Genomic DNA, 72,089 nt, shown 5'->3' with positions numbered 1-72,089 from the left:
CCTTAGAGTGAGGATGCAACCATCAAATTCACGATCGATGTTTAGTAAAGATAATTATGTCATTAGTAATAAAGGGATGTATTAATTAAACTCTAAGTTTGATCTCATGATTTGAGTTAGATTTTAATACTAATATTAACCAAATGCTAAAAGTATTTATTATTAAAGTTTATTTAGTAATTTAAAAAGGTTATGTCGCCTTGTATTTCCCACGAGGGAAATACGGCAAGTGACGCTCCGACTAAATTAGGGTTTCCGCTGCTAATTAAAGATAATTAACCTAATTAATGGTGTTTAGAAGTCGGGGTGTTACAGTTTGGTATTCAGAGCCAAGGTTCTGCGACCATAAGTGCTAAACCTTACGGGTTTTGCACGAAATAAAATTCATTAGGCTTTAAGCAAGAATTTTAAGAAATAAGTTAAAAAGAATACGTTAAAATCATGCTAAGTTAAAATAAAATGAGTGTGAGTGATAGGAACGGGGAACGCAACGGGAATGTTTTCTTATTATGATTTGCAGAATTTCTTAGTCTAAATTCAAGAAGAAAAGATTATCTGAAGCGTTGTATCCTTGCGATCAGATCGGCGATGACTTCAAGCGGAAATATTCCTATTGAAGGCACTAGAAACGATAACGATGTTAACGATGGCAATGGTAATCACAAATCTGCATTAGCGCTGGAAGGAATGCAAGAAAGAATTGAAGAATTGCGCAAGGATCCCATTTTCGGGGACACTCCAGGAGAAACAAGCGATAATCGAATGGACTTAATGAGATTGATAATGTCGGAACTTCTGCAAGGAAATCGTCAGAAGCCAAGGTGAGAGCAAGAAGAATGCTCCAACATGTTCAAGAAGTTCGCTTCTCATAAACCCCCTACTTATGATGGCAAGCCAGACCCTACTGAATTTGAGGAATGGATTAGCGATATGGAGAAGTTATTTGATGCAACTCAATGCCCCGAGAAATGGAAGGTCAACTATGTTGTCTTTTACTTGAAAGGACAAGCCAACCTGTGGTGGAAAAGTGTTAAAGGAGTCCAAAATGAGCCTGGTTTTGGTTGGGAAAAACTGACGGAAGCTATGCGGGAACAATTTTACCCCTATTCTCTACAAATGCAAATGGAATCGGAATTTATCAAATTGAGTCAAGGAAAGAAAAATGTTCTAGAATATGCAGTGAAATTCAATGAGCTTGCTCGATTTGCCCCTGACCTGGTGACTACCGATAGGCAAAGGATGAATCGATTTGAAGGAGGATTAAGCATTGAGATCCGTGATCGTCTTTCGAGTTCTAGAATTTCCACTTTCCAAGAGTTGTACGATCGAGCAATTAACGTCGAAAGAATTATCAAGCTTCGAGAAGAAACATATGGAAAACGAAAAGGGAGCTTCGAAGAAAATCAACCGAACAATAAGAAACAAAATGTCAATGTCAGCTATCAAGGAGGGAATAACGGAAACCAAAGCTTCAACAAGAATCGTGGATGCGCCAAGTGTGGAAGATGGAACCATACTGAGAAAGAATGTCGAATTGGTACGCGAGATTGCTTCAAATGTGGTAGCAAAGATCACCAAATCAGAGATTGTCCTCAAATACATCGAGAGCAAGGTGATAGGAGAAACGATGAAAACAAAGGAAATGGTGGCACTACAAATTTCAACCGTAATCCCCCACGTGGAACAACTTCGAATGGAAGAGTGTTTTTAATGCAAGGAAAAGACGATGACGCAAATGACAATGACGACTTCGCTAGTATGGAGTAAAGAATGAATGATCTTTTGAAAACGCGTGATCGAACATCTAGAAAAAAAATAGTCTAAACTAAATGATGGAAATTTTGAAAGTAATATGCGCTAATCAAGTATCAAACTAAGATGTATTACCATCATTAGTTATATGAATGTTATGTTTATGTTAAATGTGAAATTTTTTTTTCTTCAAATAAAGAATTATGTGTTTATGGTATGCTTTATGGATTATGTTTATGCTGACATGATTGTATTGGTAATAACTAATCGTTATACATGGAAGCCGTCTTCGATGGAAGTCCTCCTGAGCTCAGAGTACGAGATTATTATAACAAATGACTTTTACAAATTATTTGACTATTATAATTGTTAGGTAAATATTTATTTTCACTATATCTATCTTCAGAATTATAACTTTGTATTAAAAACATTACTACTTTTGGTAGAAAATATTTTCAAACGGGATCTCACAAAGAAAAATGGGAGCCTAGTCTATGCTAACAAGGTTGCCACTTTTTGTGTTCTTTGCTCCTCGATCCTATTTTATGAAGTAAAGTAGAGATACAAAAGACGATGGCGGAATATAATTGACCCTAATGACGATTAAGCTCAACATATAATTTTGCCCCTTCTGTATTCTTTACTCTTCGATTCTAGGCCTCGAGTTGAAGCGGAGTCATTAAAGAAAATGGCGGAATGAAGGCTAGACAATGTCGGAATTGGAATAAAATTGTGAGATCTTGGTTTTAAAATAAAATATCGTACTTTTATTCAAATGTTTTCGACTTTCAACAATCATTTTATATAACTAAATTTTCAAGTTTCGAGGACGAAACTTTTTCTAAGGGGGTAAGAATGTAATACCCCGAAACTTTTAAACTCGTTTATTAAAAATTAATAATATTTTATTAACGTAATTTAATTTAAAAATTTCGTTATTTTAAACGTTTTTACGATTTATTTTAAATGATAAATTTATAAACGAAAATTTATTTATTTTTCGTTAACGATATATTTTACGAGACTTTGTTTTAATTAAACATTTATATATTTAGTAATTTCCTAAAATAGCAATTAAAATTCAGAAATTTGGCCTAACTACTTGAAATTACTAAAATGCCCCTAAAGGACAAAATTTTCAATTAGCTTCTTCCTCCTTGCCTTCCACGTACATGGAAGAAGGAAGCCATTCTTTCCTTCCTCTCTTCCCTTATTTCAGTCTGTATTCATTGCCTTGGAGACCAAGAACTTTTGTTCTTCTAGAAATCTACCTAATTATAAATTCAACCCAATTTCAGAATTATTTCAATACAAAAACCAAATTAACAAAATCTGAAAATTCCTCCCTTGTTCCTCCTTATTCGAACCACCACAACCGGCAGCCATCTGCCACCACCTTAACCACCACTGCCGACCACCAACTACCCAGACCCGACCTCGCCGGCCGACCACCTACTCCTACCATACCTCCCTTCGCTCTCCCTCCTCCTTCGAAATACTCCCTGCCTCCCTTCCCTCTCCTCTTCGTGGCACCACCAAAGCAACACCACCACTCCGTCGGTCACCAATCACCAAACCCACGAACCACCATCCACCACGTCGAGCACCCAGAACCACCCTTGCTTCTTCCCTGCTTCACCACTCTCCACCCCTGTTCGCGCCCCTCTTCCCCTTCCCTCGCCTGTTTCTGCCGCCTCAAACCACCATCACCGTCGCCTCTCGGCGCGGTTCCGCCGCCCAGGCTGAGCCGCCCAGCCTCCCTCCTCTTCGTGCCCTGCGTCCCCGTGCCCCCCTCCCCTGCTGCTCGTGTTCTACAATTTCAGAAACAAAGTTTCTGAAATTGAAACTTTGTTTTATTCCTCCTTATTCAAGTTGGGCCAAATCAATTGGGCTTTGGGTAAGACAAACCTGAATTTCAGATTATCAATTCCTTAATATTCATGTTTTAATAAATTTTATGATATAATTATTTACTAATGAATTGTTATTATTTTCAGGAAATAAATAAATATGATTATCGAGTTTAAGAAAAATAAATTACCGTACTAAATTTATCAAGGACATAAATTAAATAAATCTTGTGTAATTGATTTAGAATATATGTATATATACTTCGATTGAAATTTCCATAAATTATATTTATCACTAAAATTGGTATTTAATTATATTTTCATTAAAACTATGAAATTATATATTTCTAACATTATTATTAGAAAATTCGTTATTTTTAGTAATTCGAAATTTCTAAGTTAAATTATTACCATATTAATAACTAATTCAATTATTCAATATTTTGAAAGAAATTGGACTCGGAGTTCAGGAAGAACGATCCATCGAACAGGGAATATAAACTACGGTTGAGGTAACATCTATTGCTAACACCCACAATCCCCTTGTGAAATATGTTTTATGAGATTATGAAATATGTTTATAACGATATGTTTTTATTGGATTGTGGGATATGAAATGTATTTATAAAGTGTGTTTGATGAATGATGATATTAAATGTGTTTATGAATGATTTTTATAAGAATGATGTTTACGAGTTATTGATAAGATACGAAACATGATAAATACAAGTGTAACCGGTTCTGGCAGTTAGTGGGGTTACTATTTCTAGGTCGTGCACGTACCGCCGTACCGCGGGATACCCAACAAGGGAGAGTGCTCCTTGAGGGTTACCGCAAGCTTAAAAAAAAAGAAACTATCTAGGTACGGGCGTATGTCCAACAAGGGAGAGTGCTCCTTGAGGACTATCGCAAGGTGGGAGACGTCCCGCAAGGCTAACTTGTCAGTTACCAAGTAAAATGAAGGTTTTTATGAAAGATAATGGGAACTATTAAGGTTTCAAGTTGTAAATGATGTTTTATTATAATGCATTTATGAAAGTGTTTTACTATATTCTATTCTCCCTGATTGCAAAGTAAATAAAATGAATTGAAATGAGTTTACGTTGATAGGGTAGTATGTTACTGGGCCTCGGCTCACGATGTTGCTTTTGTTTTAGGTACGAAGAAGATCATGGAATGCCTTAGAGTGAGGATGCAACCATCAAATTCACGATCGATGTTTAGTAAAGATAATTATGTCATTAGTAATAAAGGGATGTATTAATTAAACTCTAAGTTTGATCTCATGATTTGAGTTAGATTTTAATACTAATATTAACCAAATGCTAAAAGTATTTATTATTAAAGTTTATTTAGTAATTTAAAAAGGTTATGTCGCCTTGTATTTCCCACGAGGGAAATACGGCAAGTGACGCTCCGACTAAATTAGGGTTTCCGCTGCTAATTAAAGATAATTAACCTAATTAATGGTGTTTAGAAGTCGGGGTGTTACACAAACCTACAGATTTAACCACTTTATCAAGACCAATCACTTAACTAGTTAAGTAAGAAAAAACTAACGGGCTTTTGAAAAGCATGGCTTAACTTTTATTAGTTATGTGTCTATTGTAGGAAACTAGGAATGTCTAAATGTAGAAAGTATAAAGGAAACGAGGTAAAAAAAAATGGTAAGAGATATTACCTATCATCTTCCATTTTAGTTTGGCTCACAAAGATTGTTATATTCCTATTTCATTTTGGTAATAGTTCTGCATCATTTAACCGCTTGTATAGTTGCATACTTGCATACCCTCTAAACACGTAAAAAGTCAAAAAGACCACTATATATTGACAACTTTGTTTTAATTTTAAATTTTTACTCCATAATAAAAAGTGAAATTTGAAAATGAGGCGACTATCTAGAGACAAAGGTAGTAGTTCTAAGAGGGCGGAGAGGTCAATATCTGATATGTATTTCAAGATACATATCGCTCCACTAAATGATAAAATAGGGATAAGACAAACATTAAAACAAGTGCCATTTTTCAAAAACAGATGTCATTTTGGAAATATGGATGCCATTTTTCAAAAACGAATGTCATTTTCATAAAAAAAAATTAATTTTATCCTTTATCGTTTGTCTTTACCCTATGTTATCATTTAGTGAGGTGATATATATCTTGAAATACATATCAAATATTGATTTATACTTCGTAGTCTCCTCATTTGTATTTTTTTTCACCCCCAAAAATGTTGTTTAACGATTATTGAGATGGATCATGGATAACAAACTTCGTGGGCTTTTAAATACTAATAGGGGCTAGACGCTAGTGGGCTCGTTTGGTTTGAGCCCATCTTGGTTAATAGTCAAATACTACCTACGAACAAGTCAAGCCCACCAGCCACTTCTAATATATATCTTTTTGGTATTTGTAAACATGGGAGGGGTTTCGAACATGTGACGTATTTTTTTTTTTTTAATAGGTAAGTAGAAGGGACCCTACTGAACCATCACCTCGCACAGGTTAAACCAGTTCAGATACGTAGGTTTTCGCTAGCTTGAGTCACTCCCAAGCATTTTTGCAGCTGATGGGCTCGACCCTGTGACCTCCAAGTCAAAATGTGAGTTTCCCACCAACTCCACCAACTTATGTTGATTGTGTATTCCGTATATGTACTCAGTGTTAAGTGTTAACTGTTAGGCCAAAGTATTACAAAAGGTCTTGCGCGCTCAAGGTGTACAATAAATTTATTGTACACCAAGATAACTTTTATACAGTTTTTTGTAACTTTAACCTATTTTTCTGTAACTTTTATATTATAAAAATAAAAAGTAGATAGATAAACATTTTAAAGGGTTAAATGATTAATTTATACATTATTAGTGATTTTGAAGAAATAATTTTGATTCAAATGAAAAAAATTTATCATTAAAAAATAGATAACTTTTACATATATAAATGTAACTTTTAAGCATTTTGAGTCAACTTTTACTCCGGTGTACAATATTTATTGTACAACCATTGTAAATAAAAATTTGTGGAAGCATTATTGGTAAACATTTTGTTAAGTGTTTGTTAAAGTTACAAATATATTTTGGGTTTTTGTATTCACTTCTTAAGTAGTTAACCTAGCATCCTATCCTGGTGTTGTAAATTAGTAATCTATTTTTTTTTATCAAATTTAGTAGAAAAACTAAACCTGTAGTTGTAGCTAACATGTTATTACTTTATTAGTGAAAAATATACATTTGCGTATTTTTTCACCGTTAATCTTTCTTGCATCTGTTATAATAAAGATTAAGGATTAGAAAATAATTTTATTATTCGACTACTGAAGCCACGTGGTAGCATACTAGCATGGTGAACATATCCATCAAGTAGACCTAATCAAAGGTCGCCCGCTCCGTTGACCTAACCCGACCTGGTAATGGTGGCTTTCGAGTAGAAATTTGAGTATTTTTTTGACGGCTTTAGGTGTTAGGTTATGATACATATGACAATTCATAAATCATGCGGAAAAAACCATAAAGCCAGGAAAGCATATTATTTACACATAATCATTTAGCATAGTTTAGATGCATACTCTTTGTTGCGTGCCTTCCCTAGCTGCGCCCGAACCGAACAAGAACAAGTCTTTAGGACTCCAAGTGTCGTCCCTCCGTAGATAGTCCACAGCACGTCCGGATCCGCCTTAAGATTGACCAACTAGAATCGCCCTTAAGGTACTACTTATTTTCGGCTAAATGGGCAAGAGTTATGGCTGATTTTTCTGCTTAAAAATCCTAGCTTTGAATACTTGAAAACTTGTATATAAATAATGACCCTAGGCCCTTATTTATAGAGGTATGGAAAAGGAATTGTAATCCTACTAGGATGTGGATTTGTTAATTAGAACTTTATTAGGACTCTAAATAACAAAGCAATTCTAATAAGATTAGGATTTTAATCTTCGCACGAATCCTAATAGAATTAGGATTTCCCGCACACGCATCGTACAAGCCGTGCACCCGCGCAGGCCTTGCGGCCCACGACAAGCGCACAGCCCATGTGCAATGCTGCGTGCGCGCGCGCCCTTGGCTGGGCCTGGTCGAGGCGTGCGTTGCTGCGTGCGGCTCGCTGGGCGATGGCCTGGCTTCGTGCTGGGCCTTCGTCTAGCGGGCCTCGTCCGATGCTAATTCGTATGATACGCTTCCGATTAAATTCCCGATTCCGGAATTCATTTCCGATACGAACAACATTTAATATTTCCGATTCCGGAATTAATTTCCGTTTCGAACAAATATTTAATATTTCCGTTTCCGGAATAATTTTCCGATTCCGATAATATTTCCTATTCTGACAACATTTCCGTTTCCGGCAATATTTCCGATTCCGGCAATATTTCCATTTCCGATAATATTTTCCGATACGTACCATGTTTCCGTTTCCGGCAACATCTACGACTTGGATAATATTTATATTTCCGATACGATCCATATTTCCGTTTCCGACAATATCATCGTTTCCGGAGTATTCATTTCTTGCCTGTGATGATCTCAGCTCCCACTGAAACCAAGATCCGTCGATTCCGAATATCCATAGATGGAGTATTTAATGCCATTAAATACTTGATCCGTTTACGTACTATTTGTGTGACCCTACGGGTTCAGTCAAGAGTAAGCTGTGGATTAATATCATTAATTCCACTTGAACTGAAGCGGCCTCTAGCTAGGCATTCAGCTCACTTGATCTCACTGAATTATTAACTTGTTAATTAATACTGAACCGCATTTATTAGACTTAACATAGAATGCATACTTGGACCAAGGGCATTATTTCCTTCATTAGGCGACTCTAACTGAATTGTTAGTTAGAAAATGGACACGTCGCAAAATGTGGCCTAAAAGTCCGTTATTAGCCCTCCGTACATGTTGGGATGACGATTTTTATGCGGCCCAACCCGTCATCTGATCAGTTCAACCATTGACCCAAAATTAATTTGTTGGTCGATTTGGGCGACTCCAACTGAATTGTTAGTTATAAACTTGACACGTCCCAAAAGTGGCCCAAAAGCCCTCTATTTTTGGCTTGAAATGGCTTTGTGCACAAATATTGACCCACTGTTTAGCTCGACCCAGTCCGACATATTAAGATGATCGATGATTCTTGGTACGACTCAGCCCGCCATTTAATCAGGTCTACCATTAACCCAAAAGCTTCTTACTGCATTATAAAACCCAAGTTATTATGATGAAGGGAAAAGGTGATAATTTTTGGAGGGCATCATAAAAATAGGTGGTGTCACAATTCACAAACCAAACCCACAAAAAAAAAAGTTAATAAACCATTTAGTGCATTTCCCTTTCAAATTGACGTAAATATCATTGATTGCGAGTACAACGACTATTCGCTATTCAGTTGAGAGACATTCTGTCTCTTTAGCTCCGACTTGTCACTTGACATATCCCATTCTTTTTCTTTTTGACAATGTCGGGCTACGATGACGTCACGACTATAAAGCTCGAAGCATTTCTTCTCAAATTGAAACCCTCGTCAACAGTGGCGGTTCTTGACTAAATATCTTCCGCGGGCCAAGAAAATTTAAGCATATGATTACCACTGAAAATCACATTGATCTTAATTAATAATTAAAATAATATAACTATTGAAAATAGGGTATTATTTATGAAAATGATTGCTGTAAAAACAAAATAAGTGAACTCTTGATAAATTGAGTGTACACATAAAATATCTAAAATGACCTCACATATTATATACTCGTTTTGTTCAAAATTTTGGCGTTGTAAATTTATTATAAAAGTGATGATCACATTAATCATTTAACGTATTAACAATAATCATATAATTTATTTTAAATTTTAATTATAAAAAATCAGATCAAATCAAATGAATATTTTCAAATCATTTCACATCAGAATAATAAGATGAAATAAAAAAACGCCTTACATTCACTATTTAGAATCACAAGGAGGTAACTAAAAATATACTCCGTTACAATACTAGTCGATCTCCTCCTCTCTTTGTCTTCCTATGGTTTACCAATCTCATGAGTTTTTTAGGCTGGAAAGCCAAAATTTATTTCCGAACCTTTTATTTCAATTTATTAATGTTTTTGTCTTTAAATTCAATAAAACTACATCGCTTGAATGTAGTAAGTTTCTCTGTTGTGAGATATATTAGTTCAATATGTTGGGTTTAGTATTATTTCACACTTTCACGGGAGTATCGTCGTAAATTTGGTTAGTTGATAAAATAACTTATACGAGATCACAAAATTACCATTTTTTCAAAAATGAGTTAGATGAATAAGATAGAAATTGTACTCACTCTACAACAAATCATTACAATATCTCTCCAAAAAGGTTGTATATTCTACTAAAGTGCGCGAAAAATATCCCTTACTACAAGATTTTCCCAACAAATATGATTTTAAAGCCGTACTCAGTAACTCCTTTTAATTCAATTGTTAATTATTATTTTTTGGTGTTAGCACCCGGTTCACACTTAGAACAAATCTGGATTGGGGGCGAGTTCTAGGTGGATAGGTTCCAGTCCCCTCCCAATTTTTGTAGCAGAGATCGAACACGAGTCATTCCTACCAAGTTCAGCCTCAATCACCACTGAAGTACTGAACCAACAAACAATTAGTAATTGTTACTCCCTCCGTTTCTTTTTGTTTGTTACGTATTCCTTTTAGGGTGTTTCACAATGTTTGTTACATGAGAGAATATTTCCTTTTATAAACTTATTATACTATCATTTTTTGTACCAACTTTTAATTTTAATTGGTCCAATTTTTTCAACCCATTAAATTTCTTTACAATTTCCCAAGTATGTTAAGTTAACAATATTTGTGCTTTTCCATTATTGGTTCATTTTGATAAATAAAACAATCTTATTGGTTGTTGTAATGATTAGTGGATTGAGGTTTTATTTAGTTTTATTTTTTTAATAAAAAAGCAAAAGAATCTTTATTATACGTTAATAAACGTGCAAAAGTCCAAACGTAACAAACAAAAAGAAACGGAGAGCGTATTTTATTATTCCATATGAGATTCGGTTTTAACTATGAGATATTGTGTGACTTTTTGTTACTCCCTCTGTATTTATTTAAGGGATACACTTGTCTTTTCCGGCCGTATTTATTTAAGAGATACACTTGCCATTTTTAATAATTTATCAACCCCACCATCTAATTAAATAATATATCTACACCTCACCCCCACCCTCCACTCCCTAAAATGACATGGTCCCCACTTGTTTTTCTTATTAAAATATTTACTCAACCCCACTTGTTTTATTACTTTATTTCATTCAATTCTTTTTCTTAATACTCGTGCCTGACCAAGTGTATCTCTTAAATAAATACGGAGGAAGTACTCCGTAAAAAAATTGTTTTTACTATATAAATAAAAATAAAAATAAAAATAAAAATAAAATTTACGAGGTAAAAAACGTCGGGGTCGAGGAGGAAGAGGGACAGGAGACAAGAAGGTAGCTGGAGAGAGTCAACCCCCCGGGAACAAACGCTGGGCTCGAGAATGACAGACCACAACTTGTAACACTCTTTCTTGGGAATCGAACCCTCGCCCCAAATCTTCTTAAAACTAATGTAAATATTTGCATGGTACCATTCTTTTATTATTTTAATTTTTAATTTAATTTAATTAAAATTTTGTCTCAACCCTCACTTGGCGTGCAACTTTTGCCTTTTTTGTACTATACTCTCTCCGTCCCGGAATACTCGACCCGGTTTGACCGGCACAGAATTTAAGAGACTTGAATTGACTTATTTATTTTAATAGGTAGTAGTTGATAGTGGGGTATTATTTTAATGTAGTTAGTGGGAGGTGGGTTAAGAGGTGGGGTTGGGGGAGAGTAGGGTTGAATTTTTAATTATTTTTTGTATGGAGTAGGGGTAGGTGGGTTAATAGGGGTGGAGTGAGAAATAATATAATATTGTTAGAATATTTTCATTTTTAGAAACAGGTCAAGTATTAAGGGACGGCCCGATAAGAAAAACAGGTCAAGTATTCCGGGACGGAGGGAGTAATATTTTGTCTCCATAAAATAATAATAATGATAATAATACTCCCTCTGTCTCTTAATACTCGCACCGCTTTTCTTTTCGTGCCGTCCCTTAATACTTGCACCGCTTCTATAAATGGAAATTTATACCAATATTATATTATTTCTCACACTTACTTACTAACCCCATCTACACACCTATTCCCTACAAAAAATCATTTAAAAATTCACACCCCCACTCACCACTTCCCACATCTTATATATTTCCCACTAACTATATTAAAAAAATACCCCACTATCAACTAACACCCATTAAATTAATAAGTCAATTCAAATGTCTTAAACTCCGCACCAGTCAAACAGGTGCGAGTATTAAGGGACGGAGAGAGTAATAATTATAATTATAATTACTACTCCCTCCGTATTGGAATACTTGCACCGTTTTGACTAGACATGATTGTCAATGTACTACTCTATCCACCAATATTTTAACTACTTATTATAAAAACTTATAAAATATTAATATTTTGAAAATGTATAATATGATGAATCTAACAATATACGAAGTAGGAGGGTGATGATAAAGGTTCCAAGTTGCGACAACATTTAGTTGTCGCAATCTTACGTGTCGGAGTTTAATGCTATATATAGGCGCTACGTAGGCTACGAGTCATCATAATATGCTTACTATCAATGCAAAATTTTAACTATGAAAATATGTAAATAAGGTAATCGATATAAAGAAAAAAAACAAATTAGAATATTAAGATTTTCCTACATTTATTTTAAACATGTATAATAGGATATATAAGCTAAATATTTTAAATTCCAATTTAAATAATAACACGTAAGCATGTCATGTTATCATTGTGACACGGCTTAAAGGTCGCATGTTGCGACCTTTAACATTTTCGTACGAACTATTACTATATACTCCGTACTTCGTACTAACATTTATTTTCATGTATTAAAATAGAGTCAAAGTGAATTATATATGTAAATAGTATAAAAAGTCAAAATGAATTGAATATTCAAGAACGGATGAAGTATCTCGGCTTCCCACTAACTATTTGTAAAATATTTGACTTTGTTAGCTTTTGATTTAAGTAATAATAATAATAATAATAATAAGTAATAATAATAATAATAATAATAATATTTGACTTTGTTAGCATTTGTTAGCATTTGAACGTAGGCTTCTTCGGCTTTCAGGTGTTGATGGTCGGGGACCGGCCTTTGATGATACTCTTGGTCTTTTCAATAGGATCGTGGATACCGACCTTATGAGTAGCCCTAGTGAGATCGCTGCCCCCACACTCATGAAGAAATTGGCAGACATATATTTCACGAAGGTTACGGCTGATGCGGTATCCGCCTACTCCTTATCTTCACGTCATGTTGCCTTATGGAAATCACAGCAGGGGGATCACTCCTCAGCTTGGTTGCGGGCAGTCCCCATCTCAGGTTTGGGCCAGACTATGAACGGTAAGACTTATCGTTCGGTTCTTTGCTATCGGTTGGGTATTCCGTTGTTCTCTGAATCGACGCCGTGTTCTGCTTGCTCTCGGGTTTTTGATGGGGACATTTATGGGGATCATGCCGTGTCTTGTGATGGGATCGTGAGTATCAAACATCGACATAATGTTGTTCGTGATACCCTTTTGGATATTTGCTATCGGTCGGGGATTTCTGCTCGCAAGGAGGTTGATGTTGGGCTGACTAGTGAGGGTGATGGAGCTCTTCGTCCTGCAGATATATTGCTTTATTCATGGGATGGCGGTCTAGATGTGTGTGTTGACTTGACTGGGTCTTCCCCTATGACGCAATCTGGGTTGTCAGGCTTCGTTCCGGGTCGGGTTGTGGTGGTTGCAGCGCAGCGGAAGCTGGATAAGTATGCGGCACGTTGTAGGGCTTTGGGTTACGGTTTCTTTCCTTTTTCCTTCTCTTCTTTTGGGGAATTAGAGAAAGGGGTAGTTTCTTTGCTGAAGCGGGTCCAGGCGTACTCCAGGGCTCAAGACATTGGGGCACGGGCAGCTGCCCACATTTTCAGCAGGATCGGGTTCGCCATAGCTAGAGGAGTGGGGGCCCAGATTGTATCTCGGCTCCCCTCCAACTTCTTGTAGCCCACTTGTTCTTTGTAGCTTGTTAAGCATGTAACGTTTTGGTGTTTTCATAATGATAATAATAGTAATAATAATAATAAAAAAATAAAATAAAAATAATAATAATAATAATAATAATAATAATAATAATAATAATAATGTGTTTTATATATCAATGCTTTTACTCCATTTTCCCACCCATTTTTTCTAAATAAAATTGGGTCCAATCTAGTATTCTACCTTCTCAAAATTCAAACTTATAGCTTGTGGTACCATTAACACTCATAATACTCGTGTTATTGCCTATTTGTCTTGCATTATTAATATTTCGTCCTTTTTCGACCAACTTACAGATTTTATCATACATTCGATATGTACCTATACGTTTATTAATGCTCTGTAATATTTGTAACTTTATATGGAGTACTTTTCGACATTATCCAAACCTTACACCAATTAACACCTCACTCATCTTATCGTAAATCCGTAATTAAATTACACCATATAGAGTATTACTCTTTATGAACTTACAAATTGCATATATATGGAGTATTTAAAAACCATTACTAAATCCCTCAAAAAAAAAAAAACAAACAAAAAAAATACCGGCCATTACTAAAATATTGCTCCGAATTTTTATTTTTTTAGTGTAAGCACCCGGTTCACCCTTAGGGTTAATCCGGATTCGGGACGAGTTATGGGTTAATAGGTTATAGTCCCCTCCCAATTGTTGTTGCGGGGGATCGAACACGGGTTATCCCTACCAAGTTCAGCCCCAATCACCACCGAACCAACAGACAATTGGTTATATTGCTCCAAATATATGAATGATTGTTTATAATTAAACCTTTATCCAGTTTATCAATGAAATTAAAAATGTAAAAACAAGAAAATATGGGGTTATCACCAACAATGGTCCCTGGAAATTAGGGTTTTGAAGGAGGAATAGAGAAAAGAGCTCGAGAACGAGGGTGCACCCTTTTTATTTCCTTTTTTTTTTATATTACAAATTAATTCATTGATAAAAAACCCGTACGGCATCTACAAACATGTTAAAATCTAACAGATACATAAGAATTAAATCAAATTAAAAAAACTAATTTTTAACAAAGTTACGACCATAGTATATTGAAATTTCTACAAAGCTTGTATTGCTGTGATTTTCAACCTTCTTCGACGAGAGGGTCTATATGTAGCCGCAAAAAAAATGATATTCGCCTTATTTCTCTAATTGCACTCCAAGGATTGACCTGCCTTTCGATCTCGCATAAATTTTTACCGAATAAACTTCTTATATTAAACTATACTCACGAAACTTACTACACTCAAATGTATAGAGTTATTCAAATTAACAATAACAAAAGAGAACCAAATTTAAAGAGAAATAGACGAAAATAGCCAAAGATATGAAGAAATTTTACTATTTCTGACCTAGGTAAACCTAATTGTTACTTGACAACTTTTGTGTAAGACCGCCTTACCGAAAAACCCGATTTGATAGCTTAACTAATTGGTTTCATTGCCTAACTAATTGGTTAAGGTGCTTAACTAATTAGTTCATTCCTTAACTAATTGGTTCAATTGCTGAACTTATATAACACCAATGCGGTCTTTTATGAAGATCGTCTTATAAAAAAGTTTGTATTATTGTAAACCCTAGAAAACGAGGAGGAGGAGGGAAAAGTCATTTTCATTTTCATTTGGAGATACAAGTTGCAATGTTGAACAAAAAGAATAAATTAAAAACGCAATAACTTGGAATTAAAAGTGGTGATAATAATTAATAAGGTGGGGGAGTGGGGGATCAAAGTAATTAATCCCAGAGATATGAAGAATGTGAATAATAATAAATCCCACCGTACGTACGGGACTGTTTTAGGCCCATATGCGCCGGGTTCGGGGGCCAACCATCTCAGTTTGTCATTTTCTCTCTTGTCAGAATTTTTTTTTTCTTCTTATTAATAATTTCTTTAATATTTTTATTTTCAAAATTATTATCATTAATTCTTTTTGGAGTGGGAGTAACGATAATATTCTTTTTGGGTAAAACTTAGGTTTAAATAGTAAATCATATAGTATAACTGTATAAATTACTGTAAAAAAAGAGGGTAGAAAAATAGAATTCGTACTTCGTATAACACACGGAGTTTTTCTACAGGATTTGAACCAATAACCTTTCGTTAATCATAGTTTTATTTTTATCCAACCTTTAATATATTGCATTTATAACTACAAAACAAAAATAAATCTAAATAAAGAGTAAAACACATGCACACCCATTAACAAAATTAGCTTTTCACAAATTCTTATTTACAATGGGTGTACAATAAATATTGTACATCGGTAAAATTTAACTCAAAATGCTCAAAAGTTAAGCATATATATGTAAAAGTTATCTATTTTTCAGTGATAAATTTTTTCATTTTAGTAAAACTTATTTCTTCAAAATAACTAATAATGTATAAAATTAATAATTTAACCCTTTAAAATATTTATCATCAATTTTCTTTTTACTAATATAAAAGTTAATCAAAACTAGGCTAAAATTACAAAAAAATGGTTAAAGTTATCTTGGTGTACAATAAATTTATTGTACACCTTGTGCGCACAAAACCTTTTGTTAACTTTTATATATTTATAACAAAACTATTATATATATGCATGCAACAATGTTTCTCTTTCCAAACGCATTCCACAACAGTCTGAAAGGTGTTGTGCCTAATTAATTAAGGTGCCATATTGAGGAAGATTATGTGTAACATGATTAATTTTTCCAACAAAATGCATTTTCATAATTTGGCTAGTTATTATTTAATTAGGTAGACTTTCTAGTTTCTACATGTGATAATCTATTGAAAGTTGTTAGTTGTGATCATACTTGTGGATTATGCTCTGATGCAAATGAGTCAAATTGATCATATATTTTTTGCTTACAAATAGTCAACTGAGATGTGGAATTATATTCTTTAGTGGTTGGACGACAAAATATTAAATAAATCTTATTGTTATAAGGTGATGAACATATATACTTGTAAAACTCATGCAAAAATATAAAGAAAAATTATTTTTTACCATCTAAAAAAATTGAATAATTGTTTTTTTATCACCTAAAAAACTAAATTTTGTATTTTATTACCTAAAAAAAAAATTAAAACTTGTTTTTTACCACCTAAAAAATGGAAAAATAGATAAAAATGTTATGTGGGGGTCACAATAACTGTAATATTTCTAATATGTTCTCTTCAATTCTTCCACGATATCATGTATTTAACTCTCTTCTCTTCCACCGCTTCCTTATTTTTCATGAATTCACATAACTTTTTATTTAGTGAAATTAAAGAGAGAAGGGTGAAAAAGTGAAAGAAAATCATACATGGACAGGCCCGGCCCTGAGGGCTGTTTCGAGGGGCGACCGCCCAGGGCCCCCGCGCGGGAGGGGCCCCGAAATACTGAAATAGTAGTTTAAGATACGGTTAAATTTTATTTGTTGCAAATACCTAAAGAAATAGTTGGCAGCGTAGTGGTCGAAGTGTTCAAGAAAGTGAAAGGTGCTCCGGATTCGATTCCTATTGAGTAACAAATTTGCCTCATTTTTTTGTTTTTTACCGAGTTGTTGTATCTCTTATTGTTTTTTCTTTTTAATTTTCTTTTTTACTCCACAGTCCACACTTTCTAAAACCTTTCAGTTTATTGTTTTTGGCTGAATCAACTCTTTAAATTTTTGATATGGTGAATTTGTTTTTCTTGTAAATTTTTACTTCGGTTTTGTTTGTCCCACTAGGACTCATTTTACCCACTTCTTTAGAAATATTTTATATCGTGGTTTCAATGAAGCCTATAAAAGACATTTTATCTTATATTTTCCATTTTTTCTATATTGGAATGGAATAAAACACAACATTGATAATGAATAGTAGTTTATGTGCTACGTATACATTGTCGTGTTCTTTAGAACATATGAAAAAAAAGGGCCCCAATTTATCATCTCGCACTGGGCCCTTAAAATGTCAGGACCGGGCCTGTACATGGAGTATAGAAAATGGAGGGAAATTGAATTAGATAGCTACACATACAAGTTTCATCTACTTTTTAGTTCTTAAGGGGTAAAAAACAAGTTTTAATAAATTTTTAAGTGGTAAAATACAAATTTTAGTTTTTTAGGTGGTAAAAAACAATTTGTCCAAAAATATAAACTTAAATGAACTTTTTTTCATATGAAAATACTACAATCACATAGTCACATGTCACATGTGATGGTCCTACATACGATTAGGAAAATATAGGTGTAATGGACCATTTTGATTTTCTTTAGATTACTACTCGAATAGTATAACTTGTGAATATGTACTAATGTACTTGTTAGTACTCTTAATTGATCTTATTTTGGCAATTCCACTATATTCCTAAATTTTCTTTTAATAGGATGGTGAGTGCATGGAGTGTAACTATAGAAGAGCTTATACCGTCAACTTTTATTAGTACTTCCTATTGAATTCTCAGTTTTGTAACGTAACATGTTTGATTTTTATGTAATCACGTTACAAGAAATCGCGCTTTTTACGACTATAATTATAGATGAGGTGTTGTCATAGGATTAAGACTGAAAACATGTGAACGGTACACTACAAAAAATTGTACCATTAACGACGGGAAATCTCGTCGTTAAAGGCCAATAATCATTGATTAATGACGGGATTTCCTGTCGTGAACCCGTCATAAAAGAGGGCCGTCGTTAATGGAAAATCTCGTCGTTAACCCGTCGTAAAAGACGTTTGCGACGGTTATTCCCGACTTTGTTTGATTGTTATCCCCGTCGCAAAAGCCTTTTGCTACGGAATTTTTAACCCGCCGTAATTAGATTGTCGTTAAAGTACAAATTCCTATAGCGGTAGTTCTCGATCAGGTTAAAGTTTCCCCACCGGTGCCCCTATTGTAATTTGTATGGCTCATGTCTCTCATCGCACAAGAAAAAAACATAAGTTAATGTAACCACACTAACATTAGCTTATTTAGCTCTTAAATTACTTCTTCTAAGAATTACTATATATATATATATGTACATATGTGACCCTATATAATACCTTGTTTAAAGTTTAGTAGGGAGTAGATTTGTGATCGTAATTTTTAAAATGTTAGGCACAATTTTGCATCATATATAATTATATTGACAATAATTAATAACAACATAGTAATCAATCCGCGTTATTTATATATCATTGATAATTATTAATCACAAATTAGTAACTATAAATTATTTTTATAACAATATAAGTATTGTACGGGGTGTCCTACCGGCACCACCTGGTACCGGCAGAACTCCCCGTATGTAAACTTAACCTGCAGGTAATCTGGTCATCTTAGGTAAATATCCTCTACCGGCATTATTTGCAAGACCCCCCTACCGGCATTATCATGACGACAACCAACCAAGGGTCACTATCAACGGGTCGCTATCTAACCACAAGGGACCTACCAGATCGTACCCTTGGATTGGTCTATATAAGGAGCACCTCATTTATTGCTATGAGGCACAAAAACACTTAAACACACTTCTTTCTTACTCTCTAATCATCTCTTAATCATCTCTTAATCTCTCAGTAATCTTACTTAAGCATCGGAGGGGGGATCCTCGAACCACCCCCGAGGCTAGTTAATCCATTCTGTTGTGCAGATACCAACCGGCACTCTCAACAGGAATCCAGTATCCCACAGTCAGCTGTTCTCATTCCACACCCGGAACAAGTATGATATATTTAACATAACAACGTAAATAATAGTTAAATATATATAATAATGGTACTAAAAATCACAATATTACATATTTTATAAATTGAAACTTATTATGCCTTATTAGAATTTATAAGTCCTTGTTGAAAATTTTAGGACCCTAGTGTTTCCGGTCATAAGATTGCTAAGGAGATGTGGTTAGATTTACAACAACGCTATTCCATCACCAATTACCGAAATCAGCTTAAATCTGAATATCACTTGCTCCGACAAAAAGATTTTGACAGACTTAGTGGCTGACGAAAGGGGAGTACCATGGGGATAAAAAAGAACTCCCCTTAAGCGGTTCAATTCCTCTAAAAAATTGTATATGACTCTCTAATTGAAACTTATAAGACCGTATTGAAACTTATATATATGACCTTATAAATGATTTTTTTTGGAACTGGTCTAAACTTATAGAAACCTGAAACTTTAGTAGTGTATGTAATTACGGAGTATAATAATTAATTGTTTCCTTAACATTAACGACCCCAAGAAATAGTAGATCGAGCAGTTGTAACAAGGCATGTTGAGAGCTAAAGAGCTAGCTATATAGCCACCATATATATATGCTACGAGTCTATGAATAATCCATGATTATGTCGCTAATTATAATCGTTATTATCCTAATATAACATCATTTGTTCTTTCTTGGCCACTTTAGCAAGTCAAGCCATCCTGCAATTTTTTATTTTTATGCAAGCACGGAACGTTAAATTTAAAAAGTTAAGAGATTAAAAGAGAGTTTCGATAACATCCGAAAAAAACTCGGGAGGCTGTTCAAAGTACTCTAAAGTAAAGCTAGCTATTAATTAGATCCATACGACACATTTTCGCCATCCTATCCGCAATCTTGTTAGTACATCTCGGGGCATAGTCTAACTCAATCTCCTGAAGTACCCCGCAATTAATTATTTATAATCCAATATATTCTAATTATATTTCAGCCTCAACTCCTTGGCCAGGGTTCTATCGTTCGGACTTAATTCGGAGTGTCTAATCTCTTCATTCAATTACGGTTGTGGATAAAGGCGGAACTATAAATCTTATTTCGAGGGACCAAGTAAGAAAACTTACCTATTTTTCAAAATTTTATACTTTCTCCGATTTTTAATACTCGCAATGTTTGGACTTTTTACACTATTCACACATTCTATTTTGACATTTTTTGGTTATTTATAAGTAAGATAAAATATAATCAGGTAAGATCTTGTTAGATTCATCTCGATGTGTACTTCCAAAATATCATTTTTTGTAATTTTTACTTAAAGAGAATTAAAGATATTAATGATCAAAGTTGTGCATTGACATGCGTGAAAGTGACAAACGTTGCGAGTATTAAAAATCGGAGGAAGTATATATTTTTAAACTGTTTTTTTCAATAAAAAATCGAAACTTGGGGGTGTCGAGTCTCCCTCGCTCCCCCCGATGTTCCGCCCCTGGTTGTGGCGCTTGATCGAGTTTGCAAGAGTATGAAATTACTATTTTTTTTTGGAAGGTAAGATGAAGTGTCATTTCGGGCTGGAATCACGCACGAGTCAACCAGGTTCGGATTAGCGAGCTAGATGCTTTGAGAGTGAAAAAGTGGTAATGATAAACGCTCTCTTAAACTGTCCTTAGTAAGTATTGACCCCAAACTTTTTGATTGAAAAGTGATACGCTTTCCATTAAACCAAGACATTGCTTAATACAATTTCGAACAATACTCCATGTACATTTGTTTACACTGTGGTACTCGTAAGTCGTAACAATAACACCGCACATTGGTTCATATATACTCCCTATATACTCTCGATTCTTATATTCTTTTGAAGATTTTCTATCTGATTTAGCAAGAAGAAAAGGGCAAAAAGTGATACATTGTTGTTACTATTCTTTACCTCTAAACTTACACAAGAGAACACAAAGTTTAAAACAAAAAGATCGAATCACAGTTCGAGGCTTTCGTGACACATACGCAAAGGTAACACTGTGAGTGACTGTGTGAGTGAATGCATGTGTTTGATACTCTGATAATTACTCCCTCCGTACCTAATTGTTTGCTCAATTATCTGTTCTGTTCACCTTATTTTCACTTATTTCAGGAAAAATAAGTTCAGTTAAGTTCAGATAAGTTCAGATAAGATAAGTTCAGGAAAAATAAGGGTTGGCCAAGTACAATTTATAACTAAAATAAGTTTTGATTAGTTCTAATAAGTTCAGATAAGTTCAGTTAAGTTCAGGAAAAATAAGTGAAAATCAGGTGAATAGAACGCATCCTAAATTTTTTTACGGTCTTTCATAAAACATACTAGTAAATATCTGTAATTTTATACGCGTAAAACTTATAAAAAGTTGATATTCTAAAATTTATATGTCGAGTTATAAAAAGTTGATATTCTACAATTTACGCGTAAAATTTATGAAAATTTGATATTCTAAAATTTATAAAAAAGTTGATATTCTAACATCTCACTTCACCATATTATTTCTTATATGCAACTGCACAAACATTTAGGGACGGAGGGAGTATATAGTATAAAAAATACGCATACTGGAAAACATACAGTAGACATTGGGGCGTTTGACAATTGAGTTGTTCGACAGACGATATGTGTTGCCTTTTTATATTTGTTGTTTGATTAATGACTATTAGTTTGTATGCACACGATGTGAGCTTGACCTTGTAACTTACAAATGCACATATAACAAACTAAATTGATTTTGCCATTTTTTTTTATTGATTTTTGATTTTTCATTGAGATCTTCTAGAAAAGGTATGTTAATATAAAATTTGTTTAATTTAAAGCAAGGTAAAATAGATAATTAATTTTTTGATGCCATCTCAGACATTCCTTTATATAATAGAAATAAACTTTAAAAAAATATGTTTGGTTAAATTGATTGTTAATTGACTTGGTTGATTCATTGCAAATTGGCTAATTTACGACTTTATATTTACTTTGCCTACCTTCGTGATCGCGTAAATAAGAACGGAGAAAGTATATCTTAATTTTCAATTCCACGTCGTAGTCGAACCCCTTCCCTGTCATCACTTTCTCATGTAGGTATACTGTTAAGTTAGTGCTGGGCGGTGAGTGAAATCCAGAATAAAGTGATTATCAATGTAATTTACTAACTTAAATATCATATTATATACTTTGTATCATTATATCATGATTAAGGAGCTGAGCTAGGTCAAATAAAGCCTTAATCAAAGGAGAACGCTACTAGTATAAAGAGGCTAATTACGTACTTAAGGTACCATTAAGTATACTAAGAATATTAATTACTCAAGTAGATTTTTTTAGAAAGTAAGATAAAGTACGTGTCTTGTCGGGTCGAAACCTCACACGGGTCAATCCGGCCCTGGTTAGTGGGATAGACACTTTGAGAGTGAGTACGTGAATGATAAGAGAAACCCTCGCTCAAACTTTTTGGGTGAAATATGTAATATTTTCTACTAAGATATTACTTAATACTTAAGTAAATTAATATGATCCTTTTTTATCTGAACTTACTCGAACTAATACTTTCATTTTAACTTGTATTCACTTGTGAAATATATCATGGCCTCAATTACGTTCGAAATTCTCACTTTATATTCATTATGGGAAAGCTAAGTTCAAGTAATTTTAAATCAATTAATTTCAACAAGAAATTCAAATAAATTGAGATGATAGGTCAACAAAGGTTTTTGTCGGAGCGATGAACTAAAAAGAGTAATATAAAGTACAAATAGGAGGGTCAATAATACATTAGTACCTCATTGAACGTGGCACACCATTAAGTGATGGTGTATTGCATCACACAAGAAACAGATTGATAATAAATTTAAATTGAAAACCGGGTGAATAGAGTATACATAAAAAAATAAAAAAATAAAAAATACAAGAAAGGAAAACAAAAGCATATGAAGTAAAAACAAGCATAAAATTAATCAGCAAAAGTGGATAAAAAATGAGTTAATTCAACTAAAAAATCTACTCAAGGTTTGCAAATTAAATAATGGAGAACAGTTCATAAAACAAGACTTTAGTAATTTACATAAAATGTTGTTTGAAATTGGTCCTGAGTTTTGGTAGTATGCAGTTGACATTTTTCATCAATTTTATTCCATTAATTGAACATTGGAAGAAGTATTTGAGAGAAAATAATTACTCATTTTGTCCCTTCTTTAATTGTCCCACATTTTTAGGGTACTTTTTGGGTTTGCCTCGAAACTTAAATGACAATTTTTCATTTGTTCTCTCTCTATTTTTCTTCTTATATACTCACTTTATCAATCTACGAGTATATAATTTACAAACAAATCTTAATAAAATGAAGTTTGCTTTACGAGATATTAAAAGATGAAGAATTTTCATCTAAAGTTTTAGAAATAGTCAAATTACCGATACGCCACACTATCATAATATTCTCAATCTACTGCCATGTCAGCAAAAATTTGCAATTTTTTTTTTCATGTTTCAACACACACCACTAACTCAACTAGCAGTTTCATTGGGATAAAACACTTCTCGAGTTAGCGGTTTCATTGAATTGACCTAAATATGAGAATGAATTCACTTTTGTCACTATCGGACTGCTAATTCAATTAATAGTTTTGTCACCGGTCCGTTCGGTATCATTGTTTGTTTTAGTTTTAATATTTTCATACAATTCAGGTTGGATTATGAACTAAATTTTTGTTATCTATCTATTACTATATACTAAAAGACACACCAGGAATGACACGTGTCACGTCTTGGTGAGTCCTTAGTGTTTTTTTCTTTTTTTAAAAAATAATAATTTAAGAATCTTTTAAAAGATCTGATTTCCTGATTTTTTTTCTTATTCTTTCCTTTTATTTAATATAATAGAAGTATATATGAAAAAATAAATTATGATTTCATGTATTACGACAAGGATAAAAAAATAAGTATATTATTACTGATTTGAAGAACATATATGTTAGGAATGGAAAAACATCACAGTTTTTTTTTGATATTACTGTTTCTATAATAAGCGTAGTAAGCTATTACGGAAACTCCGTAAAAGCAAAATAGCAAAATATTTTTTTAATTTTCATACAAATTTTTCAAAAAAATGCATTATACTCTTAACCTACAGGAATTAATAAATAAATAAATAAATTACACTGAAATATGTTATTATATTCCCATGCCCAAACAAAAAACAAATATTTATTTTATGTAAAATAAGTGTTAAAAAGTGGGTCCAATAAAATTACTCATAAACTTAGAAAGTCTGTTATATACGCAATCTAGAAAATAGGGTATTATAATTGATATGGTTATCAAACGAATAGCATATCCAAAAATTTGGATAGATCGAGGGTATGGGTATGGTTACGGTTACGAATATTATTCAATTCCAAAAGAAAATGATATCTAATAATTGTCTGATAAGTTTTTTTTCCTTATATTTTTCCAACTTAAGTATTTTTGTCGAAACGCTAAACTCCTAAAATCGCACTAATCACTTTACAATCCAAATAAATAATAATTTTCTCTGATTTTCCCAACAACCGTTGATAACATTTGATTTTATTTTATTTAAAAATTCATTTAAATAAATTATTCAAGAACATAAAAAAAAAAAAAAAATTAGTCTCGTCCATGCGTTGCACGGGACCTAACCTAGTTACTACAATAGTCATGTCGATTTTGAAAATCGAATTCAAAAAACTGGAAACTTTTGTTTGTGGTTTCCATTCTTTTATTATTTATTTTCTAAAAAACACAAAACGATACAAACCGGGATAGAGTCAACAATGTTGGCCCTGGTTGGAAATCAACTGTTAGCTTGTCTGACTATTTGTTAGTTGTTTATAATCTTTATATTAGTTGATTGAATTAGATGTTTAATGGAAGTGTTGGTAAATTAGTTGTTTAATTGTAAAATGATTACTCTGTACTCTCTCCGTATTTTATTAGGAGTCACATTTACCATTTCCGTTGTATTTTATTAAGAGTCAAAACTTTTCTACTCCACCATCTAATTAAATATGATGGTGTTTGGTTGTTAGAGGATTAAATGAAAATTAGAGGATTGAACCAATTTATAGGTTTGACCAATCTAATCCTTTAATTTGGGTGTTTGATTGTTAGAATATTGGAATAACAGATTCTTCAGAAACCTCTAAATTCAAAAACGCAGCTCCTAGCAGCGTTTACAATTAGAGGATTCAATTTTTCATCTAAAATTACAAGGTTTAATACCAACAACTCATATTCATTCTACTGCTTTCTTTCCCCTTACTCATTACAAACCTGGTAATCTCTTTCGCCTCCATAGTAGATTCAAAAAGGTTAGCATCTTGTAATTTCTTTTCCCATCCCAATTTATTTTTCTTGTTACTTACTGCTCCTTTTCGATTTTTCTTGGATTTTATTTTTTATAAATTCTTTCTGCATATTTTTTTGGTCCCGTTTTTAGTTGATCTGATTTCTTTTCTTCTTGTTTAATTTATTTCCCACCTCCTTCTTTTACTCCTCATTAGAATTTTTTTTCTGGATATTTTAGCAACCTCCTGCGTTTTTTTTTTTGAGGATTTTGTATATTTTTTCTAGTTTTTCCCTCCCTTTAGCTCCTTCTTTTGAGGATTTTTCTATTCCTATGACTGGTTTTTAGGATTTTGCATATTTTTTTAGGATTTTGCAATTTTGTAAATTTTTTGAGGATCTTTGTCGGAATTTTTTTGTTGATTAATTTTTTTTTCTTTTTTAAACCTCCTGCGCCTTTTTTTGAGGGAAATTCTGCTTTTCCTCCTACTTTTCTACATTATTTTTTTAATTGCATATGTGAGTTAAAATATTTTGCATTTTTTTCTGATTTATTTTAAAATTTTCATATTTAGTTTAACGGTTTTTTTTCCTGCAATTCTTTTGATTTTTTTCTTCAAATATGATTTGTTGTAATTTTATTTTGTTACTAGTTTAGTACCCGTGCAACGCACTATTATTACTACTCCGTAAATATTTTTATGTAAAACTTTTTAATAATTTAATAATTATTTACAGAAAAGTCAATAAAGTAAATGATTTTTTTGAGGGAGTTTTGCGTGTCTCTAAGTATATAGTAATTGATGGATTGATTGATAGTTATAGTTATTGATCTTGATAATTAAAAATGTGCCACAAATATGCTCGCAAAAAAGGAACACGTAATATTTTTGGTATTATTTAAAGTAGTGTAACTATTGATTGATTAGAAACCTTTCTCATTAGAAACCTGGTAATCTCTTTCACCTCCATAGTATATTCAAAAAGATTAGCATCTTGTACATTTTTTTCCCATCCCAATTTTTTTTCTTGTTATTTACTGCTCTTTTTCGATTTTTCTTGGATTTTTTTTTGTAAATTCGTTCTGCTTATTTTTTTTCTTATTTAATTTATTTCTCGCCTCCTTCTTTTTCTCCTCATTAGAATTTTTTCATATTTTAGCAACCTCCTGCGTTTTTATTTTTGAGGATTTTGTATATTTTTTAATAGGTTTTTTCCTCCCTTTAGCTCCTCATTTTGAGGATTTTGAGGATTTTTCTATTCCAATAACTCGTATTTTAGGATTTTGCATATTTTTTTTAGGATTTTGCGATTTTGTATTTTTTTGAGGATCTTGTCGGAATTTTTTTGTTGATTAATTTATTTTTATTTTTTAAACCTCTTGTGCCCTTTTTTGGGGGAAAATTCTGTTTTTCCTCCTACCTTTCTACGTTATTTTTTTAATTGCAGATGTGAGTTAAATTATTTTGCATTTTTTTCTGATTTATTTTAAAATTTTCATTTTTAGTTTAACGGTTTTTTTTCCTGCAATTCTTTTGATTTTTTTTTCTTCAAATATGATTTATTGTAATTTTTATTTTGTTACTAGTTTAGACTCGTGCAACGCACGATTATTACTACTCCGTAAATATTTTTATGTAATACTTTTTAATAATTTAATAATTATTTACAGAAAAGTTAATAAAGTAAGTGATTTTTTTGAGGGAATTTTGCTTGTCTCTAAGTATATACTCCCTCCGTATTTATTTAAGAGATACATTTGCCTTTTCCGACCGTATTTATTTAAGAGATACACTTGCCATTTTTAATAACTTATAACCCCACCATCTAATTAAATAATATATCAACACCCCACCCCAACATCCCACTCCTTAAAATTACATGGTCCCCACTTGTTTTTCTTATTAAAATATCTTTTCAACCCCACTTGTTTTATTACTTTATTTCATTCAATTCTTTTTCTTAATACCCGTGCCCGGCCAAGTGTATCTCTTAAATAAATACGGAGGGAGTAGTAATTGATGGATTGATTGATAGTTATAGTTATTGATCTTGATAATTAAAAATGTGCCACAAATATTCTCGCAAAAAAGGAACACGTAATATTTTTGGTATTATTTTAAAATAAAGCAGTGTAATTATTGATTGATTGTTCAGAAATAAATTGTAAAAAAATAATATTGCGTAGTCAAAAGATGTATGTTGCTATATTAGTATATTTTGAAAAAAATATATAATATAAGGATATTTTATAACATGCATTATAAATAAAAAAAAATTGATAAAAGATAAATTAGATAAGGAATGATTTTCTATCAAAAATAAAAGGAATGATAAGTGTAACACCCCGACCTTTAAATCACTTATTAAAGAATACTTAGCAGCGGAATTAACCTAATTCGGTCGGGACATTACCCGCCGTAACTCCCTCTTGGAAATTACAAGGCAACTATCAATCATAAGCTATTAAACTCCAAAATTCACATAATCATCCTTCTCAAATCCTTAATCAAAGTACATAACTTAATCTCGAATCTTTACTGAAACTTGTTACAACTTAACAATAACTTAGGTGAACTTGGTAATAGTGAAATCCTCGCCACTACTCGTTTCCGTGGTCCCCAACAGCACCTAAAACGGAAAACAAAACGGTGAGCCGAAGACTCAGTAACAAGTTACCCTAGCATCGTAACATCATTTCAATTCATTTTATTTAATAAACAGGGAGAATAGAATATAGTCAAACATTTAATAAATCATCGTTTCAGAAGCATCATCATTTCAAAAACATAATTTTAGAAACGTCATTTCAGAAACATCGTTTCAGGAATATCATTTCAGGAACATTATTTCAGGAACATCATTTCATTAATCTTTTTCCTTTTAACAGTATTATTCTGGTCGTCATGACTTTACAGGAAAACATGGTAGGACGTCTCCTACGAACAGGGGAAGCCAGTGCTTCATAACAGGGGGAGTCAATGCTCCATAACAGGGGAAGCCAGTGCTTCATTTCAGGGGGAACCTTGGTTCCATATCAGGGGAAGCCAGTGCTTCTTATCAGGGGGAACCTTGGTTCTATATCAGGGGAAGCCAGCGCTTCTTATCAGGGGGAACCTTGGTTCCATATCAGGGGAAGCCAGTGCTTCTTATCAGGGGGAACCTTGGTTCCATATTAGGGGAACTTGACCAGTTCTTATACTTTCATTTATTATGTTTACATTTCTTTCAATAGAACATTAATCAGGAAAATCTCAATCATTCAGGGTGGTTCAATAAACCATTAAATCTCGTTATTTCATAAAATCATTTCTTTCAGGAATAATAATTCATTAAATCGATACTTTGCATAAAGCTGCATTATCGTAAAACAATTCAATCAAATCATACTTGTAATCCCGCAATTCATAAAACATCATTATAAAACATCAATTATTCATAACATCATTCATAAATACATTTCGAAGGGAATGCGGGTACTAGCAATAACCGTTACCTCAACCGCAGTTTTTATACTTCCTGTCCGATGGATCGTCCTTCCTGAGCCCCGAGTCCAATTTCTTTCAAAATATCGAATTATTGAATTAGTAGCTAAAACGATAAATAATTTAAAACTATTAATAAATTTATAGATAGTGAATTTTGAAGTAATGAATTTAATAAAAATATATTTTTATAAATTATTGAAAATATTATTAAACAAGATTTCAATCAAAATTTCATAAATCGATTTACATAAATATTATCTAATTTCATAATTTAACGAAAATATATTATTTAAATCAAATTTCAATCAAAATATAAATCTGATATTATCATTTAAAATTTATATAATTAAAGTAAATAATAATTGATTTTCATGAAATATTAACATGGGTTTTTAAATAAAAGAATAGAGCTTACTTTGGGATATTGGGCCAAAACAAAAGGGTTGGGCTCAATTTGAGGAATAAAAGAAACAAAGTTCCAATCACTGGAACTCGTTTCTTTTCGAAACTGAGGCTCGAAGCAGGGGAGGCTCGAAGGAACAGGGGAAGCAACGCAAAAGGAAGGAGAGAGGAGAGGAGAGGAGGGGAGGGTGGCCGCCTGAGCTGGGCGGTGCAGCAGCGCAAACCGCGCCGGAGGCGACGGTGATGGTGGGGCTCCGCGGCGGCGGAGAAACAAGGAAAGGGGAGAGGGAGGTCGCGCGAAACAGGGGAAAAAAAACAGGGGAGGGGGTATTTTTCGGGCTGCTCTGGGCGGCGGTAAGGGCGGAGCACCTGGGGTTTTTGGGCGACGGAGATTAGGGTGCAGGGTGGTGATGGTGGACGGTGGCTGGAAGTGGTGGTGGCTGCGGTACGGTGGTGCGGCAGGGGAGAAAGAGGCGAGGGGCAGGGGAGGTTTGAGGGGTGGTTTCCGATGAGTTCTGGGCGGGGACAGAGGTGGTTGAGTGGTGTGGGACGAAGGTGATAGACAGCAGGCAGAGGTGGTGGTAGTCGGTGGTTGCAGTGGTCGTTGGTGGTGGTGGCGGTTCGAACAAAGGAAGCAAGGGAGGGGTGATTTCCATTTTTGATAACTGATTTTTGATTTAGAAAAATGGAAAGAAAATGGTTGTTTATAATGAAAAGTAGAGTGAAGAAGAAGAGTGAAGACCTTGGAGGCCAAGGCATGAACATGGACTGATTTCAAGGGAAAGGAAGAAAGGAAGAAAAATGCTCCTTCTTGCTTTGTACGTGGAGAGCAAGGGAGAAGAAGTGAAATGGAATTTTGCTCTTCAAGGGCATTTTCGTAATTTCAATTATTTAGGCAAAAATTCAGAAAATTGATCTCTATTATTTAATTAGGAAATTAATTGGAATAAAAATGGTTAATCAAAACTAAGTTTCGAAAAAAAAAATATATATATATATATATATATAATATCGTTAACGAAAAATAAATTAAATTTTTGAATAAAATAAGAACGTTCCGAAATTATTAAAAATCCGAAAATTTTAAGATTTAAAAAGGTCGTTAAGCTGGTAAATACGAAATTTTAAAATCTAAAAAAAATAGTAATTCGTGTAACAACATTAAAAATTCAAGCGAATTAAAACTTCATTAATTAAAATAAAGTTCGAAATTAGGATTTAAAACGTTTTTAAATTAAATAAAAATAATTAAGCATAATTAATCGAGTTTTAAAAATTCGGGGTATTACAATAAGATTCTTTAAAATATGGTGACATCTTTTCGGCAAAAAAAATAAAAAAATACTAAGGATTCACCAGGACATGACACGTGTCATTTCTGGTGTGTCTTTTAGTATGTATATATATATATATATATATATATATATATATATAGTAATAGATTGTCAAATAATCCATGTACATGTAATTTTGACATTACTACTAATTTGATGGCAAGTAGATGATCTACACGCCTATGTCGTATTTCTTAAGCATTTGGTTTATTTGTTTGAATATACAAGTTATTGTAATTTCTTTTACGTCATTAGTTGTTTGTAACATTATAATTAGAGATAATTTGTTTTGAACATTTTTGTTATGCATTTGTCCTTGCTCACTATTCCATTTCAACCTCATAATTAGTGAATTAGATTAATTCATAAACGAACGTGACATCAATACAAAATTAATATACAAACTAGATATAAAGTTGATCTCACAATTTTATTTTAGATATGAGTAAGAGAGTATTATTTATTTATTTATTTATTTGCACAAATATGTACACATTATTTTTGCAAATATTGTTTAATTATTTCCAGATATACCAATATATACATTATTACATGTATATGTATTATATTAACAATTTTTACTTTTAAATTTAACAATACAATAAGACAATGTCCTTATTTGTCTTTTTGTATACTCAAACCGCTAGCAGCTAACAGTTATTTACCAAACACTTTTATACAAACTGCTAATCCAATCAGCTAGTCAAAACTGCTAATTCAACCAGCTAGTTAAAACTGCTAATTCAATCCGCTACACCTAACCGCTAATCACCAAACAGGGCCAATATTTCGTATATCTAATTTACGAAAAAACTGATACTGACAGTCCCAACTATGGTCACTTCACTTTAAAAGATCCCAACTTTGGATTATTCTAGGAAAAATTTGGTAAAAATAATCCAACCTTTGGCCGCTCTGCCATTAACAGTACCACTTATCGAATAATTCTAAATAATCTGACATTTGCCAAGTGTCTTCAATTAACAGGCCATTTTAATTTCTGACCTGCTGAAACAGATGAAGGTGGTGATGTGGCGGTATTCTCTTCAATTAGCCGTTGGTAGTTTATATCCCATCCCTGCCTATTAAAACCCCCTCCCCTTCCCCTGGTTCTCCTCCTCTGTCTTCCTCTTTTGTTCAATTCATCCCCATTTTTTTTTCTTTCTTCTCTTATCTCTCAAACTTTGTTAATGGTTGGATTCAAAGCAACATCTTCAGGGTTATCTTCTTCCAATTCGGTTCGCGGGATGAAGTGTTACCACAACATTGAAGCGGTTGTTCGAACGGCAAAGCAAGGGCCAACACGGGGTTGAAATTCGTTGGGTGTTCATACTAGCCTGTAATTGCTAGCTGTCCTCTTTAAATTCGTTTTTAATTTTCGCTATTTGCTGGTTTTTAATTAAACTAATTTCATTATTGTTTCTTAATTAGGATGAGCGAGCTTGCAAGTTTTTTAGGTGGATGTGTGGTGAGCCGTCGACGGTGGATTGTGGTGATGATGTCCATATGAAGCTGCTAGAGAAGGACACTCAAATTATTGAGTTGGAACACGAGAAGAGTTTGTTGGAGGAAAAAATTAAGAAATTGAAAACGAAGAAGGAAAATCTAGAAGAGGATGTGCAGGAGATGAAGAACGAATTATGTCATATGCGCATTGAAGTGATGAATTGTACCAGGAATGAGAAGAATTTGTCTCTCATTTTGATATTCTCATGGCTTATATTTGCTGTTTTGGCCATGTTATTGAGATAGATGAAGTGGGAAGAGTTTAGGTTGATGGATAATTAAGTAGGCGCGCTATTGTTGTTTAAAGTACGGGGGACGGGTTTTGAAATCACGTGATCGATTGTTGTCAAGGAAAGAAGTATGTTAGTTTGTATGTTTATTGCGTTGGATGTACTTGGGTTACATTGTATTTCACTATGCATTTTGGAATGACACGACATGTTTATGCGTGTTTCAAGTTATTGTGTTGTATTTATAACTATGTGTAATTCATCAAAAAAAGGCTATTGTGCAACCAAACTAACAAATGCTTAAATTCATCATTCAACACCTTGTCTTGCATTACATGACCTAAATATGAGGCATTGCCTTACATTCATCCGGACAATTGTTTAACAAAATAAGAGGCATCGCCTTACATAACTTGCCTTAAATAAGAGGCATCGCCTTACATTCACCCGAACAAATGATTGTCCAAAATAAGAGGCATCGCCTTACATAACATCAATTCAGACAAGTTTTTAAGCAAAATAAGTGGCATGATATTGCCTTACATGCATCCACACAAAATAACAGAGGCACCTGATTACAAACATAATACAAGAATGTTCAATCGGTTTCGATGTCATTACCAAACCCTTGTGGCACCTGCAAACAGAAAACAAAAAATGAAGTTAAGTTCACAATTTATCGAACTTAAAATATATTCAAGAATCTAAAAAAATCAAGTACGGGACGCTTACCTTTTTTGGTCTACCTCTTCCCCTATTGTTGCCTCTTCCCCTGCTTGATGTTCCTTCTCCTGCACCTCTCCCACCTCTGCTGCTACTGGTGCCTTCCCTTGAACAAGTTGTTCTCCCACCTCTCCCACCTCTCCCACCTCTCCCACCATCAGCTCCTCTGCCCCTAGACTTGCTTCCTCTACCTCTAATCATCCTTCTACCTCTGCCTAGCTGTGTAGGTTGAGCAGTAGCTTCATGGTGGCCAGTTGTTGATTGTTGTGTGGCAGTGGCTGTAGCAGCAACAACATGTGTTTGTTGGGGTGGCAGACCATCCTTCCTAGGCCTTCCCCTTGCCATCTTGGCAGGTGGTTCTTGTGGATGAGCTGGTTGAGCATCTCTGTTAGGGAACCTCCTCTTGTTGTGGCCCTTGGTTTGACAAGTGTTGCAGGTCATCTCCATGCCATGCCTTGTTAACTTTCCCGGCCTCTTCGGGTCTTCAAATGGATCTTTCCTTCTATTTCTCCTAGGCCGTCCTGGACCAATTTTGATGGGTGGAGGGTCCAAGTTACTCTCAATCCTAGGCCAGTACCTCTCACCATCACAAGGTGGAATTATACCCGAATAACCCTTCAAATACACATCTCTCTTAAACCATTCATCCACAAAGTCCTCAGCTTCTTTATGTTGGAAATAAATACAAGCAACGGCATGGCAACAAGGATAACCATAAATATCCCACTTCTTGCAACTACATGTCCTAGCCTCTAAATTAACAGTCAAGCTATCTAGATAATACCTAACTTGGAACAGATTATCCCCCGATGGCAACACATCACAATTTGTAGCCTTCTCTTTCTCCAACTCTAATTTAGCCTGAATCCTAGGACAAACTACAGACTTAGATTTCTCCATCTCCTGCCTTTTCAGAACAATCCTTTGCATCAAGGCAGACCTAATGTCCTCCAACATATAAATTAGATGTTTGGTTCTTGCATTTATGATATAACCGTTAAAGGTTTCTGCCATGTTATTTGTAATTGCATCACTCATCATTGAGGTGTTCATAAATGCTCTACAAAAAACCTTAGGGTTATACCTATTGAAAGCCACAATAGCAGCTGGATCAATCTGTTCAAGCTCATCTAATGCATCATTGTAATCTTCCATGTTGTAGGCTTTAGCAATTTTCCAGAACTGAAGCTTAAATTCATCTCCCCTAAAAGCCTTGTGCCATAAGGCAAAAATATGCATGGCACAGTGTCTGTGTTCAGCTTTGGGAAGGACTGCAGGAACAACATGCAAAATACCCTAAACCAGCCATAACACAACCATTCAGAACAGAAGCCCAAGCATTTAAGGAAATAGAAAAAGGAAACAGAAATAGGAAACATAAATTGGAAACATAAATTGGAAACATAAATTGGAAACAGAAAGGGAAATGCAGAAGTGGTGTATAAGAATAGAAAACTAAAGTATAAAGCAAAGAAAAAGAAAAGACTTGGACCTGTTCCCGAGTCCAAGTCTTGAACCCGTTCCCGAGTCCAAGTCTTGGACCCGTTTCCGAGTCCAACACTTGAATACGTACCCAGGTCCAACATGAGTAAACAAAACTTAATTACTAAAGTATTGTGAATTGGGATGTACATACCAGATGCTCATCAGAAATTACAGCAAGTCCTTCACCTTCTCCCAAATTCAGAGCAGCCTATAGACGTTTGAAGAACCACTCCCATGAATTGTTGTTCTCCCCTTCCACTATAGCCCAAGCAATGGGATACATTTGCTCATTCCCATCTCTCCCAACAGCTGACAGCAACTGCCCACCCAGGAAGGTCTTCAAGAAGCATGCATCAACACATATGACTTTCCTACAACCTAACTGCCACCCTTTATGAAGCCCCTCAAAGCATGTGAACAACCTCTGGAATATAGGTGGGTTTTTGCTTGCATCACTGCCAAATCCAGTATGATACCTGGACTGGTAGCTTTCAAAGCAGCCATATACCTCTCCACCTTCTTGTAGTGATCCTTCATTGACCCATGTAGTAGTTTGTGGGCATTGTATTTGACTTTATAAGCAAAGTCCCTGCTGATCACCATCTTATAACCCCTCCTCACTGTCTCAACAATCTCAGCAGCTGGCCAATGTGGTCTCAACTTAAACACCTCAAGCAACTACTTTGCCAACCATGTAGTTTTCAACTGCCTATTCTTCTTCATGTTCCTATGACAAGTGTGGTTGTCCATTGCAGTCCTTACAATATATGTAGCCCTTCTAGAATCCCAAGATGCATACAACTTGAATGCACATCCATCTATACATCTAACCCCTAGTCTTTGTGCCCTGCTCTTGTTACTGTCAGCAATGGCCAAGTTTCTCCCTTGATGTATGGCATACTTTGCCACAACATCCTTGAAATCAGCCCTTGTTGCAAATCTCTGACCAACAACCCACTTAAACACCCTAAAATTAGTGTTTGCACTCACAAGAACACTCCTCCTTCTCTTCTTTATCCCTCTGTCTAAATCTTCTTCTCCACTGTCAGGTGGAGTGTGAATGTCATCATCACTATCTTTATAATCACTCACAAACTCACTATTTGATGGCCCCCCCTCTGTAGCAGCAGCAGGTTTTGGTGGTTTCTCACCAAGATTCCCTTCAGCAGCCTCCTTTTGCAACTGCTGTGCAAGGTCAAACAACCTGGTCTGACAATTCTTTACCCTCTGTCTTACTGATCTAGCTTCATCATCATCATCATTGGATCCTTCACCAGCAAGCTCATCATCCAACTCTTCTACATCTTCTTCAAAATCTTCACACTCATCTGCAAACCTATGTTGGTATCCCTCCTCACCAACTTCACCTTCACTTGAGTAGTCTGGATCTGAATCTACTTCTGTGTCTGAACATGAAGTGGCAATTAAATCATCCCATTTCAGAGGACTTTTTGGCCTCTCATCATACCAACTATAATCCTCTGGAACTTCAGTTGATTGGTACCTAGCTTGGCTGTGTAGATCTGGATTTGTTTGAGTTTGTGTTTCAGTTGGGGGTTGGGTTTCAGTAAAGGTTGGATGTGTTTCAGTTTGTGTTTCAGTTGGGAGCTGGGTTGAGAAATTGTCTGCTTTGTTAGGGTTTTGTGGTTGAGATTGTGACTGTGTTTGACTTAATGGTGGTTGTGTCATGCTTGTTGAGTCAGCTTCTTGTTGGACAACATTGTCTTGTGACTCAGCAGCAGCAGAATCTTTGTGGAGCCCACTTTGATCATTAATGACCTTTTTAAACCTGGGGCTGCTTCTTTGGGGTTGAAATTTTCTTGGAGTTAACTTTTTGAATCTGCCTTTCTTTGCAGGTGGAGTGGTGGCTATTTGGGTTCAGAGGTGGTTGTTTTTGGTGGAGGAGAGGTGGCTGTTTTTGGTGGAGGAGGGGTGGTTGTTTTTGGTGGGTGAACTTTCTCAAGAGCAGCTTGCAGCTCAGCAGGATCAATTGGAAGAACAACTGGTGTGTCTACACCATGTAACACATATAAATCAATGCATCTGTTCTTTTTGGCAAAAGCAGTCATCTCCAATACCTCTGTATCACTATACACCCTTCTTAAACCATTATTCATGTTCTTCCCGGGAACCAAGTAAAATACTTGTTCAATTTTTTGGTAACTTCCCTCCCCACATTTCTTTGCTAAATCAACAAGCCAAAACCAACATAGCTCATCAAGATCAACTTCAAAAGTCCTAATCTTTCCTCCTAGATAAACTACCCCATTCTTCTGCTCCTTAAACAACCCTCCATGAAAAAACTTCAAAGTCACAGTTTTATCCACACTCATTTTTACCTACCAATTATAGTTCATATTTAATCAATATTACCAAATACAACAACTCATTCAAATACAACCAAATAACCACAACATTCAATTCGCAAAAAAATTCACAAAAAAAAAATCGAGGCAAAATCGCAAAAACAATGGCGAAATCACAAAATCAAACTCAAAAATTAAACTCAAAATTAACACAACATACCAATTAACTACAATAAACATACTGATTGCAAGAAATTACAGAAAAAGTTTTAAATATTTGAAATTCGCATTTTAGGGTTTCTGGGACTTACAATTTCGCGAAATCTGCTTCAATTCTCAGTTATGGCGTTGTTCTTCTTGTTGTTCTCCCCATTTGCTGCTTCCCAATTTCACTAAATGCCTCTTGTTCAAGCTTCCTTAACCATGGCGACGTTTCAGAGTATAGAGGAGAGTTGGAGAGAGAAGAAAGAGATAAAGGTTGGATTGTACGGTTGAGTGAGTAATTGGGTTTAGGAGGGAAAACAAGTCAACATTGATTCGTTGACAAGTTTCATCAGGTCACTGGTAAAATGGCCTGTTAATTGAAGACACTTGGCAAAGGTCAGATTATTTAGAATTATTCGATAAGTGGTACTGTTAATGGCAGAGCGGCCAAAGGTTGGATTATTTTTACCAAAATTTCCTTATTCTAGAGTGGTCTCATCTTTGAGGTGTGTTTTCCTAGAATGGTCCTTTAGCTTAATTAAACTTTTAATTGAGTTGATTTAAGCATATCATACTATCACATTAACTTCATTTAATTAAAAAAATATGATTATTGCATGAGAGATATGAGCCTTACTTAAGTTATATATCACTTAATTTTAACTAAGGGACCATTTTTGGAATGACTCACTATAGTTGGGACCACTCTAAGATAATCAAAGGTTGAGACATTTTAAAGTAAATCGGTCATAGTTGAGACCGATTATATCAATTTTTCCTCTAATATACCTTATGTCCCATCACCACATTAAACAATTAATATCAGAAACCCAACACTTCCCACCTCTCCAAATTTAATGGTCTCCATTTGTTTTACTTGTTAAAATATTTACCCTAACCCCATTTGCTTTATTATTTTATTTCGTTCAACTTTTTCTTTAATACCCATGTCCTGCCATATGTGACTCCTATTTAAATACGGAGGGAGTATTAAAGATACTGACATATAAAAGTGATATATATAGTTTTTAACTGTTGTAATCTTAGACAATATTAGGACAAAAGTTGTCATTTTACACCAACTTGTTCAAACCTCTAATGTAAAACTTCAATTATTGATCGAGCTTTTTCAAAACTAGTTTTTTCATTGCAAAATTCTCTCCCATACATCTCATAACCAAAGGCTCATATTAACGTTTTCAAATGGTCATACCCTAATATACCTTAATAAACTCTTTATTTTCAAACCGCAATTTATAAGGTGGACCATGGTGCACATTATTAAACAAAGTATCTAAAAGAACATTAGATTACGTAAAAACAACATGAATATATTTATTTATTTTGTATTTAATAAAATGTTAAATAATTTTATTACTCCGTATTTACTTTGATAACAAAAAATTGAATAATATGTTTCTCTCAAAAAAAAATAAAAAAAAAATAATATGTCACGTGTTCTCTTATCAATATGCCATGTTCTTTACATGTGCACATATATTTTTTTAGGTACACCATTCTCATTGTGCACCATGGTCCATAATCCACGAATTGATTTCCTAAACAACCATTTATGTTGATTAACCAAATTTTTTGGAAGTAAAATTAGTTAATTAATTAGAAATAGTTATAAAGACACCGATACTTAATTTTGTTTCTATTGCATGTATTAATAAACTAGTTTCAACATTTATTAATTTTTTTGATAACTACTCCCTACGTCTCTTTTTGTTTTTTGCGTTTGACATTTTTCACGCGTTTTAACGATTAATTAATTTGCATCGGATTCCTCAAATTTTTTTATTTAAACAAGATAATTACGTTTATTTATAATGTTTTCACTTTTATCAAAATTCTGATATTGGAAAATGAGAAAAATTTAATATCCTAATTGAAAAGTGTGAGAGATTAAATGATCCATTGAATTTAATTGGTTAAAATAATAATTGGACATAAATTTTGATAGAAAATAAGTCATTTATGTAATAATATAAAAGGAAATGTAAAGAACATTTTGAAATACCCAAAAAGAAAAACGTAAAAAACAAAAAGAGACGGAGGGAGTAGAAGACCAATTTTCATTAAAAGGAGTGTGATATTAAAGTTGAAGTTGGGAGTTAATTGGGTGCAAGAGGTATGGCAAATTGGCAAGGTAGCAAAAAGCAGGTTCATCAAACTCGTGGCAGAACCAACACCGTTAGATTGAAGCATGCAAATAGTACCTAGACTAGATATTGAGATAGATAAACATGGAATTCCAAACACCATCCATTCTTCCTTTGGCCCTTTCTATCCAAGGATGGCCCTCATAATTCGATTCGAATCTGATCCGATCACATGAAAAATATTCGACCTGAATCCGAAAAAGTGAAAATCTGATCCGATTACTACAGACACATCATCAACAAATATATTTCCTCCGTTCATTTTTACTTGTAAAGTTTGTCATTTTCACGCATGCCAATGCACAACTTTGATCATTAATATTTTTAATTATCTTTAAGCAAAAATTATAAAAAAGTAATATTTTGAAAATACACATTAAAACGAATCTAACAAGATCTCACATAACTATGTTTTACCTTACGTATAAATCACTAACAATGATCAAAATATAATATGTGAATAATGTAGAAATCATAAACGTTGCGAGTATTAAAATCCGAGGAAGTATATATTTTGGTATTGAGAGAGTCGTAAAGAGCAATGCGACAAATGATGTAGACGAGATTCGATTCTAGGTCTTGGGTACCACCACTCAAGAATTTACCAACTAGTCTAGTTGGCATCCACATCAACAAATTTATTAAGATGTTAAAATCTTTTTTTTTCATGATTTAAAGTTCTAAAATAATCAAAATCTAGCCTGAGGCAAAATAATCTGACACAAATCCAATAAATATAACGAGGTCCGTATTTGACTTAAAAATCCAAATTTTGAATAGAGGCGAATCGAATATAAATTTTGCAAAATCTAACCCGATCCGAATTTCCGAACCTTTACCATCTCCACTTTTATCTCCCCGAAAAAAAAAATCCAAAATCCATACAAATGAATAATATCACTAGTAATAATAATTAAAAAAATATATTACAAATTCGATTCTATTCGACCGGAGGCAGAATAATCAGACATAAATCCTATAAATATAATCCAAGTTCATATCCGACTTCAAAAATAAATAGAGGGGGTTATTCTTGCATGGACATGGTGCACAGTAATATTATTGTGGATCTAAAACCAATTATTTACTCTAACACCCTTTTTCTCATACATAGTGATATTTATTGGCCATATAGTGACTATGACAAATCACCAATTTTCTTAGATATAATAACTATTTTTTAAAATCAAAGTAACCCTATTTTTTTTAAAAGAGAATGGTGAATTAAAATCATACTTCCTCCGATTTTTTTTTAGTTGTAACCCTTTGTTTTTCATGCTTGCCCATGCATATCTTGAACAATTAATATATTTAATTACCGATAAGTAAAATTACATTGAAAAAAATGATTTTTGCAAAATATACATTAAGACGGATCTAACAAGATCACACGTGAATATGTTTTTCCTAAATCATATATCATAAAAAATAAACAACACAGATTATGTAAATATTGGATATTTTTTTCATAATAATTCTAACAAACACGTCAAAATAAATTAAAATCAAGTTATTAACTTTTATAAACATGGTCCACAATAAATTTAATATAAACAAGATTCATTTAAGAATTAATGAAATTGAGGTGGGTCAGATATAGAGTCTGCAAAATCTAACCATTACCATCCTCACCTTTATCCCCCAACAAAAATTCCAAACAAATAAAAAAAATCACTAGTAATAATAATTAAACAAAAATAAAAAAAAATCAAATAAAAATGGAATTGGATCAGCTTTAAGAAGAAAGAGAAAGAGAAAGAGAGAGTACTCCTTGTAGCAGTAGCAGTAAAAGATGAAGAAGTAGAAAAAAAAAGAGAGAGATAAATAAAGAAAGAAGAATTTAAAGAAATTGTTGGGAAGGTGGCCATGGCGGCGTTGCAGACCTAAAATGTCTCATTCATTCTCTCTCTCTCTTAATGTTTCCTGATTAGCAGACTCTGCTCTCTTTCTTTCTTCTTCTTCTTTACTTCATTATTGATTATTGTATTTTTCTCTTGTTATTTTTCTCACAAACAAACAAATAACAAAACAAACATCCCTTTATTTCTAGGGTACATACCCTTATCAGTTTAGTTATCCCCTCCAAATTGCCCTTTATTTTTTTTTTATTTTTTTTTGAGGAGGTTATGGAGTGTGTCCTCTTCAATTTGAGTTCAGGAGAGAGAAAATCATGTCTGGGTTTTTCTCATTAGGAACTGGAACCGAAAATGGAAGAGAAATCAACGACAACAACAACATAACTTACAGAAATGAACAAATAATCCCTTCTTCAGAGTTATGGCAACAACTTCCTTATGAGAGTGCGAGATCTGTTGACGCCAACAACAATAGTAATAATAATAATAGGTATAATTTGATGATGATGAGAATAAGTAGTAGTAGCGGTGGCGGTGGCGGCGGCGGTAGTGGGAGTGGGAGTGGTAGTGGTGGTGGAAATATCAGCTGCCAAGACTGCGGAAACCAAGCGAAAAAGGATTGTGTTTACATGAGATGTAGAACTTGTTGTAAGAGCCGTGGATATGATTGTACTACTCATGTTAAGAGTACTTGGATTCCGGCTACTATCCGTCGCGAACGCCACCACAAACTTGTTCAACATCCGGATCCTCCACCGCAGCAACCACCACAGCAGGAGGAGCAACAGCATCAGCATCAGCAGCAGCAGTATTTGGGAGTGACACCGAAGAGGAGTAGAAGAGAGAATTGTTCTACTTCCTCATTGGTGTGCACTCAACTGCCCTTTAGTGGTACTACTAATACAAATAACACAGGTAAAATTAAAAAAAAAAAAAAAAAAAAAAACCTAGGGAAAGAATCTTTCTCTTTCTCTTTCTGTTTTTTTTTTTTTTTTTTTTTTCATGTATTCCCAGAAAAATGTTATATATGCGTGTCAATCTTAGCATATGATCTAGATTTTATGCGTGAAAAATATAACAATACTGTAATTGTTGTAAGTAAAACAGTGGTTGTTGTTTATACTTTTGGTGATACTGTTGTTTAGTATTCCTGACGAATAGATTGACAAGAAAGAAGAGGAGGGTTGATTATATTGTTTTTTGAGCTTTTCCCCATTTCTTTTTATCTCCTCTGTGTCTGTGTTTCTTTTGTTTTTCTATTTCACTATAGCATAATAATGAAAATCTACCTATGAATCATTGGTGCTACATTCTTTAATTAATCAGGGTGTATGCAAATCTGTATTAATTAATTAACATAAAAAAAAAGCTTCTGTAAATTAAACCTAATTACCTGGAACTGATTGAATTGTGTTTTTATGACAGTAGGAATGGAAGTGGGGAATTTTCCGGCGGAAGTGAGCTCGTCGGCGGTGTTCCGGTGCGTAAGGGTGAGCGGAGTCGACGACACAGAGGACGAGTACGCGTATCAGACGGCGGTGAATATAGGAGGGCATGTTTTCAAAGGGATTTTATATGATCAAGGCCCTGATCAACCTCGACAAGGTAGTAATCCAACTCCAACTCCGCCTAACTACGGTGGTGGTGGTGGTGGAGGAGGAGGAGAAAGCTCTTCGGCTGCAAGGGGTACCACCACCACCACCTCTGTAGGTGGGCCGACAATCGGGTATAATTTAGACCCGTCATTCTACCCGCTTCCTCTCAACACTTACTTGCCACCGGGTACGCCATTTTATCCCAACCCAAGACCTTAAAAATCAAGGTAAAAAGAAAAAAGAAAAAAGAATATACATAATATTATTTATATCCTTTGATAGTTTGATCTCTTCTTCCATTGATTTGAATAGAGGGAAGGAGATTAGATTATAATATATGGGTTGTGTTAATTATTTGTTGTTAAGAAATTTGAGGAGCTTTTTGTTTTTTTAGCAAATTGTTATTTCCCATGGTTGGTTGTTTGTTTTATGAATAAAAGAAGTACCTAATACTTGTATACTGAAGTAGTAGTAACGTAGTAGCTGAACTGACCAATCTGTGATAGTTACTAGTTCAGTAGAGTAATAATAATAATAATAATGTACGAAGTGTTAATTTTGTTCTGTAATTACTTACATCTTTTAGAGACGGAGGAGGTACATCTATTGCGCTCATATACTTACATAGTTACATAGTTAGGGAGTCATGTAGTACTAACATAGTAGCTGAGCTGACTAACCTGTGATAATTACTAGTTCAGTAGAGTAATAATAATAATAATAATAATAATAATAATAATAATAATAAAAGAATGTACGAAAGTGTTGATTTTGTTACGTAATTATTTGTTTATATTTTTTAGAGACGGAGGAGGTACATCTATTGCGCGTATATATTTACATAGTTACATAGCTAGGGAGTTACGTAGGATAACGATTTAGGGAGAAGTAGCTTTCTTTGTTCTTTGAGTTTCAAAGTTGACTTTTAACTTGGAATTGTTATTGTCTTCCCTATCATCATTTACTCGATCTTTGGATCAAGTACTCCTTATTAATGATGGATTAAATACATTACTCTAATATGTCAACTCCTCTAAGTATTGTAGCATGAGGCCGGTTTGGTTTAGGCGTTATTATATCCAGTACTTTTTAACTCCGGTTATTGTTATCGTGAGGAAGTAAAAATTGCGGTCTATTATGTTTTTACAAAAATATAACAACACAAAAATTCAATGAAATGGTACATGTTTTAATCGAAATGATACTTTGTTTTTAATGAATGATACTATTTTTAACGAAATGGTACATGTTTTTATCGAAATGGTACTCTGTTTAACGAAATGGTACATTTTTTTTAATGAATGATACTTTTTTTTTATAGAAATGGTGCATGTTTTGCGCTTTGATGTGTTTGCTCACACATCACAGCATGCCGCCTCTCCGCCCTCGTTATTGTATGTCTTTTCTTAGCTCTAGTATGGGAAGAAAGTCTTAACTCTCATCACAAAGGACTTGCTCTATTTTACTTGGGAAATCATTTTACAACTCACTAGTAAAATATAAAGGTTAGGTAACATTGAGATATTAATTATGGGAGTAAATCCATATCGTATGAGAGCACTAATTAATGAGGTTTTGACATAGCGGTTAATAGAGTCTGTGTTACGGTACATGTATGATAGATCTCAGAATCGAATCTCCTTTCCCCTGTTTGTAATTTGTATTGTCTATCTCATTCTCACACAAAAAGAAAACTACCGTAAGAGAGCTAAGAAAGGGCATACAATATCATTAGCCGGAGTTGAAAAGTACTCGATACAATAGCCCCTAAACCAAGATCATTCTAAGATAATGTGTGTGTGTGTGTGTGTGTTAGTAGCTACTCTCTCCTTTAAACATGTCCTGTTAATCTGTTATATGTTTAATTCCCTATTCCAACATTTTCGTTCCGTTTATTTGATTTACAATGTTGTTTAGCAAATGTTTAATATCAAGGGTAAGCGATTAATAAGTTCAGAAAAAATAAGTTTTTTTTTTCTTCAGACTTTTCACACACAAATAAATTTATTTCAGATAAAATAAATTAAGATCAATTCAGTTAAGTTCAGATAATGTAAGTTCAATCAAAATAAGTCGAATAGATTGGAGCCTAAATGTTGCTTAACAAAGTTTGATTTCAAGGGTAAGCGATTAAAATTGTGTCTTGAGAAAAAGATTTTTTTCAAGATGGTTCTATATAGCCATGAACCTTTATTACCTTGGTACTTTATCTGTCTCGTTTTACTTGCTTCATTTTTGATGAAAAAACTCACACAAAAATTGGTCAAATGAGATCATTAAGGTTAATCGACTAATTTAGAGATTTGTTTTTTCATGGTATTTTGAAATTTGAAGTTCTTTTTTTCCAGCTTACCCGTATTCTTGCCGGATTTTGAAGTGAGGATTTTTACTTCGAGCACTGCAGCTTTCTTTTTCCTGTGTATGTTTGCACTGCCTTCTATGCATCTCATCATTTTTACTTATTTTCTTATCATCATTTTTACTTATTTTCTTATCATATGGACTTAGTATACGGAATAATGAGTTATCGTACTTTAGTTGGTTAAAGTCAAGGGGTGATACCGGTGAATGGTGATGTACGGAGTACTTGTGATGGAATTTGGTCTATTATAAAAAAGAAAAGGAAAATTTGGTAAAATTAATCCAATCTTTGGCCGATTTTCTTTTATTAAGCCCACCTACGACATATTTTTTAATAATCCCACTTTTACTACCCTACGACTTTTATTGGGCCTAACAAGTCATAAACCTGTTGTAGGCGGTAATATGTCCCTATGTGGTAGTACTCTCTCTCGATATATTCAGTCATCATCATCAATGCATCACCATCTCGTTGATTTTTTCACCGGTTATCGATCACTTAAGCCCAATAAAAGTCGTTGGGTAGTAAAGGTGGGATTATTAAAAAATATGTCGTAGGTGGGATTAATAAAAGAAAATCGCCCAAAAATTGGATTAATATTACTAAATTTAGTTTATAAAGATGAAAAATTCTGTCTTTAATTAGTCTAAATAAGTAAATATGTATCAGAATGTTGATTATAGACGGATTTGAGATTGAAATAGGGTGTTCCTACAGAGGTGTTCTTAAACATGCGGTATACGGAATAATGCGTTATCGTAGTTTAGTTGGTTAAAGTCAAGGGGTGATACCGGTGATGTACTTGTGAGTTGTGATGGAATTATGTCCACTACAAAAGAAAAAAAAATCAGTCTATAGAGATGAAGAATTTCGTCTGTAATTAGTTCAGTTCTGTATCAGGATGTTGATTATAGACGGGGATTTGAGACCGAAATAGTAATCCATCTCAAGTTTGAGATGCGTATAGTTTCCGTCTCTAATACGGTATACAGATAATTTCGTAGGGTTTTACTTAGTACAGTACGGAGTTCCATCTGTGGCTCTTTCTACACAAAAAGTAAAATAAAATCTTGTACCTTCTCTACTCTTTTGCATAGCAATTAACAAATGCAAACTTTTATATGAGACGGTCTTACACAAAAAATCACATTGGTATCATATAAGCAATGTAACTAATTATTTTAAGCACTGTAACTCATTAATTAAGTACGTAAATCAATTAGTTAAGCAATAAAACTACTACGTAATTAGTTAAGCAACAAAACCAATTAATTAAGCAATGGTACACCACATTAGTTAAACATTAGAACCAATTAGTTAAACAATCAAAGTGGTTTTTCTATAAGGCGGTCTTATTCAAAAGTGGTCGATTAGCAAATGACATAACTAAGTACTCCTTGCTTTAAAAGGTGGTAATGGTCAAGATGAGTAAATGCAATTACTCCTGTTCGAAATTAATAATACGAATATTAATAGTGTAAATGTACTTTGATTAGTAACATTAGTGAAAACTAAATTGGAATGGAGGAAGAGTAGAGTAACAACATGCTATTTTCTATCTCCTTTTATATAATACTAGTAGCTTAATTAATGATAATTTGAGATATTAATTAGCTTAGAATTAATCAAGGTTTAACTATATTTAACTAAAAGTCGAACCAAGCTAACTAGCTAAGAACACTTTAATCTCGCAAGGCATCTAAGGAGACTTTGTTATGCCATAATCTTGAATTGTTTACATATATCCTATTCTAATTATTTTTTAATTAATTAATTATTTAATTATTGGGGTGTGTACTTTGTGTGTTTACACTATTAACTTGAGTTATGTATACTCTTTTGGAAATTGGAATCCTTTTTTTTAGCAAGCTCATGTCATAATTGTTCTCCTAAATTCTAATTAAACCTTAACGGTCTATTCGGTATCATTTCTTATTTCAGTTTTCTATTTTTCACAAAACTAAAAACTAAAACATGAAAATCAAGAAAAGTAGTTTTCAGTTTTTTGTTGTCAGTTGTCAAAATCAACATGATTAGTATAGGTGTGACTGTATTTTCGGTTCATGATTCAATAAAATCATATGACTTTCAAAACCAAAAACTGAAAATAAGGCCTTGTCAATGATTTGTGTACTTTTTACATTTATCTTTTGCAATCTCCATATTCAACTTGTTAAATCAATCTTTATATTTTTTTTGAATAAAAGGTATAGTAAAACGACAACTTCTATGTAAGACCGCCTTACCGGAAATACCATTTTCATTGCTTAACTAATTGGTCTCATTGTTTAACTAATTAGTTTCAGTGTTTAACTAATTGGTTTCATTGTTTAACTAATTTGTTCTAATGCTTAACTAATTAGTTACATTGCTTAACTAGTTGATTCCATTGCTTAACTTATATGACACTTTATGCGGTCTTTTGTATAAGACCGTCTTATATAAAAGTTTGTAATAGTAACATACCGTCTGGTGCTCATTTAACTTTTAAACACCATATCATGTCATCCATTTACTATCCACCTTGTACACTATTAGACACGATCTAACAATTAGATAAGTGTAAGACAGTGTGATAGAATGGTAGTTATTTTTTGAATCAAGTCTTAAAAGAATCCTAACATTCATCTTTTATAATGTTCGGAGGGATATTTCAAGTACTTCCCGATCCGATAGAATTGAATTACAAAGCATGCATCTTGTAACTATTATGAGCCTACTTGATTGTGAAAGATAATACGGAGTATTGGTTTAGCTAGGGGGGTTCAATAAATAGTTATGATTTCATTTTTATAGCTATAGTTTTGAGTTAACAATTATAATTTTTGTATTAAGCCTAATGGTTTTCTTGTTAATAGTTAAGTGATGTCAGCAGTCCTAGAATATAAGACGGTTTTAAATAAAACCTACTTAGATAATTAACCATGTATTTGGAGTTTATTGTCTAACAATTCGATAGTATGATTTTTGGGGGAGGGGGTGAGGAAGGGGTTTGTGTGTTGGCAGGCGTGTGGTATGATTTTGACTTATTTCAGATAAAATAAGTCCAGATAATATAAATTCAGCAAAAATAAGTTTTTTTAGACATTTTAACACACAAATAAGTTTATTTCAGACAAAATAAGTTTTTTTTCAGATAAAATAAGTTCAGATAATATATGTTCAGTCAAAATAAGTCCAATAGAATAGTTTCTAATATGAACGTAAGGAAGTGATTTTGGCGCACATCTTATGTGAGTAGATTATAATTTATTTTTTTATTCTCTTACAAGAGGTTTGCCAATACCAATTAAGTGAAGTGTCAAAAATCAAAATCAAGTTCCCTAAACACAACGATGATCACTTGATCAGTTGCGAAGATTTTTGAAGCTAAATTAAACGTTTAGTAGAGTAATAAATTAAACTAGTATCGATTCGTTATCATGTACGGTTTTTGTTATGTTTTAAAGTGAGTTTAAATTTTTCAAATCATAAAAAATTGTAATCGTATTTCATTTCATTTCACGTTTCACTAAAAAAACAGTGAAGATACTCAGATAGTAATATAAACTGCTATGTTACTTGAAATTAATGAAAAATTAAAAGATAATGGGGCATGAAATTTATTAGAGATGAAGGGGCATGAATTATTTTTGGTGGTGAAAAGACATGAAAGTGAAGAAAGATATGACATAAAATTTAAATAAAATAAAATAGAAAGATGTTTTCAGGACACGTGGCACTCTAAATTTTATGCAAACTTCTCTGCTATTAAATATTAGAATAGATTTCATAACATAGAATGAAATCGTACCTTTTGAAACTTAACGCGTTGTTTAAAAATGGTTTGGACGTCCCTTAACGCGCTCTTGCTATAAGTTATGTAATAGAAGTTGTAAGATTTGTACTCCGTAACAAGTTTCTTTGATTGTTAGAAACATACTTTGAGTTGTTGCATCTCTCTTTATCGTACAATAAAAATGGAGAAAGTTTCATAGAAATTGTGAAACGAAACAAGTCGGCAATTGCAAGCATATATAAAAGGAAGAAGAATAAAGAATGAAAGAAAGAAAGAAAGAAAGGTGAATAAATGAAGTGATGTACATTTGTAAATAACTTAAAAAAAAGTCGCAACCTATTCATTCTTGTCTAGCCTTTGTCAGTCCATTATTACAAGTAAAATATACCACTAGTACTTCTATCATTTAAGCTACTCAATACAATATGTCTATCAATCTATCATAGGTTTAAATTAACCAGCACAAGTTGGTGGAGTTAGTGTGGTTCGTATCGTGATAAATAGGTAACAATTCAAGTCATATCAGCTTCGAAATGTATGAGAGTGGTTCAAGTGTAGACCTGTGTAATTAGATATGATTGACTATCAGACTGACTAACTGATTCAGTATGATCATTCTTGTTATCTAGTGAAATCATGTACTAGATTTAAATGCACTTATTGTGCACTTCATTTATCAAGAAAACATGTACGACAACTCATAATATATTAACATTGTAAATGTTATTATATTTTAAAATAGTTTTTTTTTTTGACATTTTGGGAGTGTTGGATTTGGTGTAAAATATTATCGTTGAGAAATTATTTTCCTCTTTTCAATAATTTTTAGTTTGTTTTGACAAAGTGTAAAATAATTTTCAATGATGAAAATGGATTGAAAACATTTCCATTTGAAAAGAAGGAAAGCCAATTTTATTACTTACTTGTCTCTTCCCATCCACCCTTACCCATCTACTTTCATTTTTTACTATAGTTGTTCTTGTAAGGAACTAAGTATCCAAACAACGTAAAATTAATTTGTAATGGTATCTTTTACTGAAAAACATTATCCATGGAAATTCATTTTCACTGCAAATGTTTTCTACCAAATCAAATAGAGCCCCTTTAGATGAACTCCCAATTCCTCAAGAGTGGACTTTACGGCTTTGTTCACTTCACCTGATTTGATATGGTTTTTTAGTTTATGGTCTAATTGGTATGGTATAATCTGGTCTGAATATTATGTGAATGCTTTTTGTTTTTTATCTGATTTGATATGTTTTGTTTACTCTGATCTAATGAGTAATAAGAATAAGGTGAATAGAATAAAGTATTGTACAAGACTACAAGTGAGATTTACTCCCTCCGTCCCGGAATACTTGACATGTTTTTCTTATCGGGTCGTCCCTTAATACTTGACCTGTTTCTAAAAATGGAAATATTCTAACAATATCATATTATTTCTCACTCCACCCCTATTAACCCACCTACCCCCTACTCCATACAAAAAATAATTAAAAATTCAACCCCTATTCTCCCCCAATCCCACCTCTTAACCCACCTCCCACTAACTACATTAAAATAATACCCCACTATCAACTACTACCTATTAAATTAAATAAGTCAATTCAAGTCCCTTAAACTCTGTGCCAGTCAAACCGGATCGAGTATTCCGGGACGGAGGGAGTATGAAAGTTGTTCACTAAGAAAAAGGAGGGAAAAAAAAAGGGAAGTGCCTATAATTATAAAAAAAAAGGCATGTCTACAATAAGGAAGCAATAAGGCACCCCAACAATCACGGGATGAGAGAGAAATAAAGAGACTTGGTTGTACATTTGATCGAGAGAGTAGGGTTTCTTTTTGGGGGTTTAGGCCATGCATATTTATTACTCTAGTGTATCCTATATATTGTTGTGGGCATGCATGTATTTCGCATGCATTTTTAGGTCCCAATATTAACACCTCCTTAATTAATTACTCTATTATTCAATAATCATGGACATGTATTACGAAATACAGAGTATTATTTTATGTTATTAAAAAAAAAATATCGAATCATAAATACTCCTCTTAATATCAATAGTATAATGATGGAGTGAAAAATAAGTACTTATTAAGGATTCGTTCGGTGTTACCGTAAGTTTTCAGTTTTTGGTTTTAAAGTCGTATGATTTTGATTGAATCATGAACAAAAAATTTCCATGGTTATAGTAATCATGTTGCTTTTAAAAGCTGACAACAAAAAACTGATGGAAACTACGTCTTGTGATTTACATAATTTGTTTTTTAGTTTTGTAAAAAATAAGAAAATTAGAAATAAAAAACAATACCGAACGAGACCTTAGTATAAAATGAGGTTCCACTTTAAAATCAATCGCTCATATTTGCATTCAGTTCTCAGTATTTTTCAGTAATGAACACAACCGAAGTGTAGATTGATTTGGTAGTACGGCTATTTGATTGTTTTAATGTTTTTCATATAATTGAGAATCATTTAATTTGATTGCTTTTCATTATTTTTCTTTCTAGCTTTCTCTACGTACTAAATTACATCTTCGTACCATGTGATATTATGATACGTCTTATCCATATAATCGATATCGGACCTTGGCCAAAATTGTATAAGGGGGTAAAAGTTGAAACTTCAACGTCTTACTAAATATAAATGCATAAATCAATATACCACCCGCAATTTATAGTATATTTACCTTGTATAATTAATATAACTTTTAAGTACTTATCACTATCAGGGCCTATCCCAAATGGCACTGGTGGAAGATCTTCATATGATCAAATCATTCATTCAGTTCAGCTCCATTCAGTCAGTTCATTCAATCTAGTTCAACTCCATTCAATTCAGTTCAATTCAGTTCAGCTCCATTAAGTTCAGTTCAGCCAAACAAAATTCAGAAGAACAGGACCTAAATACTACATAGTTCTTTGTACATGCACAAATACAAAACCAAGCAGGGTTTACCTTTCCACCTTCCAACCATAAGATTAACAGTTCATTACTCGTTATAATTTCCCGTTACTTTCAAAGTGTCTAACCTGCCAACCCAAATCACGTTAACTTGTCAAAAGGGATAGGTAGGGGGGACCTTAAAATGGGCCACGTAAAATCATAAATGCAGTTGGATGCATAAGAAAGAGTACGTTGTGGTTGGGGCTGATTCTATAATCTATATCATATCCCCCGTTTGTTAAGCATTCAGAACATATACAGATTAGGCTTCTGCTACATACAGAGTTTCAGACACACAATATGATTATGTCTGTATACATACTTATATATATACATATACAGACACACAATATGATTATGTCTATATATATGAGTATAATTCAATCTGTTGCCTTTTCATTAATCTTCTTGATCTGCTTAATGTTGTGTCTGTAATCGACAACTATTACAAGAATGTAGCACCCTCTTTTGTTTTTTTACTCAGTTCGATCCGATCTGATCTGATCCGATCTGTATAAATTTTTGACAAAATTAATGAATTTGCTGCACACTTGATCTGTTGCTTGCTCTAATCCCTTTCATATTAGGTGATGATCGAGACAGTAGTAGTACATGGTTTGGATGTTGATACTTGTATGTCCAAATCTATCACCATCATCTCAAACCCAGTTGGTAAAATGGTAAATCATTTGTCTTATGAGTATGTTTTATCGTTGAAAAGTGGATATTAGTGAGTTTAAGTCATTGTTATTGACCCTTTAAGGGTCGATATAGGCTGACTAATGTAGAAGCTTATGAAGTATTGGGTTGTTATAACGGGAGCAAGAAAGATAATTAAGAACACACATAAATAGGATGGAGATCACTAACAATGTGTTAGCTACGTCCACAAGAAAATGAGAGGATCGAAAATAGTATTGTATTAATCTTGAGGAATATGGATTACAGAATACAACTAGGTTATGACCTAAAGAATTTATATAATACGTTCTAAACGGATGCGTAAAAGGCCTAGAAAATAGGGTCAAATAGCTAACCCTAGTTCACAATAACGAAAGCAAGATCTCTGTACGGTGTTGTTCGAAGGGGGCTTAACTGATCAAAGGCATATTCTGATATAGGATTTTATTTGTAAACTAAGTAAACTACTACTCCCTCCACGGATACTCACACTATTTTACTTTTGACACTATTCACATAATTAACCTTGATCCTATTTCATTTCTAATATATAAAAATAAATGTTAGTATATAATCTATTGTTGGCTTCATCTTAATATATATTTTCAAAATATTAGTATTTATAAGTTTTTACAGTATGTAGTTAAATATATTGGTGGTCAAAGTTGTGTATTAGCAAGCGTGTCCAGTCAAAATGACGCGAATATTCCGAAAAGGAGGGAGTACGTTTTATTGCCTCACGGGGGACCAAATTCCATCAACATCATTTACCCTTAGTAGCTCTCTCAACCCCAACAAAGAAGAAAGGAAATAGTTTGGATAAGAATTAAACTAGTTAATTAATGACCTTTTCAATGTATACCTCGTCTTAATTAGGGGAATGTAATTAATGTTAGAGATGTTAATTTGCGGGAGGAGGAATCATATAATGCTGATCAAGTGCTCATAAGTCCTTTGAGTAATTGCTTTTTAATGACTGATTATTAATTGTCATTATATTACTCTTATTTGAAAAATTCTTCAAAGAAAAAACAAAAAGTTAAAACTTGATTAGGACATTAATTAATAAATGAAATTGAAAACATTGATACTTTCACTACAAAATAATCATTTTATAGAGACGAGGAATTTCGTCTCTATATAGTCCAAATCCGTCTCAAAATGATGCTTAGAGACGGATTTGAGATATAAATAGGGCGTCTCTATAGAGGGTGTCTCAAAAAAAAATTGAGACGGAATTTTTGCGAATCCATTACAAACTTGAGACGGAATTTTTGAAACACTATGTACAATTTCATCTCAATTTTAATTTAGAGACCAAGTTTTAGTAACTCGTCTCAAGTTTGAGACGTTTATTATATCCGTCTCAAAATCCATCTCTAATTGATGCATAATTTTGTAGTGTTTGATAGGATAAGTGGATAACTATAGTCGCATAGGCCCGCATTAGTTAAGAAGCAACTTAAAGTAACCAACTAATTAAACAAAGTAAGCCAAAGGTTTTGGGATCGAATCTTTTTAACTGAGAGTATCAGAGTGTACAAGTATTGAAGCAAGAAATTGTGAAGGTTAAAGTCTGATCAAAGTCCTTATTTTAAATGCAATCGAGAAGTGTGACAGGAGATCAAAATACACCTGGGTGTACGGTGCACCTTCTTACGAATGATAAGGGAAAGAAATAATCAAAAGAAGAAACCCAAAACGAGAAGTATGACAAAAAAACATCATTTGACGATATGAAGTACGCCGCTTGATTAACCTCCCGGAAACAATGATTGACGGAAAATTATTCGCATGTTGATTGTTAGAATATGCTTTGAATCAGTCAAGCACTTACTACAACGACCCAACAAGGGGATCTTGTTGACCTGGCCAGTGAGTCGGGTTCCAGGGGCGACGCACCCTGGTTTAGGGGGTTGGGGACACAACGTGGTCCCCGATGGGGGTTCGGGGGCAGCGACCCCGAACTTACGATATCTATTGTACACTAGGGTTATCTGTTTTGAGCCTATTTTCTGTGCTTTTCCGCATCTATCTAGGGACTGCTATATAAATTCTATAGGCTATAACCTAGTTGTATTATGTAATATGTACTCCTCGAGATCAATAAAACTCTGCTCTCTTCCGTCTGTGGACATAGCTAGGTGCTAACACAACACGTTAAATCTGTACGTGTTATTTATTTACGTTATTTATTATCTTTCTTATTTCCGTTATAACATTGACAAATCCTTCTTTGCATAATTGTATCATCAATGTTCTCATTAATTAATCTCCCAAAGGACCTGCTACACTTTGTTTGTTGAGTTGATAACCACCAAGTTATCTCCCTCGACAATCAATTTTTTGCACCCCATAACCAATTATTTTTCTTTTGTTTATAAATGATAATATGACCTTGCGATGGAGTAATACGGAGAACAAAATAACTCTTGATTCATTTGACATAGCCGCATATGCACATGTATTTTTTTAGCCTTTTATGATGAACATGAGGAGTTCCACTTAATTAACTAATCTTTTAAGTAATATCTGAAACTTTTTGTAAAGTAATACACTAATACTGTCTGTTTTAAGTAGGTAATTAGGTTTCCCTCAAAAAAGTAGGCAATTAGGTAGGGAAAAAGTGATTTATGTTATTAATCATAATATTAACCTCCAAAATATTCATCTTATATGTCCACCAGAGGCAATGTGCCAATAATTGACACTCAAAGGCAAATGTGCTAAAATTCAGTAGAAATAAGTTACCTGTTCTTTGGCAGTAATGGAAATTTCCAGCACTTCAGCCTGATCTCAGTAGACCTTAAGGCTTAAGGACATTAGCACATACCCCCCAAACATGGGCATCCCTTGGAAGTCTTGGACAATATGGGCCCTTAGGGTATGAGGATGTTTGGGCCCGACAAAAGCTAAAGGCGACCGAATGATCCATCGGAATGTGATTGACGATGATGAACTCATGAACCAAGATAAGTTGGTGGAGAACTCACATTGTGATTTGGAGGTCATAAGGTCTAGTCTAGAGACTGCAAATGTGTCGTGTCGGATCATATTCGTGTGGCGTATAAATGGGTTGAAAAACCTCAACACCAACCCAACTCATTTAATAAACGTGTTGTGTTGTATCGTGTCTGAAACTCTTGACTCTAATGCGTTTTTTTCGAGTCCAGTTCGTGTCGTGTTATCGTGTTTGTTCGATAAAATTGGCTCCATCATAAGGTTTATAACCCAATACATCAAATTATTGTTTGTTTTTCTCAAGCGGTTTAAGTCGGTTTCGTGTTGTTAATCTCAACACTAACCCGGGTCATAAACCTTGACACTAACCCGCTCTTTTCGTGTCCAGTTCGTGTCGTGTCAAATTTTGCCAACTCTATTTGAGCCCCATCAACAACATGATACTTGGGAGTAGCTCAAGCGTCATTGCATTAACCTGCATAGCTAGACTGATTAACCTTTATAATTGACGACGAAGAATTCGCTACAAACAGGTCAAAACCTAAGTAGCATGAAATTACAACTTTAAAGCAATTTCTTGCTCATTGTTCAAACATTAAAAAGTGAATTCATCCATAGAAAATACCAGTACAAGATAATGACCATCTTGTGCCTTATTGTTCACTGTATGACTTCAATTTGTACTCTGCACTAAATTTACTCCAGTCTATTTAAAGGAAATGCACACTATATAAGATTTTCTGGCAAAACACCCATAAGGCCTGCAAACTAATAAGCCTAACAGATACTCTTCTAAATGCTTCTAGCAACTGAAGATGTCATAAGAAACTTGAAACTACAACTCAAGACCAAAACTCCATCCTCCACTAATCAAAACCTAGTTTAAATAACTCCCCTCCAAAAGAAAAAGGGGTAAAAAAAAGGGGAAAAAGAGGTCAAAAAAAAAAACAGCTGCAAATTTACAAGCCAAGTATAACCAACAGTGTCCCAAACTCGATTTAAGGAAACATGGAAACCCCTCTTTCTGAGCTGCAAACCTTCTCATCTTCTCTTATATATAGTTTATCATGCTGTAATTCTTGGGTATTATACATTTGAAGAGTATACTTTTGCAGATTTGTTTCAAATTTCCAGAAAATCACACTCATTGATCACCTAGGAGCGCGAGGTTTTCCATCCATAGAGTTCAAATGCTGAGTTATAAATATGACACCCATCACGACAATGAGGCAACCAACCAATGTGCTAAAGAAGAGGGCACCCGGTTGTCGGGATTGAACAAATCCATACACCCCGTTTGCGGTAACTACGATTAGGTCATTTAGCCCGTCATTTGAGAAATCTGCAGAAACAAGGGTATGTGTAGGTGGCGCGGGAAGTTCAAGTGTTGTCATGACGCCGCCGTCAGGAGATATGAGTACAGCCTCTTGATCTCCAGCAACAAGAACCAATTGGTATCGATCATCGTGGGCCCGCAAAGAGAATGGTTTCAGTGTAGGAACCACGTTACCAGATTCCATCATACCAGAGGGTGATGGTAGATTTGACCATGTTGCCCCTGTTTTTATCTGCCACTGCCAGACTGCCTCGTGCCCATGTTCTCCGGGAGAGTATGATGTTACCTGACAAATGATAGCACAATTGAAGCAGCAACAAAACTAGACCTGATCAAATTGCGGGCCGGGCCAGGCCATGACTGGAAAATTCTCCCCGCTATGTCGGGTCAGGGTGGGAGCGTGCCAAACTTTGGGCCGGAAATTACTGCCCAAAACCCGCTAAATCGGGCCAAAAGTATCAGGCTTTTGGGCCATTCGGGCCAGGTCAAAAATATAACTAAAAATGCAATTTTGAGGTGTCCAAAACCCGCCCAAAAAATTAAAAATTCAGGCCAGGTCTGAATACCAGGGCAAAAGTTCTGCCCAAAACCACTATTTTCGTGGCTGGGCCGGGGGGGCGGGCTCATGTTGATCTGGTCGTTACAAACCCAATATTTTTGCTCCCAAATTTTGTTACTCACCCAACCTTATCCCGTCGGATATGCATAATGCACTTGGGTACTTGTATCTTAAATCAGAGTAATAATACAAAGCTCTATGCACACAAAAATTGTTACGAAACATACCTCCCCTCTACTTGTTAAGAAGATGACATCTCCATGGCTTCCTTTCCCATGATGATGGCCATCATCTCTTGGGATGAGAATTGGTGTGGCAACCTCCAAAGAACTAAAATCCTGAGCTCTACCGTAACCCCGGGAGAGTTCGGCGTGTTGAAATAAGTCAAAAGGGGAATAATGATGACAAATAGAGGCATTGAAGAGTTGTTCTCTCACTGGCACCCCAGAAGTAGCTACTGCCCAGCAAGGCCGGAGTACTTCCATAGATCCACTAACAACTGTTTGCTCCGCACCATTTCCACCCACCACCTACAGAGAGCGATTTGGTATATTATCTTAAATTTTCAGGTCCCGATTACAATTTTCACACAACCAAACCAGACAATTAAAATATGGAATGTAAAGAGGAATAAGTAATAACTAGATCAGCTTACCCCATCCTTCCCCATTTATCCTATAAACAGATTCAAGAAAAAATCATTGCTGCACTCATTTTTACTTTCTTTCAAGCAGGTCACTCAAGGCTCAAGGCATAATTAGCATTAAGTTCTAGTTAGAAAGATATCCAACCATAACACACAGAAAAAAGAAAAGCACTGAGTTTTTCCACCGAGATAATCGATGTTCACATTGTTTAATTTTTATCAGTGGGGAAACAAAACTACAAGATGAAGGAACTGGTTCTGGGTCATTCCACTTCTGTCCAAATTCAAAAAGCATTGGTCCTAACCCGTAATATCAAAAGAAACGGACACTGGGAGGAGAATATTCCATCTTTATTCTTTACTACAGCCACCTATCATCGAACAGTATGAGGATTTATGAGAACATAGAGATTATGCGATACTGCTATAGACAAATCTGTATTGGTTCATTTCAGAGATTTATGATGGCGCAAATCAGAGAGGATGGTTGGTTGTGTATGGATGTGAGACAATTCACTCCCAACACGCATAAATCCAACTACGGAGTCAAAATTTAAAGTCCGAAAAGATCAGAATGAACCGTATGGTCATTATAGCAAAAATCTACAACATGCAAGCTTCCAACTAAACATGTGTGGTGGTACTAAACAAAACGCACAAAGCCACACATAATTACCAATTGCAGAACCACTTACCTGCACATGATCCAACACCCCATCTCCATTGATATCAGCATGAAGTCCACCTTCTTGAAGATGAAGCTGTTCAATCAATTATATTCATGTAAACAGATCATACAAATAAATCAATGCATTGAAAAGATACAATGTAATTTATCAGCAAGTTGATATTATATCCCAGTATACTACCAGCTTCCTATTTATCCCAATCAACATCTCACATCTACAATAAACCCCGGCGAAAACAAAAGGAAAAACAATAGAAGATAAATATTAGATGATAAGCAGTCAGATACAATTCCCCATTACTTTACTGAGAGAGACTATTTGCTCGAGTCTCCTGAAGTTGTTAAGAGCACTCTACTAATATCCATGAAATTATTAACATTGGATCAACTTATTTGTTCAACTGTACAAGAGAAAAATGTTTAAGCGGTCTACGTACAAGGAAACCTAACAAGCAAAGTATGGATCTTGCTACTAATAGACTAACAGCTTTCAGTTACGAAGCTGTAAAAGGAGACACCATTATTTTGAATTTTATAACTGATCAATGCATAATAATTCAAGGTTAAGCTTTGAAAAAGTAATGCTCACCTTGCAAAGTGTACGACCAGATGCCAAATGTAGAGCTTCAATACCCTCCTTTTCATGAGCTACAACAACATTGGGGACCCACCAAAGTTGGGTGTAGTTTGTTATTGTGGGTACATATGGAATTGCCTGAACCAGAAATCTAAGTTATATTGTGCTTAAAAGTCAAACATAAAAGAATTTTACTCATCATGCTGAGAAGCAGAAAAAGAATCACACACAACAACAACTTACCACCAACTAGCACTCAGGTCCTATCAGTGGATGATCAAATACATAAAGTCTTAGAAGTAATTACAGGGAACCATATACAATAACAATTACTCTGTGAGGAACAATTTAATATTTGCCTGCACAGAACATTGTTTTTATGCTGGAAACATCTTGACCATATCTTCAAGAAATTACAATTTCAGATGCCTAAATATTCTCATGTGGTTTTATGCAAGCCATAATATAAGCATAAGTCATATACCAATCACACTAGACCACTAGAACTCCGTATATTATTGTCAAACAGAAGATATGCTCAGTACTACATGAGGCTACTATGGCACTTCAAGTCATAGTTCCACTAGAGTGTCCAACATGGAAAAAGGTAGAACTTCTGCGGAAATTTATTATCTGTTTTCGCGTGAAGTAATTCATGTATTGGATGGTCCCCCAGAGCTGTTCCTTTTTAAAAGAATAAGGAACATACAGACATGGAACAAGCCCCACAACTCCTTTAAAATAGAAGACCAAATGAATGCAGCTTTTTATTGTATAAAAAAGGATTTAATTTCATGGATTATGGTTCTCTTAGACAGTTGCCTGCTGAGATAAGAAGTTGAATTAACAGCATATCCTGATTAAGGTCATGTTCATGAAGACAGCAAGTGCAAGATCAATAGTAAAAGTTCCCAATTAGCAATTTAGTATATACCTTCTTAGTTTTAGCTGAACCAGCATAGTCAGCAGCTTTTCCAATCATTTTTGAGATCTTTTTTGTTGAATCCTTGCCTGGACGATGATGTTCCTCAGGCTTGTGGAGAGGATGATTAGCATTTTTTCCAGGCAGCTTTTTTAGCGTCTTCCTCTTGTGGCGTTTGAAATGGGCCAGCTCAAAACTAGTATCTTCCCGCCTATCCTGTTATTCAACGTGAAATAGTATACACCTCAATAAACAAATATTAAATATCCAACTTTGCACACTAAACAGCAGGGTCACCTAATACGTAGTACGATTTAGTACGAAAACGCAATACGAATACGGAATACGAGAGGTGATCGTATTACAAATACGTTTTGAGTAATTTTAAATACGGTTTTCGGTAATATAATACGATTTCATATAAATTGAAAGAAAAATGTATATATTTAAGTCTAATCAAAATTCGAAAGTCATATGTCATCCCAACCAAGATTGACTTAAAAAAAGCTAAAATATAAAAACAAAATATATGAGTCCTAAAATAATGCTTTCTCGTAATTAGTAATGAAGGGAATAGTAAAGATTCCCTTTAAAAATAGAATATTTCCTCTTTATAATTGAAAGAAAAAGAAAAAAAAAATTCAGTCTTTAGAAAAATACAGCTATACAGCTGTCCTCTTTTCAAAAAAAAAGTTTAAAAGATACAAAATACAACTGTCTTCTTTTAGGCTAAAACCTAATCTCCTGTCATTTTCTTCACCTTCCTTTCTCCTCCTCCATTTTTTTCACCTTCAGTCACCTTCCTCTTTCTTTCTCCTCCTCCATTTTCACGCACGAACTCAAGATCCATCCTCCATTTTCACGATGAAGCTTTAAAATCACAGAACAATGGCGATTCGGCGAAGAATACTAGAAATCGATCAAATCGATTATTGGGTCGAATTAGACCGAATTCGTACTCGAATCAGTACGAATCGTTCTAAAACGGAGTACGGTGGGGTCTCCACCGTATTATGTGACCCTGCTAAACAGGTAGAGTGGGTAGCTAATACAACTTACCCAATGATGTGGCATAACTCCCAGGATAGATTCTCGGAATTCCCTGCACTCAAACTGCAGGTTAACAAGTTTCGGTGAGCTTGTGATTGGCAAAAAGCATCCAAAGAGCATACAATACAAGCAAACGTAGCTCAGTTATTGAAGAAATCTCATCAAAAAACAAAAACCTGCATCTTGATACCTTAGTTAAAGTAAACATACAAAATTACAAACATTCGCTGACCTCGAAAAGTCAATTCGAACACTATTTAACTTAAGAGACAACAAAAGAAAGCGATTTCCCAAAAATTGTGCTGGAAATCACTTACTACTAAACCAATAACCAAGCATGACACATGGTGGCTTCTCCTTGAAAATTTCCTGCCTAAATCATTTGTGAAAATTTCTCTTTCATGAGAATCACATCTTCAAAAATTCTATCTTGTTTTAGCTGAAAATCTCAGAAAATCTTCCTAAATAACTTCCGATAAACTTATGTCATTTAAATTTTGAACATTTTTGAATTTCCATATGAAATTTAACTCAAACTACGAAAAGGTGTATCTTACAAATGATATTCCAGTATAGCTAGGGTCAAAGACTAGAAAAAAATAATTCCAAGATTGGCTTAAGAAAGAAATTTTACAAGAAAAATGTCCATGTAGGATTCGGAAACCTAGATCACAAAAAAAGAACAAACCAAACACCCTACCCCTCCCATTTCCTTCCACTCTTTTCGTTCTCTAGTTTCCATTAAAATCATGAACTAAAATGAAATCCTATCGACTTAAGCAACAAAATCACAAAGCAAAAACCCTCCTTAATAGAATTTTAATTCAATCGACACCACCCCTTATCCCATGCCTTTCATTTCACCTTTCGTGTTGTTTCATTCCGATTGTGAGAAGCCATTAAGAATGTTTTACACAAATTGCACGCTCAGAAATACACCATTACCTCTCTTCATATACTGTTGCAGTAAGATTGCCTAATTCCTAAGAGGACAAACTTCTCCATGTAGTTGCAATTGACTCTATCAGCTTGAGGTGTTTAGCAGTCACAGTTCGATCAAACCCCTCAACGACAATCAAAAATCTTGCTTGGTTTAACACCTCATTGTTGCCAACATGTATAGCAAGGTCACAAAAGGAAAATCAATCCGTGTGCTTGAGCCCTCTTGCTTGCAAATATAGCCCAGGAACTTTTTTCTGCACAGAAAATGTGTGTGTTTCTGCAAATGTAGAAATAATTCTTTTTCGGGTGTTTCCGTGTTTATTATTTCGTATTTGGAATATAGAAGTACATTGATCCTTGATTAGTGACAAACAACCAATATATGTTTGCGGTCTCTATTCAAAAGGTTGCATCTCATAAGTTATATACCACGATCAAGCATCTTCATCTCCCTCATATCCTCGATTTCCTTCTCTAAAGCTCTAACAAGTCAGAAACAAGCCAATGCGCGGTACCTCTATCTTAAGTCCTTTTCTCTTAAAAGTTATGTAATGAGATTAAGCATATCCATCTCTCATATCTTTCATTTCCTTCTCCAAGAGCTCTAATCGAGTAAATATTACTCGTAACAGTCTTGTCCACTTTATGTAAAACATTCCTAATGGTTATGTTTAGGGGTGAAAGTTCAGTTTTGTCCACTTTATGTAAAACATTCTTAGGGTGAAAGTTCTGCCAAATCCAATCCAAAACAAATTTGTTTTTTGAACTTTGAGCCCAATGCCCCAATCCAATCCAAATTTCAACCAAGTCTAATCCGGTCCAATCAGATCTAGGACTAGGTAAGTAGGTAGTCTAGATCCAATCCGAAAAACCAAATTAATTAAGCCACCTTTTATTTTTGCATTGTGGCAGGTGGACCTTATTTATGATAATAGAGTAATACTTCCTTAATAAATATAAAAATAATCCTTACAAGCCATAACATTAACCCATAAGTCTTAAAAATCAACATAACCATCTTAATGATCTGCATACAGGGGGGAGGAGAAGATGCAGAAGTAGGATATCAATAATCAAATTGATCAGAGGTGACTAAAAAGTGTAGTGACTCTGTATGCAAAGACAAAACAAAATTTTAGCCTACATGGAGACTAGTAGAATTTTCTTTTTGTGCCTCCCGAATAACATTTTATTTTGCGGACTCTAATGGGGGAAATTATTTTAATTTCAGGAGATTTGTTCATCAAAAGTAATTCTATGGACCGTTATGGTATAAACCATTAATACGGCACCTAGACAACTCCGGCCTATCATAATATAGAACAACCACCAAGCACGGTCCTCCACTAACTCGTACAGAGTGGTGCAAAGATGATAAAAATACACTGCTTATTCATGAGGCTTTGTGAATTTCATGGTAACAAAAGAAATACCAAATAATCTGAATAGAACTCAACATATCAACATAAGTAACAACAACTTAACAATGGACAGTTTAACACAAGAAATGACCTGGGCTCACCTCTCCAGGATGACGACTGTGTAAAGAATGAGCATCAAGCTTGTAATTATGTTGTGGAATCATCATGGATGCCTCCGAGGATTGCGCTTCAATTTTCTTCAAACACAATAAAAATTGAAACAAAGAGAAGTCAATACCTCTGTAACAACCACATGACTTTTAACTCTATTCAGAACGAATCCTAACTTTGTGTGATGTAAAACTATAGTCTATTCATATGCGAGGTGCTACATTAATGGTACCAAAACTTTAGGACTAAAAATCCCACGATTTGATATGATTTTTCAATGTTCACATTAATTCTAAGAGAGATGGCATCAATCAGACTCATTCCACTCCAACTCCTGACATGACGCAGAGATCCTGAAAGAAGATGTGATTATCTAAAACCACTAGCTTGCAAATTGTCCAAATATTCTTTTACAAAGAAGACTGAAAACAGACAATGGAAACAAGGAAACAATTTAAAAATTGATACGTTTACGACTTTTGAGGTAAAAATACAAAACTGCAATGTCTTCAACTATAGAAATATAGAACCAATGAAAATGATATGTAAACTAAAAAATTAGTTGATATTATTAGGTACATGCCAATGTTACCATAACACATTCCCTTTAACTACAACATATCTGTAAAACAAACAAAACTCATACTTATGTAGTTAAAGGAAATCCAAAAGCATACCAAGTATTATACTAGTATAAAAGAAATCTATACATGCATGGCAAGGCCACACACCTAGGACTCTAGCAGGCAGTATGTAATGATGTACAGCATGCTGTAATACGTAAAAACAAGAACATTTTTACTAAGATAGAACACTGTAGATGCTTTATCAACATTTGTGCACAGTACACACACAGTAAAGAAAAGAGGAGGGCGGGGGATAGTGACTCTATCACCTGCAAATGAATTAAAGATGTAAACAGAGCAAGAAAAAACCTCATTCTTTCTACTCCATCGGAGCTGGCCACTTCTACCCGCAAAGGCATAAAATGCAAAATGCCGCAAATCCACTACTTCATTGTTCTCCGCAGGCTGAGAGGGAAGAAACAATAATCAATTACATTATTATCTGTTGACTGAATAGACGTTTGGACAGTTTCAAACAAATCAACACTTGGACAGTTTCACTTCATGGATTTGACCATCAAAATAAAGTAATTAATAATTTCATTTCACATACTTGTTTCAAGAAAGAAATATCTTGGTAGACATTTCACGTTTGTTAAGGAGCGTCAAACCACTAATGTGGGCAACCCAAGGAACAACTGAAAAGAGAAACCCACATTTGAGAAGTGTAACTCTACTAGGCCTTAGGCGTGGTTTATGAGTTATGTCACACACACAAAAGCCATGTGAAGCTCACATAGATGATTCTGTGTGCGTGCGCGTACGTGAAAGTGTGTAAGGGTGGAGGATATACAACACAGATTTCATAATTTTCACTGGCTTTCAGCAAAAGATTGTAAAAGATAAGGATCACACGACAGATAGATCTTAATCGTTCATGACATATTTAGTTTCGCTTGTACACAACCTTAGTCCAACTATAATTAGGGTATGGGTTGCTAATGCATGCTTTTACAGGACTAAATTTTTTAGCAACAGTTTCTTAACAAGGGTTTTTCATAGGACCAAGATAAAAAGAGACTCGTCTGAAATTGCAGTACGTCAATCTTACACTGTATATACCTCAGTTTCACCAGCACTTCTCCTATGCTGCTCTGCATTCTTCTCTGCCATACTTATTTCCTCGAAAGGATCTGAAAAAATCTACAACCAGTGATAAAACACACAAATTAATATTGTACAACTTCTGCTATACTAAAGGTGACAAAGGATGAAATACTGAAAAGAAAATAAAGAGGCGCTTTTGTAAATTTCAAAAGTTCACAATAGGGACAGACGGGCAGGACTTACTACCTTTTGGGGAAAAAAGTTGTGAATTACTACTTTTTAAAACTCGTGTTGTTGATTGCAACCTTATGTCATTTTCCGGTCATTTTAGCTTGGAAATAACGACATGAAAGGCTTTTGTATTTTATTGCGAACTTAATAAATAACACCCTAGTAACAAAAAAAAACAAAAAAAAAAACCCTAATTATCCACCCTCACCATTTATCTTTTATGTAAAACTAATTAACTACACATGTTGGGGGGTTTTAGTTAAGGGTAAAATTGTTTTTTTTCCTTCTCCTTTATAATTTGTTAATAGGGCGTTTTGACGTCATTGCCGGAAAAATAACTTGAAAAGGACATGAGGTAGCAATAGTAATCCCTGAGTGGTTTAAAATGTAGTAATTCACAACTTCTTTTCCAAAAGGTAGTAAGTGCCAAAGTGGCTAAGTTGCTAGGTAGTCAGTGACAAAACTTCCTTTCATCTTCCTTTATCTTGTTCTCAAACTTTGTTCAATTTATTTGCGGTCTCAGTTGATCAAATGAAGCATAAATTCAATCCAATCATAACACATACTTAATCTCTTTCCTCTCGCAATAAGTTTGAAGTAGCGTTTTTATCAGCTTAGCTTAATGAAGAGTAAATTCAAGTATGATAACCAAAGGAAATCCAAATGTCAAGATGACAGGCAATAATCTGAAGAAATTAAAAGAATTATGCGGAAAAATAAGAGAAAGCAGCTATGCAACTCACAGTCCATGTCAAACTGAATCAGAAAAGCAAAATTGCATGACTGAACGCATTAATTAAGCAACAGTAGATAAAACAAAAAAAAAAATATGCATACATGTGGTTGCACTTCCATCCTACCACCAACAATAACCAATCCTGTATCTCCATGTTTAATGGTGTAATTGCTTATTGATATTGCAACCTCTCTGTGGTGAGCATTATGAGGAAAATCTTCCTGCAAAATGTACATCAAGTAATGATTACATGTGCATGTTTGATAACCCAGCAAACCTTTGAAAGGGTTTAGGAGAAAGAACCTATATACCTGTAAATTTGCTTCCCATAACTTCTTAAGATTATGGTCAAAACACATGACGGACCATCCTGACGTCACCACCACCAATACCTGCTTACGTGGCTGCCCTTGCCGGTAACTTCGATCGATAACACCAGTTGCCATAGCAACAGCACGCCTCCCAGAGGCAACACGAACTTTGTCAGGCAACAAAGTCACCTCGGCAAGAACACGCGCTTCGCTAAATCCTTCATCAACACGTCTAGTATGAGGCTCCAACACCTAAAAGTCGAAACGCGGGTAAATCAGTACAAAAGGCTAGGAAATAACAATACCTTGCAGCAAAGATTAATGATTTTGAGAAAAAGAAGCAGTTCAATTAAGTCAACAGACTGAGTCTCGAGGTTATCAGTACTGATATCAGGAGACGGAAAAACGACATGGAACGTATGAACTTTTTATATGTTTACATATTAAGGAAACGAAACACATTATCCACACTTAGCAATAAACATCAAATCCCTCCCTCTTTGGTCAATGATTCAATTGGATGAACTTGCATATTACATTGCCCCATCTGCCCCTTCCCTCACTGTAAGAACAGTAATATTTCGATGTCAAGAAGTGCTATAAACCCAATAATTATCATGTTCCTCACAAAGCCTCCACCCATTGACTCTACTTCTTTTCATCATAAACCAAGCCACGTCCACAATAATATCAAAGCCCTAATCCCAATGATGGGGTTGGCTACATGAACCAAAAGTTCATTTCTTGTGATGGTCAACCATGATCCTCTTCCTCCATTCCCTTAATAGAAATCTTAGCTCCTTCCACCCAAGTTATCTTTGGTCTCTCTCGGCTTCTTCTAAAATCCCCGTGATCCCAAACCTTTACTTTCCTTACTGATGCATCTTCTAATCTCTGTTTCACATCCCCAAACTAGCGCAATCGGTTCTCCCTTCTTTTTTCCTCAATATTCGCAACTCCATCTTTCCTCCTATTATCTTCATTTCCAATTCTATCCTTCAAGGTGTTCCCCACAACCATCTCAACATACACACCTCTGCTACTCCCATCTTAAATTCTTAATATGATCTTTCCTAAATGTCCAACATTCTGATCAGTCTAACAAAGCTGGTATGATAGTCATCAAATAAAATTTTCTCTATGAAGTCAAAGGTAGATTGCAGTCATACAATACCCAATTATTGCTCTCCATTTGAGCCACCCGGACTTAATCTTGTGGGTCACATCTTGGTCAATCTCTCCATTCCTCTATAATAATCAAGGTACTTAAAACATTCACGCTTGCACAACTCGTTACCACCCAATGCTATTACATCCTTGCTTGACTCCCTCCTTGTTCTAAAATAACATTCCATGTACTCAGTTTTGCCTGACTTAGTCTAAACCCACAAGATTTTAGTTGTTGCCTCCATAACTCCAATTTAGCACTAACCCCAATTCTAGTCACTAACACAACATCATCTGCGAACAACATACATTGTGGTATGCTGGAATCTCATCCCGCATGGACCTTGTTAATTCATCCAATACTGCTGCAAAGAGGAACGGAATGAATGCAGATCCGCTGGCAGACTATAGTCTTCATTACACCTTATTGACCAGAATCACCAGATTGAAGGATCATTTGATGTTTAATAATGGAACAAAAATATTTTAAATAATACCCTCCAGTTGTAGAGTTGGAGCTTTTAGAAACCTTTTTATATTATTGGTTTTGTTTTTAACTTTTTAAAAATGTGTATTCAGCTTTGCCATAATTTTTTCCTTTATTAATGATCAATAATACATTTTCTTGTTAAGATCCTACAAAGTTCTTGAACCCTCTCTTACTTAATCTAATCCCACAAATGAACCAAAACCTCGTAACATGTGAACTAACTCACATCAACTTGACGTAGTAAAATAAACTTCAGGCAAGCTTGAGTTTAGAGTGTAGAGCCAATGACCCCATCATAAGATATCCATACTCCAACCGTAACAGCAATAAAAGATGCAAAATGGTTGCTCGACTTGCTCCACTCAACAAAGTAGGTGTTTATCTTTCCAATTGCTGCAATGGTGAGGCCACTGAGTTTATCGTCAATACCTGGATGAAAATTACTCACCCCGTGCGAACACTGCAAAGATAATTGGTCACCCGGTTCCAACCTATCAACCTAACCTTTGTAGTACTGTTTTAAGTCTCTCCTTCCCACCCTTTGTTCATCATTTCTTCCAAATGAGTGTATTGCAGAAATTTCAAGCATGAACCATTCCATCATTAGAGTACGTAGCAATTTTTTCCGGACATCTTAAATAATTCATGTAACTACTCTATGTTTACTCATAGACCGAAACGAAATTTCCTAAAGCTATAGTGTTCAATAGGAACCAAAAGGTTACAATTTCTTACGATATCCACACTCCAACCAAGACAACAATAAAAGATCCAAAATGGTTTCTCCACTCAACAAAGTAGGCGTTTATCTTTCCGATTGCAGCAATGGTGAGGCCACTGAATTTATTGTAAATACCTGACAGAAAATTACTCACTCTATCCAAACACTGCAAAGCTAATTGCTCGCACGGTTCGAACCTATCAAATTAACCTATGTAGTACTTTTGTAAGTTTCTCCTTCATACCCTTTGTTCATCACTTCTTCCAAATGCATGTATTGCAGAAATTTCAAGCATGTAACTAGCAACTTTTTCCGGACAAACTAAATAACTCATGTACTTTTGTAAGTTTTTCCTTCACACCCTTTATTCATCACTTCTTCCAAATGCACTAGCAACTTTTTCCAGACATCCTAAATAATTCATGTAACTACTCTATATTTGTTAATGGACCGAAATACATAAATTTCCTAAAGTTATTGAGTTCATTAGGAACCAAAAGTTAACAATTTCTTAACCTTCCTACCATATTCTTAAATATAATAGCTTACCCATCATACAGAAACTGCAAATTTCACATTCCAAATTATACAAAATCTAACAACAACATACAAAAAATAAGAAATAGATATTAGTAAATAAAAATTTAAATAAGGAAATAACCTGAATTTTAGCATCATAAGTGGCAACAAGGACCTCTAGCTTGCCATCGCCATTGAGATCGGCGACAATAGGCGGAGGAAGACGGTCCGCTTCATATTTGATCGGATAATCATCCAATAAATGAAACCATGCATCTCTGAACGATACATCTCCCTCATGCTAATGCAAAAGATAGAAAAAGAGGGATTAATCGGTGAATTAGGTCAATATAATTTGAAATTGAGTTCGATTTTGATTGAAATACTAATTAGAATTGGAAAATTCTAGGGTTTTTGGAGGGTTAGGAAAGGAACCTGGAGAGAGAAGAAAATGGCGAAAGCAGCGAGCATAAGAATGGATAAATCACGTTTTCTCATCGCGATTTTGTTCTTCTTCTGTGAATGAAGCTTTCTTCTTCTTCGACTGATCAGCTGTTTTCAGTGCTTCTTCAGCTTCTGCTTTCTGGAGATGTTGCAGTTTAATTACACATATGGAGTAAATTACTCCCTCCGTGTATTTTTGTTAGGAGATACACTTGCCTTTTCCGGCCGTATTTATTTAAGAGATACACTTGCCAGTTTAGGTAATTTATCAAGTATCAACCCTACCATCTAATAACATAATCACAAAATCTTGTTTAAAATGGGTGTACAATAATAACTTATTAAGTATCAACCCCACCATCTAATTACATAATCACAAAATCTTGTTTAAAATGGGTGTACAATAAATTATTGTACACCAAGCCCATATTAGGCAAGCCATCATTAACCGCCTAATATTGGCACGTGTGAGTCGGATTTTTTTTTTTTTTTTTCTTTTTCGAATTGGGGTCTCTCATTCCGTTATTTCTCTCTCTTCTTACTGTTGTTGCTGCTTCTCTCTTTTCTCTATCCTCTCTCTCTCCTGCGATTTTCCTTAGGTATTTCAACTGCAAATTCCGCGATTTCTTCCGCGATTTCTTCTGCAATTTCTTCGCGATTTCTTCTGCAATTTCTTCGCGATTTTGCTACATTTACCTCGACAGTTCATCCAGGTTAGTTTTCTACCTATTTTCTTTGATTTTTCGTATTTTGATAATTAGGTTTAATTATTTTAGTTGTTCTACTTGAATTATTCTTCCAATTATGTCGCGTTTTGTTTGTGTTGTTTCGAATTTGTAATTGTGTGTTTTGATTTAGGTTTTTCTTCAACGATCATTTGTTTTTGCTGCGATTTTGTTCCTTTGCACAGATAGCTTCTTTGCTGCGATTTTGTTCCTTTGCTGCGATTTCAATTTTGTGCTTTAATTTCTGTTATATAAATGTTAAAGTTTATAAATCTGTTAATAAGTTAAGGTTATTCACCTAATAGTGAAGAACTTTTGTATTCAAATTTGCAAGCACGTGAATCATTGAATCTGTATCAAAGTTGCAAGGTTTCTGATGTTAAAGTTTAGGATAATTGAGTTAAAGTTGAGGATTATAGAGATAAAGTTAGGGTTTTAGAGTTAAAGTTTAGGATTCTGTAGTTAAAGTTTAGGATAATTGAGTTAAAGTTGAGGGTTTAGAGTTAAAGTTGAGGGTTCTAATGTTAAAGTTGAGGGTTCTAATGTTAAATTTGAGGTTTTGTAGTTAAAGTTTAGGATAATTGACTTAAAGTTTAGGATAATTGAGTTAACTTTAACTGTGAATAACTTAACTTTAATTGGTAGTAGTCTAACTTTCACGTTTTTACCTTTCTACAACTAAATTGAGTCTTTCAGTCTGTTTTATTTCACTGTTGTACTTTGTTGTGTTAAAGTCATAGTTTTATATACCAAAGTTGTGGAAATTGGCATAAAAGTTAAGACAGTTTTCAATCATTTAAGACTTAACTTTTCTATTAATATCTTAACTTTAACAGTTAAATCTATTACTTTTATATTTACAAATTTTTCATCTAATGGGAGTTTAACTTTTGCAGTGATTTTTGACATCATTGAATCATGCCGAGAAGTAAAACTGTTAATGTGAAGGAGATTTTACAAGAAGATGATGACATTCAATATCCAGATTCAGAAAATATTGAATATGATGACGATGATGACGATGTTGTTTATGAAGATGATGAGGATGTTAA

General features: G+C 34.2%; 4 protein-coding genes across 5 annotated transcripts; 2 read left to right on the top strand and 2 right to left on the bottom strand.

Moving 5' to 3' along the window:
• The first annotated feature begins 846 nt into the window (after positions 1-846).
• LOC130470203 (uncharacterized) lies at positions 847-1,767 on the top strand. Its single transcript, XM_056839844.1, has one exon. The coding sequence runs from the start codon at positions 847-849 to the stop codon at positions 1,765-1,767; it is 921 nt and encodes a 306-aa protein (XP_056695822.1).
• Positions 1,768-33,014: 31,247 nt separating this feature from the next.
• LOC130470590 (uncharacterized) lies at positions 33,015-49,696 on the bottom strand. The gene is made up of 4 exons (XM_056841005.1): positions 49,198-49,696; positions 37,534-39,779; positions 33,441-34,727; positions 33,015-33,345 (listed from the first exon to the last, which is right to left on the bottom strand). Exons 3-4 carry the CDS (start codon positions 34,668-34,670, stop codon positions 33,307-33,309), a joined length of 1,269 nt encoding a protein of 422 aa, XP_056696983.1. The 5' UTR covers positions 34,671-34,727; positions 37,534-39,779; positions 49,198-49,696; the 3' UTR covers positions 33,015-33,306.
• Positions 41,202-43,611, top strand: LOC110789196 (protein SHI RELATED SEQUENCE 1). Of its 2 annotated transcripts, none has more exons than XM_021993844.2 (2): positions 41,202-42,362; positions 42,876-43,611. In XM_021993844.2, the coding sequence occupies exons 1-2, from the start codon at positions 41,762-41,764 to the stop codon at positions 43,259-43,261; spliced, it is 987 nt and encodes a 328-aa protein (XP_021849536.2). In that variant the 5' UTR covers positions 41,202-41,761; the 3' UTR covers positions 43,262-43,611. The 2 variants fall into 2 exon arrangements, with proteins under 2 accessions (XP_021849536.2, XP_021849535.2); XM_021993843.2 differs by having other exon boundaries at positions 42,873-43,611.
• Positions 49,697-56,302: 6,606 nt separating the features above from the next.
• On the bottom strand, positions 56,303-70,477 carry LOC110789206 (uncharacterized). Its single transcript, XM_021993852.2, has 13 exons — positions 70,304-70,477; positions 70,011-70,169; positions 66,972-67,223; positions 66,762-66,881; positions 65,709-65,789; positions 64,956-65,051; positions 64,011-64,106; positions 61,556-61,609; positions 60,509-60,712; positions 59,587-59,712; positions 59,005-59,070; positions 57,891-58,193; positions 56,303-57,390 (listed from the first exon to the last, which is right to left on the bottom strand). The coding sequence occupies exons 1-13, from the start codon at positions 70,364-70,366 to the stop codon at positions 56,920-56,922; spliced, it is 2,091 nt and encodes a 696-aa protein (XP_021849544.1). The 5' UTR covers positions 70,367-70,477; the 3' UTR covers positions 56,303-56,919.
• Positions 70,478-72,089: the final 1,612 nt, after the last annotated feature.

This window comes from Spinacia oleracea, chromosome 3 (genome assembly GCF_020520425.1).
Source record: "Spinacia oleracea cultivar Varoflay chromosome 3, BTI_SOV_V1, whole genome shotgun sequence".
Taxonomy (NCBI): domain Eukaryota; kingdom Viridiplantae; phylum Streptophyta; class Magnoliopsida; order Caryophyllales; family Amaranthaceae; genus Spinacia; species Spinacia oleracea.
The sequence above is the reverse complement of the archived record's forward strand: the minus strand, read 5'-3'. Positions and strand labels throughout refer to the sequence as shown.

Excerpts from the sequence above, each read along its gene's own strand:
- LOC130470203 (XM_056839844.1), top strand. The coding sequence starts at position 847 with ATGTTCAAGAAGTTCGCTTCTCATAAACCCCCTACTTATGATGGCAAG.
- LOC130470590 (XM_056841005.1), bottom strand. The coding sequence starts at position 34,670 with ATGCATATTTTTGCCTTATGGCACAAGGCTTTTAGGGGAGATGAATTT. Across the intron at positions 33,346-33,440 it reads GAAGAGGTAGACCAAAAAAG|GTGCCACAAGGGTTTGGTAA; the intron begins GTAAGCGTCCCG and ends TTCTGTTTGCAG.
- LOC110789196 (XM_021993843.2), top strand. The coding sequence starts at position 41,762 with ATGTCTGGGTTTTTCTCATTAGGAACTGGAACCGAAAATGGAAGAGAA. Across the intron at positions 42,363-42,872 it reads TACTAATACAAATAACACAG|TAGGAATGGAAGTGGGGAAT; the intron begins GTAAAATTAAAA and ends TTTTTATGACAG.
- LOC110789206 (XM_021993852.2), bottom strand. The coding sequence starts at position 70,366 with ATGAGAAAACGTGATTTATCCATTCTTATGCTCGCTGCTTTCGCCATT. Across the intron at positions 61,610-64,010 it reads ACAGTCGTCATCCTGGAGAG|TTTGAGTGCAGGGAATTCCG; the intron begins GTGAGCCCAGGT and ends GTTAACCTGCAG. Across the intron at positions 57,391-57,890 it reads TCTTAACAAGTAGAGGGGAG|GTAACATCATACTCTCCCGG; the intron begins GTATGTTTCGTA and ends ATCATTTGTCAG.